The sequence below is a fragment of the Ylistrum balloti genome, unplaced genomic scaffold (genome assembly GCF_031769215.1).
Source record: "Ylistrum balloti isolate Yb309-2 unplaced genomic scaffold, AGI_CSIRO_Ybal_v1 Utg369628, whole genome shotgun sequence".
Taxonomy (NCBI): domain Eukaryota; kingdom Metazoa; phylum Mollusca; class Bivalvia; order Pectinida; family Pectinidae; genus Ylistrum; species Ylistrum balloti.
In genome coordinates, this window is record NW_026781895.1 from 101529 (window position 1) to 173617 (window position 72089).

The following is a 72089-nucleotide window of genomic DNA, read 5'->3' on the forward strand; positions in this document are numbered from 1 at the left end:
AAAGAACTCTGTCTTATTGACAGTAAATTCTATTGTTCCTTTAGCCAATCTGCTAGAACAAAGAACTCTCGTCTTATTGACAGTAAATTCTATTGTTCCTTTAGCCAACCTGAACAAAGAACCCTCGTCTTATTGACAGTAAATTCTATTGTTCCTTTAGCCAACCTGAACAAAGAACCCTCGTCTTATTGACAGTAAATTCTATTGTTCCTTTAGCCAATCTGCTAGAACAAAGAACTCTCATCTTATTGACAGTAGATTCTATTGTTCCTTTAGCCAACCTGAACAAAGAACTCTCGTCTTATTGACAGTAAATTCTATTGTTCCTTTAGCCAATCTGCTAGAACAAAGAACCCTCGTCTTATTGACAGTAAATTCTATTGTTCCTTCCTTTAGCCAATCTGCTAGAACAAAGAACCCTCGTCTTATTGACAGTAAATTCTGTTGTTCCTTTAGCCAACCTGAACAAAGAACCCTCGTCTTATTGACAGTAAATTCTATTGTTCCTTTAGCCAATCTGCTAGAACAAAGAACCCTCGTCTTATTGACAGTAAATTCTATTGTTCCTTTAGCCAACCTGAACAAAGAACCCTCGTCTTATTGACAGTAAATTCTATTGTTCCTTTAGCCAATCTGCTAGAACAAAGAACCCTCGTCTTATTGACAGTAAATTCTATTGTTCCTTTAGCCAATCTGCTAGAACAAAGAACTCTCATCTTATTGACAGAAATTGTATTCTTCCTTTAGCCAATCTGAACAAAGAACCCTCATCTTATTGACAGTAAATACTATTGTTCCTTTAGCCAATCTGCTAGAACAAAGAACCCTCGTCTTATTGACAGTAAATTCTATTGTTCCTTTAGCCAATCTGCTGAACAAAGAACCCTCATCTTATTGACAGTAAATTCTATTGTTCCTTTAGCCAATCTGATAGAACAAAGAACCCTCGTCTTATTGACAGTAAATTCTATTGTTCCTTTAGCCAATCTGCTAGAACAAAGAACCCTCGTCTTATTGACAGTAAATTCTATTGTTCCTTTAGCCAATCTGCTAGAACAAAGAACCCTCGTCTTATTGACAGTAAATTCTATTGTTCCTTTAGCCAACCTGAACAAAGAACTCTGTCTTATTGACAGTAAATTCTATTGTTCCTTTAGCCACTCTGCTAGAACAAAGAACTCTCGTCTTATTGACAGTAAATTCTATTGTTCCTTTAGCCAACCTGAACAAAGAACCCTCGTCTTATTGACAGTAAATTCTATTGTTCCTTTAGCCAACCTGAACAAAGAACCCTCGTCTTATTGACAGTAAATTCTATTGTTCCTTTAGCCAATCTGCTAGAACAAAGAACTCTGAACAAAGAACTCTCGTCTTATTGACAGTAAATTCTATTGTTCCTTTAGCCAATCTGCTAGAACAAAGAACCCTCGTCTTATTGACAGTAAATTCTATTGTTCCTTCCTTTAGCCAATCTGCTAGAACAAAGAACCCTCGTCTTATTGACAGTAAATTCTGTTGTTCCTTTAGCCAATCTGAACAAAGAACCCTCATCTTATTGACAGTAAATACTATTGTTCCTTTAGCCAATCTGCTAGAACAAAGAACCCTCGTCTTATTGACAGTAAATTCTATTGTTCCTTTAGCCAATACAAGAACTTCTTATTGACAGTAAATTCTATTGTTCCTTTAGCCAATCTGAACAAAGAACTCTCATCTTATTGACAATTTTCTATTGTTTTTTTAACCAATAGACTAGAACAGTACTTTATCAGATGGACAGTAAATTATTTTGTTTCCTCACCTATGTGCTGGAACAAATTGTTAACCAGATTGGCAGTAATTCTACAGAAAGCGACCACGATGATATTTGGCAGACCTGTGTGCAGTGTGACATGTATTAAATAATAAGTTTAACTGCTTGTATATTTCCATTATGTGTGACTTGTGATATCTACGCCTGTTAAATTCATCACACAAAAGTGTTAATCTTATCACCATCTCGTTACACTACTTTCAGTCTTGGTATACAAAGATTATACTACAGCCGAAAAGGTTCTGTAAGCTATTACTTTCTCGTCACACTACTTTCAGTCTTGGTATACAAAGATTATACTACAGCCGAAAAAGTCCTGTAAGCTATTACCACCTCGTCACACTACTTTCAGTCTTGGTATACAAAGATTATACTACAGCCGAAAGGTCCTGTAAGCTATTACCACCTCGTCACACTACTTTCAGTCTTGGTATACAAAGATTATACTACAGCCGAAATGACCTGATATCTACACGTGTCATATTCATCACACAAAAGTGTTAATCTTATCACCATCTCGTTACACTACTTTCCGTCTTAGCATTCGAAAGATAGTCGAAAGATTATACTACAGCCGAAAGGTCCTTTAAGCTATTACTATCTCGTCATACTACTTTCAGTCTTGGTATACACAAGATTATACTACAGCCGAAAGGTCCTGTAAGCTATTACCACCTCGTCACACTACTTTCAGGCTTGGTATACAAAGATTATACTACAGCCGAAAGGTCCTGTAAGCTATTACCACCTCGTCACACTACTTTCAGGCTTGGTATACAAAGATTATACTACAGCCGAAAGGTCCTGTAAGCTATTACTATCTCGTCATACTACTTTCAGTCTTGGTATACACAAGATTATAATACAGCCGAAAGGTCCTATAAACTATTAACATTTCGTCACAGTATTTTCCATCTAAATGTACAATCATAATACACAACAGCCGAAAGGTCCTGTGGATTCGTTACCATCTCGTCACACTACTTCCCATCATGGTATACAAACAATTATACACAGCCGAAACGTCCTGTGGATTCGTTACCATCTCGTAAACAGTATACCTCAATACCAAGAAACGTCACACAGAACTTTTTATTCGCTTTATGTTACCAACTGAAGAAATGTTCGGAGATACAGGTATATTTACCTACCAGTGACTTTATCAGCACTACCTTTTATGTTTTAGATGATATTCGTTATCTCTTATTGTAGAGAACTGATTCTTTAAAAGTGCAAGTCATCATATTTGAGGTTTTTTAATGTAAAACCAATTTTCATGAGGTAATACTTACCATAACTTTAGTATGCAAATATGGTACCTACACCCATCTTTGTATCCCAAAAACAAAAGATTAAAAAATCCCGCCCTCCCTACGACCATGAGCCTTCACGTCATGAACATAGAGTTATCTCCCTTCCTCTTAGCCTTTATGGGGCACCCGCAGAGGGGCAGTCAGGCAGATAGGAAGAGGGGAGGATAGGGTGGGACTCCATAAAGTTATGGTAAGTATCATCTGTAAACGTATCCCTGCCCCGCCAGAAGGCAGCAGACATGACCTCCTGAAAGGAGGACCCTTTAAGAAGGGCCCAGGACGCAGCGAGGGCCTTTACCTCATGAGCCCACACTCTCACCCTCGCCCAAGCCTGGTCATCAGAGTGCTCATAAGCATACTTAATGACCTGGCATACCCACCTAGACACCGACTGGGAGGAGATGTCTCGCTGTCCCTGTTTGATAGGCAAAAATAGACGGGATCTGGAGCCCCGCTAGATAAAACCTAAGAGCCCTACAGGGACAAAGCAATCTATCCCTCTCCTCCGAGCTAGTCAAAGCCGGAATCTTGATGGGATCGGGCGAGAACCCCGGGACATGATTCTTCGCAAGGAACGAAGGATCAGTTAGAAGAGTAACGGCAGCGTAGCCTCTGGACCAACGAAGACAGGAAGGAAGTGACGACAGGGCGTGCACTTCACTCCTCCTACGTCCAGAGGCCAGAGCCAAAAGGAAGACTGTCTTGAAAGTTAGAAACTTCAAAGAGGCAGACTCCGTAGGCTCATAAGGTGACCTCGTCAGGGAATCTAGCACCAAGGCTAAATTCCACTGCGGGGCCAGCTGCCGAACTCTGGGTCTATCCAAAGCGAAGCCTCTGATTAGGGCAGAAAGAGATGAGGAAGAACCTATCTCCTGAACAGCTGAACAGAGGCTTCGAATGGATCAACCTCCCTGCCGACACACCAATTACAGAAGATCTTCCATCTGGACTGGTAGACGGCAGAAGAGGAAGCCCTGATAGATCGCGCGATGCGATCTGACACCTCTTGAGAAAAGCCTGCCTTGGCGAGGCTTCCAGAGATAGCCTCCACGCGTGAAGGTGGAGGATCTCTGGTCGAGAGTGTGTCGTCCTGGACCGAGGCTGACGCAGGAGATTCGGTCTGGTGGGGAGAGCCAGGGGCTCCTCCACCAGAAACGACAAGAGCTCCGGAAACCAAGGCTGCCTCGGCCACAGGGGGGCTATCAGAAGTAAGGAGCAGTGATGCTCCCTGAACTTCTGAAGCACCCTGCCCACCAGGTTGAAGGGAGGGAATGCATAAGCATGCATCCCGTCCCAGTCCAGAGAAAGGGCATCCACAGCCCAAGCCTTCGGATCTGGGATGAAGGTTGGCAGCTGATTGTTCAGAGAAGTGGCAAACAGATCTATCAAAGGCCTGTCCCACACCTGACAAATTCCCCGGAAGACCGAGGGACACAGCTGCCATTCCGTCAACACCGGTTGGCGGCACCTGGAGAGGGTATCTGCCAACACATTCAACCTGCCCAAAAGATGCTTGACCACAATGGACAATTGCATCTCCTGACAGAGGAGCAGGATGCGGATGGAGAGGGCACACAGGACGTGAGACCTGGTGCTTCCTTGTCTCTCCAGATACGCGACAACTGTAGAGTTGTCGGTAGCCACACAAATCGCCTTGGACTGCAGGAACCCCCGAAAGGATTGCAGTGCCAAAAGAACTGCCCTCATCTTGAGCACATTGATGTGATCCGAGAGCTGATCCCCAGACCGCTCCCCCGAGCGACAATGGCCGTCGAGGTAAGCTCCCCATCCTGTCATGGAAGCATACGTGAACAGGGTCATAGAGGGGACAGGCTTGGTCAGAGGAACCCCACGGAGAACATTCTCCCGAATGGTCCACCAGCGAGCGAACTCCCTGACTGACTGAGTGAGAGTTATCCAGGCCTCCCACTTCCTGGATGACGGAACCCAGTTGGACAGGAGGAACATCTGGAGAGGTCTGATGTGAAGTCTCCCTAGAGGGACCACATCTGCCAGGGCGTTGAGATACCCCAGAAAACTGAGGAACCAACGCACCTGGACCTGCGACCGTTCGATGAAGGACAGAGCTAGAGCCCTGGCCTTCTCGAACTTCTCCACCGATGGTAGGGCTATGCCCAGAACCGTATCGAAACGATTCCCCAGGAAGTCCTGAGATGGGGAAACCTCTGACCTCTCTCTGGAAGGAATGAAGCCGACTCTGAGCAAGACTTTCAGGACCAGCCGGGTATCCTTCACTAACGATTCCCTCACCCTGTGAAGCATAAAGGAGTCGTCGAAATAGATGTGGACGTCTATTCCGCGAGAGTGAAGGAATCCCACAACTACCTGCAGCAGCTTGGTGAACACCAAGGGAGCTGTCGTCAGCCCGAAGTGCATGGCCCGGAATTGGAAGGCCTTGCTGTTGCACGTGAAACGGAGGAACTTCCGTGCCGACTTCTTGATGGGGATATGGAAATAGGCATCCTTCAGATCTACTGAAGTTGCCCACATCCCGTCCCTCACGGAGGCCATGATGCCCCGTGGGGTCTCCATCTTGAAGTGAGGAGAATCTATGTGCCTGTTGAAGGCACTGAGATCTATGATCGGGTGCCACTCTCCGGACTTCTTCCGAACGAGAAACATTCGGGAGTAGAAACCGGGAGTGATTTCCGACATAGGAATCTCCTCTACCGCGCCCTTTGCAAGCAAGGTCCTTACTTCCTCCTGGATTTTTAAGATTGAAAATTGCCTTGCCAACACGACATTGGCGAGCAGGGAGACCTGTAAGGCCGCCGATGCCCTCAACGCCGCGTTCAGGGCAGCTGTAAGCCTGTCCTGAATGTCGGCCTGTTCCGTCTCTGGTACCCGACCCTCAGGCAAGTCAGATACCTTGTATAGACTCACAGTCAGGAAGTCTATGTAAGACAGAACTTGGATGGAAAGGTGCAACATCCTCTCCATCCTGTGGTGCTCTCTAGCCTCGAGCACCACCTGGTCCACCGATTTGCCGGGCCAGGCAGCCAACTCCCTCGACTCCAGCTTTGCTGGTTGAGGGGCCAGTTGCCCGTCATGTGTAGCGTAGTCAGCGGTAGAAGCCTCTGACAAATCGCCAACACCGAGCTGCAGACCGGCAAACCCTGGGGTGCGGGTAGATGAAGGATTCTTCTCCAAAACCCGTGCCTGGGCGGTGGCCAGAGCCGAAGACACAATGGTGCCTTCTGGCAGAGTCCGATCAGTACGAACGGAAGCCCGAGGAGCCACCAAAGAACCTAGAAGGGTGGTGGACTCGGGCACCGACAATGCAGAAGGCGGTGGGCATACCTCCGCTCCGAGAAGCCAAGAAATGTCGGCCCGTAGGGGCCGCATCCCCGAAAGAACATGCTGAGCCTCGGTTTCAGCAATCTCGGAGCCCCCTACCTCCTGGGAACCCTCCTGGTCGGAAGGGTCATCTGTCGATGACTCGGACGGATCAATCGCCGAGCACCCAGGAGACAGATGGATAACAACGTCATCCTCTGCCAAGCCCACGCCCTCAGCGTCCATCTCCTCCTCGCTAGCGACCGAAGTCGCCCTGGGAGGAACAGGGGCCGCCAGAGGAGACCTCTCCGGAGAGGGGGACTCCTCTATACGGCGTTTAGACGTAGAACGTCTAACAGCCGAAGCTGTAGGCTTAGAAGCCAACCCCTGAGGACAGGAGACCGACGGGTCCGCGCGGGAGGCGGAAGTCCTAAAGGTCCGACGAACCTTTTTAGGACCGGCCGAAATGGCCCCCAAAGTAGCAGAGCGTTGGGGGGATTCAGCACTGCTAAAATGTCTCCTAGAGGGAGAGACCATACCCCAAGGGTTCCTGCTCTCCGTAGAAGTGAGAACACCCATGTGCCGAATCACGACGCAGCCCTGAATCCATAATTGTTACGAAATAAATAATCAAATAACAACAGTTATTAATACAAATAAACGTAACAAAAATAAAACTCCAACAAACAAATACGAACGAAAGCAAAAGCTAACGAAACGTAAAAAAGCTAAGCAAAATATATGGTCAAATAAATTATACGACCGATAAAAAGCGAAAAGCACTTCACAAAAAAAAAAAAAAAAACGAACAGCGCAAAACATGCCTAAAAGCAGGATATATTAACAAAATAAACGTCTGCAAAAGACTGTTAAAGTTAACGATGGGTTAAAGCAATAAGCCGATATATAAATACTCGGCTAAAAGCTAGACTTAAGCTAGAAAGAAAAGGAAGGCACTCAGCTGAATATAGCACGTCCGCCCGCTCCGATAGCCATAAAGATAAGAGGAAGGGAGATAACTCTATGTTCATGACGAAGGCTCATGGTCGTAGGGAGGGCAGGATTTTTGAATCTTTTGTTTTTGGGATACAAAGATGGGTGTAGGTACCATATTTGCATACTAAAGTTATGGTAATTATTACTGAAATGAAAGTAACTTATTAAGCCAACACCTCGTCATCAACTCCATAAATGATAAATACTACATAGGATACATATTTCATAATTTGGTAAAACATAGGATCGATATTGCACGTGGAATAAATGTCAGGTTGGTTTGCCATACTCTGCGATAAATCATGCTCCTTACTAAAACAAAAAACAATTAGGCCAAAAGGAAGAGAATTTTTCCTTTGGTATGTCAATAGTCTATTAGAACATGTTACCAAAAAAATCCACAATTTCACGAATGCATCCTGAATATACTTGCTTGCCACGTTTTAGTTTACAACCATATACTTGTATCGCAATTCACCTTTCTTTTAAGGTCCCCTTCAATGTAAAATAGGGTAAGATAGTGTACAGCATAGACAAATAAATAATACAGACACGAAATGGTACTGAGATACAGCTTGTGTCGTGGGTAAGGTAGTGTACAGCATAGACAAATAGATATTACAGACACGAAATGGTACTGAGATACAGCTTGTGTCGTGGGTAAGGTAGTGTACAGCATAGACAAATATATATTACAGACACGAAATAGTACTGAGATACAGCTTGTGTCGTGGGTAAGGTAGTGTACAGCATAGACAAATAAATATTACAGACACGAAATAGTACTGAGATACAGCTTGTGTCGTGGGTAATACAGCATAGACAAATAAATATTACAGACACGAAATGGTACTGAGATACAGCTTGTGTCGTGGGTAATACAGCATAGACAAATAAATATTACAGACACGAAATGGTACTGAGATACAGCTTGTGTCGTGGGTAATACAGCATAGACAAATAAATATTACAGACACGAAATGGTACTGAGATACAGCTTGTGTCGTGGGTAATACAGCATAGACAAATAGATATTACAGACACGAAATAGTACTGAGATACAGCTTGTGTCGTGGGTAAGGTAGTGTACAGCATAGACAAATAAATATTACAGACACGAAATAGTACTGAGATACAGCTTGTGTCGTGGGTAATACAGCATAGACAAGTAAATATTACAGACACGAAATGGTACTGAGATACAGCTTGTGTCATGTATCTTCACAGCAAGTACTGTGGTGAGAACATAATGTTGAGTTGTGACATGATAAACACTACCAAGAAATAATCAATGCCTATTAGAACTTATATTGATTTACTAGTGATATGCATTATTTGATATGGACATAGAGACTCGCACTCTTTGTCCATAATTTTGTTATAAAATGCCATTAGAATGACATTGTTTCTGATTTATTAAACAGGGAGTCTCGCTGCTTTATTTCGCTTCTGACGGAATCCAGCTTCTTTCTGGTACATCTACTATGCGATTAGACTTGATAATTTGTGCGTAAATGACAATCAAATTTCAATCCGACAAATTGGAAGATTTACATTGTAAAATTCTACAGGAAAAAGATGTAGTGGTGGTAAGGGGAATTTTACCAACTTCAACAAGGGATACAATCACTGAAATATGGACGAAAAAGGAGCAAAATATACAGACTTGTGCATGGTATGGACAATCCGAGTCAGAAAGATCGCAAAATGACCCAGTCATCAAATGAGACCAGAACAAGGGCCATCATAAGAAATTAGAAAAACAATCTGAACATCATTTTTTACTGATCAAGTTGTAGACCACTAGAACAGTTTGCCAGGAAACTGAATGAACTTCAAATAAACTGGTGATACTTAAAGTTTCTGTATGGGTCCCTGTGTGTCTTTCTCTTCCTAAAACGGCATCAGACCCGCTATCGTCCAGGCGGACGCACATTTGTGACGTGCTAAGTTTTAGGCTGGGTCTACAATAAGGCCAGGGCATCGTCTTCTAAATCATAGTTTAAGAAAAGGTCAAATGGCCCCTTCTCCCCTTCTGCTCATTTTCCTATCTTTTCTCGTCCGCTGAAAGGCCGAAAGGCTGTGATAGAGGACGTAAAACCCGTTAAATACATAAAATAAAACAATCTTCAATCATCAGATGGATGTGAAATACTGATACAAGATTTTCGAATGCAAATTAGTTGCTTGTAGAATCGATGACATTAAAGTGTGTAAATTATTCTTGATTATCTCGACTATATCATCAGATAGTTCCCTGAGGTAGCTTGTACACCATGGCTGCAGTGCTGTTTTTTCTTCTGGCTCCAACATCAATGTACATTGAATAAATGCACTGAGCGACGGTTTCTCTTTCGGAACACCTGGTATTATCCTCCTCGTATATTTTCAGGAGTCTGCGTGTAAATTTTATTTTTGTTCAAAGTTGCCCTAGATTTTTTATGTTTGAGTTCACATTTTTGATATATTTTTCCCCGCATTGTCTTTTGGGTGTTACACAAGCTGTTTGATTTACTCACTTAAAGTCTGTTAGTGGACCTAGACTTCCTATAGATTTCAATAGATCCACAGTAAATGCTCGTTGTATGTTGTTTAAACAAGAGGGCTACGTGTTCGGTGTTTTATAAGCCTGATTCTTTCATGTTTCTTATTGTTTTATATCCTCTTAGCCGAATGGCTGAATGACTCTCTGATTGTTTGCTGTGAAGGCCGGGAATGATGACGGTAGATAAGAGAACAAAATCGGATGTCCAACCAATATAACGTAGTGTATGGTGTAACAGGACAGTTTTCTAACATTATCTCTGTAAAATTGTAAAACTATAACACTGTGTCAGAATTGATGATGCATATACGATATAGATTACAAGTTTTTGTATACATAATTTTTACATTGCTTTGAACATTGTTAGTCTTATGTAATACCGACCCATACAGAGGACATGTTTGACTTTTATTTGTGTAGGTTACTCTTAGATCAGCCCGAGAATGGTAAATCTGTTATCAAACACGCACCTGATGATTTCACGTGGTCGTTATGTAGTAACTCATGGTAATCGGCGATCTTATTGTCATTAATCTGGACTGCTGTTGGAATGATGATATTTACAATACATATTTATTCTACTGTAATTGTGCATTTGCTACATACTTTCACATTTGTCACATACACTCATATTTCCTACATATACTCACATATGCTGCATACACTTATATTTGCTACATATATTCACATTTGCTACATACATTCACATTACCTACATGCACTCACATTTGCTGCATACACTCAGATTTGCTGCATACCCTCACATTTGCTACATATATTCACATTTGCTACATGCACTCAGATTTGCTACATACATTCACATTTACTACATGCATTCAGATTTGCTGCATACCCTTACATTTGCTACATACCCTCATATTTGCTACATATATTCACATTTGCTTCATACACTCGCATTTGCTTCATACCCTCATATTTGCTACATATATTCACATTTGCTTCATACACTCACATTTGCTACATACACTCACATTTGCTACATACCCTTACATTTGCTACATACCCTCACATTTGCTACATACGCTCACATTTGCTACATACGCTCACATTTGCTACATACACTCATATTCGGTTTCATACATTGCATCTGTACATACATTATTTGTGCTATCCATTGATATCTAGAATTTTTCATTCTTTATTTTTTTATTATTATTATTATTATTATTATTATTACGTACTGACTTCGTAATGCTTGGTTTGAATACACCTTCATGAAACACAATAGCATTAGCCATTCTGGTCACAAGGTGTCCGAATTGTCACATTATCAGTGTGAACAACTCTCACTTCGGACGATATCTATCCTCTCCGTACCTTAAACAGCACTAGACTATCAAAAACAGGGCATTTTCTGCCTACAGCTCAGAGCGGAAACAATGTTCTAAAATGATAGGTGGTTTACAGTCCAATATCAATGTGACAATATGTGATAAGCGAAGTGCGTCAATCAGAACCAATCTAATATATTGTATCATACGACAGGATATTTCATTTTTTTGCTAATTCTCTCTCTCCATTCTGTGTTATTTTCTGTTTCTTGTTACACACATATACGTGTAGGCGTGATTTGCATCTTGAAAATTTTTCCTGGGTTCAAATCTCTTTAAATATGGTCATGATATGGAGATTAGTACACTTTTCTACCAAAGGTTACAGATTAAAACACTTTGAACCATTATCACATGATTTGGATTCATTTTATTTTTTAATTGTACCACTATAAAAGTGTCAGGCGATTTAAGGATACTTCAGTATTCACGGCGAAGCTTCAAAACAGCGACGCAAGAGAAGGACTTCTACTCGGAGAGGTCGATACATGTAGTCCAGCCATCAGAAATGTTCAACTCTTCCACTGAAAGATTTGACTTTTCCAACATGGATGGTTACCAAGGAGAGAGTAAACGCTCGGGATTTAGGACTGACGGTAATGTCTGTCAGGTGTCCGTAGCGACTGGCTTCATCCTTACTCTCCTTTCTCTGGCTATAGCGGTTGGGGTAGGCATTATTGTGAATTTTGCTGGTAACAACAAGAGCGTGACATGCTCTTGCCAGTGTGAACCGGACCGTGGAATGACCACTCCATACACACCAGGATCTATTCCTGAAGTCTGCAGGACATTGGCACTCGAGGGAAACCTGCAACTTTGTATGTATCATAATGAGTTTAACACTTTTTAAATTTATCATCATTAAACTTTGTTTGTAGAACAATTAATTTAATATTTTGAAACTTATCTTCATTAAACTTTGTATGTACACAATAAAAAAAGTGAGAACTTTGGTATTTTTGAGGAATCATATTGTCTCACTGGTTGTGATATATAACTGATGATTTCCAAACCTTATTTTAAAAACTGCCTTATTCTATTCTTATGAATATATATCTACAATGATCACATCGCCTGAATTGTAGTTGCCGATATTAAGCAAAAGTATATTAAAGCATAATATGTAATATTGACTGAACAAGTGGGTATAAGGACAAGTGTACATAAAATTTGCATAAACAACAGGCATAGTAAGATACTTTTCAATAAAATATTGGTGTTGTTGAAGTTTATGCTAAGACTAATATGTCAGACTGTATAGTATATGTTGACTAAAATATCTTCATCATATGTATTTATCTATCATAACATAGAAAATATTGTACAAAAGATACACAGGTGAATAACACCTTTAATTATAAACTTAAAGTTAAGTACAGTCGAGTCAAACGATGAGATAAACTGCATCATACAGCTGGTCCGTCCTTCTAGAACATTTTCTTCGGTTTGTGAATCTACATTCTTAGTATATTTATGCTAGAAATGTTTGTTATAAAAACGATCAATCAAAGCAAACCTTCATTTTGACAATGATCAGGACTGGTCATAGTAAAAGCGCATTGATGAACAGACACACATCGATTACATGTTATTGAGAATTTTGACGTAGTAAAAAGGAGGATAAGAGCTGACATTCGTCCAAAATGTCGGCGTTTACAAAGTATATAAAATAAAACAAAAAGATAAGATAGCTAGACATAGGTATCTTTTTTGCTTTATTTTAGTTTTTTTTAGTTTAAACATATTTTATTGACAATGACATTGACAATAGGATTAGTCAGTAAGTTTTACCAACTTATAAATGACTTCTCCTACAACATACACATAAACATTTACATAAATATGGTCACGTGGTGACATGAAACTATTATAATAGTCTTTTTATGTAAAATGTATAAGTGGACAAAAAAATAAAGAAACAGACAGAGAGATAAGAACAGGGTGTGGCATAGGGAAAGAGAGATAGAAAGAGGGATATAGAATGGGAGAGAGAGAAAGAGAAAAAAAGTGGGGGGGGGGGGGAGGAGGAGAGAGAATTTAAGTGAATCTTCCTGACCTTCCTAGGAATGTTTGGACCGATTTGGCCATTTTAAGGCTATCATCCACAGAGATATTAGAGTCACCATTGCAAAGAATATTTACATTAACAATACCGTCATACCATATTAATTCTTGGTATAGTGCTCTACGTTGATCAGCATATAAAGAACAATTAAAAAAAGATGATAAGAATCTTCACACGGGTGCCCACATTGACACTCTGGTGAATTTACAAGATTAGCCCTAAAAAGATCATAATTGAGTGGACTTGCACGGTTTCGGAGACGACGGTGGATGATATTTAATTTTCCGGAGCCATAACTAATAAATTGCTTGTGGAGAGTACTATTCACAGACATAGATTTTTTTAAGATTTAGCTTGAAAGAATTTAAAGTGGGTGAATTTCTAATATCATTGCTCAGGTTGTTCCAAAGATTAGTTGCAGAAGGACAAAAAGAATTATGAGATATTTGTAAACGGAATTGTTGATCTCTCATGAAATGGGCTCGTCTTAAATTATAGGGGACTAAGTTACCAATAATATCAGGTAATAAATCAATAAGGAAATCAGGTGCCAAGTTGTTAACTATCGATTAAAAGAGGGAGAGCTTCCTAGCTTTTCTTCTTTTTGAAAGAGGTAACCATCCTGTTTCTCTATATAGAAAATCTATTTTTGTATAAAAAGGTAAACCTGTGACTATTCTGGCAGCTTCTTATTGGATTTTTTCTAATGACAGGGAATTTGTTTCACTACAGTTGCCCCATACCTCACATGCATATTCAAGAAGTGGTCGGATATAAGTTAAGAATAATTTCTCTAAATTATGTCTATTCAATATGAGTTTTAATTTACGTAGGGTTGCAATATATTTTGAGATTTTACTAACAATATAATCTACATGTAGGTTCCATTTACCGTCGTTAGAAATAATAACACCTAAGTGCTTATGCTGATTGGTGATTTTGATAGGTATGTTGTCGAAAATGAAAGAGGGGACAAAAGGAAGTCGAAGATTTGAAATGATAAGGGCTTCGGTTTTTATGGGATTGAAGGACATCAGCCAATCTTTAGACCAAGTTTCAATTTTTCTGAGATCAGATCTTGCTGCGGATTCAATTTGATTTAAATTACTAGAGGAATAAGAGAGGGATGTATCATCAGCGAAAAGTCTAGACAGTGAGATAAGTTCGCAAGAAATATCATTTATGTACATTAAGAAGAAGAGTGGCCCAAGGACTGAACCTTGGGGTACACCGGCATTTATAGGTTTGTACGAAGAAAGTGCATCTTTTATAAAAACTGCCTGTTTTCTTTCATAGAGATAGTTACGTATCCAAAGAAGAAGTTTTCCAGAAATGCCATATTTCTCTAGTTTGTATAGAAGACCTTTATGCCACACTCGGTCGAAGGCCTTCGAGAAATCACAAAAAATCAAAACAGTATGCTCATATTTTTCCAAAGAAGTAATTATTGAGTGATATAACTCAATGAGTTGATGGGTTGTAGAATGGTTGGATAAGAAACCTGATTGGTACTTATAGATAAGATCATTTTGTACTAAATGATAGTATATGTGTTTATAAACAACACGCTCAAATAGCTTACCCAAACAACTTAACAATGAAATAGGCCTATAGTTTGAAACAATACTTGGATCATTAGCTTTAAATACGGGCATAACATGGGCAATTTTCCAGCCATTTGGATATATACCAGATGATAAGGAATAATTGAAAATGATAGATAATGGTACAGAAATTTCAGTAGATAGTAACTTTAGCATTTTGTGACTAATACCGTCGGGTCCTGATGCTTTGTTTGTATCAAGTATATTGACGATGTCTTCAATTTCTTTAGGTAGTAATATTATTTCATTTAAGACTGAATCAGTTCGCCTCTCAAAAAAGGGTAAAGCTTTATCAAGGTCAGTTTCTAATAATGTACAAACAGAACTGAAATAATTATTCAATAATTCACATTTACTGTTGTTATATATAATTTCATTAGTATTATTGTCTAAAAGTGGGGATATGTCAGTATGTTTACTAACTTTTAAAATATTGCGAAGAAGTTTCCAATATGCCTTAGGGTTGTTTTTGCTATTATCAATAGCTGAATCTATATTTTCATAAAAAATTTCTTTAGCTCGTTTAACCATGTTGTTTATTTTATTTCTAATATGTTTGTATTTATTTCTATTTGTTTCAGTATTGTTATTAAACATTATCTTTTTTAATCTTTCCCTTTTCCTTATAGTGTTTCTGATGATCCCATTCATCCATGGTTTGTCCCCTTCCCGTACCAATATTTCTTTATATGGTATACACTTTATGATAGCCTCAAAAAATTTCTCAGTAAAAGATGAACACATTTCATTTACATCAGATATGTTGTTAAGGACATCATTCCAAGGGATGCTAGTGAACATTGTTTTGAGTTCATCAATGTTACATTGGTTATATAACCATACTTTTCTCTTAAAACTATGTCTAACTTTGACAGGTATACTGATAATAGCAAAAACAGCATCATGGTCACTAATAGCACGATCAATTTCAATTACATCAGAAAAAGTTACATTTACATTATCACTTACAATAATTGGGTCAAGAAGAGTAGATGAGTTATCAGTTAGTCTAGTAGGTTTTGTTATTACATTTCTTAGGTTATAATCAGAGAGAATATTGTTTAAATGGCCCCTAATATTTTTTAGGAAATCAACATTAAGATCACCTGTAATTATTATATTGGATGTTTCTTCGAAAGCTATATCAACAGAGTGACGGAGATGATGCCATAATGTAGCATCATTTTGAGAGGGAGGTCTATAAATATTACAAAGCAAATAAAAGGTATTTTTAAATTTAATCTGGGACCTGGGTTTGGATGTATGTCACCTGCTATTAATAAAATAATTATAACTATATTGAATGGATGGAGGATATAATGGGACAACTGCAGTAGCAAAAAAGATAACACGTTCAGACAGTTAAGATGCGATATGAATGTGCTGAAGTACTTAAAATAATTGTGGATGAAAACCAAGGTGACTGGTATACAAGAAATTTTACAATAAAAACACCCAATGGCAGCCCTCCATGCACTTACATCATTTCCCATCATGGGGGGTTAAAAATAAAAATCATAGGACATTGCTGGAGGTCTGCCAATGTTCTGCAGATTGGACAAACATATTCTAGGAAGGGAGGTTGGAGCAAAACAGGAAAGAAGATGGAATTGAATGGATGAAGAAGTAAAGCATTTGTTTGGTTGAAGAACACAGAATAGGTCAAGTAACAAAAAGAGTAAAGATTGAGCAAGAGGCAGTGTAAAACAAACTGGAAAGGGAGTGACAGAGAAATAAACATTTTAGGGGATGTATGATTTAAAATATACCAGTAGGGAATAAGAGTTTGGTGAATTATTAAAGATTTAAATAGAGTAGACAGAGATAGATACCAGGGCTAATAGGATAGCATTGATATATATATTTCATTATTTATATATTGGTAAGCATAACAAAAATAATAGATTGTAGACAATGATCCACCTGCAAAAGAGTAGTGAACAATAATCACAGTTTGAGTCAATTGATAACCAAAGATAGTAGAACAATATATGGCAGGGATATGATCATCATAAAAAATCATAAGTAGATTATACTACATATCCAGAGTAACATAAGATAAACTCAGATTCAATGAATGCACACATCCATACACTTATGCTTGATTGACTCATAAAAGTAAACCTAAATGCATGAATACATTTATATCACACATATGCATGCATATCCATACACTCATGCATAGTTGACTCTCGGTTGTAAACCCTCACATGCATGCATACATTCATATCACACATATACATGCACATCCATACACTCATGCATTATTGACTGTCAATAGTAAACCTTCACATGCATGCATACATTTATAACACTTTATTTTAGGTGGTTTGTGTTTTAAATCTATATATTAGGACGCAGTATGTAATGTTAAAAATGGCGTCATAGGCATAATGCAAAACATGCAATAATGTCAATCTTCAGCGACGTATTGAACTATGGACGTAAATGTGTAACATCATGATATTTACACCAAATAGAGAACAAAGCTTCCCGAATCCGCAGTAACAAAATCATGATGTATCATATAGCCGTTCATACCTAAAAAGACGTACAGACAAACGCTGCTTCTAATCGCGACCACAAAATGGATACTGAAATTTCCACGTGGACCTACAACGTGTCTTCTTTCCTTCTTTTTTAAACATAAATATGTCAATTTATCATAAAATGGCCTTTCCCCTGCGCGATATTTCAAAAACATGTTTAGCCTACAAATGTCGTCTCATTTCAATGTCATGAAGGAGTATTCGGTCCAAATTCCTGGCAGTACTGTACCTTTTAAGTACTCATTTTAATTACTTTTAAAACTGTTGTTGGCATCAAAATGTCTCCTCTGTCAGTTTGAATAATTGAAATTGATAGGGATATCAGGAAATCCGGAAGTGAATGGTCTACTGGATCACAGATTTTATGCAGAGTATTTGGTAAATACACAAGTGTGTATGGTTGTTCACTAAAATTTCTGCTGGGATTACAATTTTATTACCTCATCAGGATCATTATCTTTAAACAAATATTTCATTTTGTTCGGCTTAACACAAACCTATTATGACACAAACTTGTGTAAATCGACTTAGCTAGATCTATAATGAATTTCCGCACATTAAATAGGTTTGTTTTAATAGCAACTTGCACTAAACACAGAAACTGGTCTGAACAAAAGATGGCCAATACGTACAATACTTTTATATCATGTTTGATTCAAAATAATGAATGTGTTAACATACAAATAAATCATAATTCGGTCATGCTGGTTGGGTTCGGGCCTTTTAGGGAGGTACCTCGTCCCTGTCCTGGACATATCCTACAGACTTAACCATGGTATTTACAACTTTTGAAGGTAACGAAAATTTCAAGACTGAAAAGTCCAGTTAAATTTGATACCAGCATTACCTTTTAAGAGTCGTTTTATAATCTTGAACATTTGATGTGACTAGTTTTATAACGGGGTTTTCCTTTTCAGGAGCTAATCTCTGTCTTACTCTGAAATAAATCAACAGCTCGAGAAATATTAGTTGCTTTTGGAAACTTACCAAATGGCTGACCTGTGAAACGGAAGTGACGTAATACAAGCCTGTACCTACAGAATCGTCTAGAATAGATAATCACAAGTTATTAAAAATATCAAATGTGATATTTGTAAAAGTTAAGCATGTACATTTGCACATAATTGATTTTTGTGTGAAAATGTAAAAGTATAAAGCGTACCATTTTAGTTGTTAAAAATAATTCTAATGTGTTAGACACTCCCCAGAAGTATCTATAAATACAATTCTATGCGTTCAGCACATCATTCACTGATCTAGGTGAATACATTCGTAGGGGACAAGACGTCTACATGAGAGTCTAAAATGCACACGATAGCAGGTTATATAACAGCATGGTGTTAAATCTACAGTAGCTGAAAGTACATACCTCACAAAATCCAAGTTTAACAACTAAATGAACAGGAAATATTTTATTGTTTGATCATCACCACAAAGCTACAAGAGAACGAAACAAAAAGAAGACCACAGTGGTTGATAACAAACAAAGGATAATTATCACAACTGTTTATCTATCTACATTAGACTACAACCATGTAACGTGTTTCACACAGTATAATATGGTTCATATTTTCAGGGTGGTAGACGCCCTTGGTTTAAATTACAACGTTTTGTTTACGACAACTGAGTCAAAATCACTTAAATTGTGATACCGATAACACTATTGTTAAAGTAATTGACAACAATTTCTGTTATGTAATATATATGCGATTCTTTTCTATGTATATTGTAGAGAACATTCCAAGCTTAGATTGGTTTCTAAAGATGTAATGCGAGTTATTGTCTTGGTGTGCTTTTTTCCATGTTAGCTCGTCAAAGGCTCATCCAGATGCGATATTTTCACAATCGTTTCACAATGTTCATATTTCTCAAAGATTCTATATACATTCTTCACGAGTATTGTCTACTAAAACTGAGTGTTACTAGGAGTGATATTTTATGATGTTTACCCAGGTCAGCAAGTTCACGTCAACCAGCATCGTTTATAGCGTTGTGTACCGCCTCGTCTCCTGGGAATTACCGGTGTGTAAATACAGAGGCCAACAAGTCTCCAGCACTTTAAGACACCTCATTCCGTGTTTTATACACGTCAAAATCCTACATTGCTTGTACAGTGATACGACTGGCGATCTTGTTTGACCATAGTTAGAAATCTATACAAACTTTGTATATGATACAGAGCCAAAGTCATCAGTAAAAAATGGCATACAAACCATCTTGTCAGGAAATACGTTTCGATTCCCGCGTTTTTAGATGTAAATTCAAGAATCGAGTGTCGTGTAGTGTTGATTTGGGCATCTATAGCGTTCAGTGTGGGTAAGTTTAAGCATACCCAGCTGTGAAAGGATCGGACAAGTACATATAAGACACCTGTATCAAAATAATAAGATAAACATGTATCTATCAACATTAGCTATTTACAAACAATGTTACTTACTGAGGTTTGTGTAAAAGTATTAACTAAGACAGTAACATTGTAATACATGTAATACATTGATAAACGTTTTAGAAACCTGAGAGATACTACTTTCGACATTTCTTTTCATTGTAACAAATCAATCTCAGCGTTTACACGATGTATAAGTAAAATTTCAGTAACAATAAGTAACACGTTTCCAACTTTCTGTCTCTTTAAACATTTCGATTTTAGTTTAATATACTTTTGTAAAACGACTCTAAAGTCCAAGCGTTTCTTACAAGGAGTATATCGGCATGAAATTGCGATCATACTAGACTTTAAAATGCTGTTCCCGGGAGGTGAGGTTTTACATTCGTTAGTTCAAGATTTGGACGCACCTGTTTACAATTTCTATCATTTCTGCAAAGTCGTTTACAACATTGTGACACAATCCTACAAACTTCACGTGCTCCATGATGTCTGTAGTCTTGTATATATATATGATCACCAATGACAAAGTTGAAAACTTTCGCCGCCGCTATGGCTGATGAATCCATGTCTTTAAAATACACCCACTTTAAATGTTTAACTGTGTAAATAAAACGTGTATCTTTACATTTTTATAGAAGTATAGACTAAATCAAAAGAGACATTTTCATGATCTTGTAAATTATTTCTTTATTGTCCAAGTTTTAAAACATGTGATGATTCTTTATTCATCAACGTGTCCTGATTTTGTCTGTCTGTAAAACAAATATAAAAACTGGTGTGCAAAGTCATAAGTCATTTGAGTAAATACTCTATCACGTGTAAGTCATGACTCGGACGAGTATATACTCTATCACGTATAAGTCATGACTCGGACGAGTATATGCTCTATCACGTGTAAGTCATTACTCGGACGAGTAAATGCTCTATCACGTGTAAGTCATTACTCGGACGAGTAAATACTCTATCACGTGTAAGTCATGACTCGGACGAGTAAATACTCTATCACGTGTAAGTCATTACTCGGACGAGTAAATACTCTATCACGTGTAAGTCATGACTCGGACGAGTAAATACTCTATCACGTGTAAGTCATGATTCGGACGAGAATATACTCTATCACGTGTAAGTCATGACTCTGACGAGTAAATTCTCTATCACGTGTAAGTCATGACTCGGACGAGTAAATTCTCTATCACGTGTAAGTCATGACTCGGACGAGTAAATACTCTATCACGTGTAAGTCATTACTCGGACGAGTAAATACTCTATCACGTGTAAGTCATGACTCGGACGAGTAAATACTCTATCACGTGTAAGTCATGATTCGGACGAGAATATACTCTATCACGTGTAAGTCATGACTCTGACGAGTAAATTCTCTATCACGTGTAAGTCATGACTCGGACGAGTAAATTCTCTATCACGTGTAAGTCATGACTCGGACGAGTAAATTCTCTATCACGTGTAAGTCATTACTCGGACGAGTAAATACTCTATCACGTGTAAGTCATGACTCGGACGAGTAAATACTCTATCACGTGTAAGTCATGACTCGGACGAGTATATACTCTATCACGTGTAATAACGATCTATCTGACTTGAATTCAAATAATGAAACACCATTGAATAAAACGATTACCGCCACAATCAGAACTTGACATCAACGTATTTGAAATTGTTCTTGACTGTGATGTCCGATATCATTAAACGAGTTGTGCGTGATTTTTACAGTGTGAAGCATTACCATCGCTTGGCGCATTAATGATTTAATCCTTTGAAACTGTGTATAACACAGCAGACTATATGGTTTCCTTTGTACAACAAAAGACACATAAGGGAATAGCACGATTTAGTGCAAATTTACACGTTCATATAAGGATTCGTTACTGATGTTGGGGAGGAATGGTGGGTGGAGGGGGCTGTGGGGGGAGGGGGTGGGAGAGGGGGCTGTGTGGGTGGAAGTATGGGTGAGAGGTCGTTTGGGAAGCAGAGCTTCAATCTTAACTTGATGTGGTTACTGAGGTAAATTCAAGGAAAAGTCAAGATCTAGATGTGGAGATGCACTAAACTCATAGTTCAGTAAATAAAGTCATAAATTTGGTGATTTTAGTAGACCGTACATATGTGCATTTATTTTTCGCCAGTGTGTTAAGGTACGTCCATGTTGTCAGTGGCGCTGACACACAAATATGTGAATAAACGTGAAAATATATAAACTGTCCTCCACACTTCTGAAACATAACACATTAAAATAAATTAGATATTTGTTCTGTTTGGTGTTTATTAACCACCATCCACATGACGCGTGTGTCTGAAACACATTTATACGGTGTTATTTACATATTAATTAAACATAAGAATGATTCAAACATTTTTAATGTATTTGGTGCTTATTTAAACCAGGTGGACTTTGTCCAAATTGGACTACACCGACATCAACAAGTCCTACAACAACAGACGTTACGGATACAACCGACCCTACCAGCCCAACAGAACCCCCAACGATAACTGATGTACGTCTACCTACTGCTCTTATTCCATATCATTATGACGTCACATTGAGACCAGAACTCTACAACGGATTACCGGAAACATTCACTTTTAACGGATCTGTTCATATATTTCTAAATTGCATTAACGCGACCAGGAACATCACAGTGCATATTGGTACTCAGAATTTAACCCGAGTCCCTACAGTTCAGCTGGTCAACAAGCCGGGTGGAAGGGCGCCAGATGTGACAGGTACAGCGAGAGATTATGAACGAGAATTTCTTATCATTATGATGGACACAGAATTGGTTGCTGGACAACAATACTCTCTGACCCTATATTTTGACGACAATTTAACTGACAGCCTTATTGGAATGTACCTGAGTTCCTACCAAAGTGAAACAGCAAATGAAACAATGTAAGCAATATGTTATAACTATTGTTGTTCAAATGCTTCACTGTTCATAGACAATGTACCACACAATTCTATTATAAAATAAAGATCATTTCGCTCAGCCATACCAGAGAAGAAAATTAGCCATGTGCTATTTGTAAAAGCCTTACGTTCATGACACTTGTAAACATTATGTAGTGAAATTAGTTCATGTTTCATGACCGTAATTTTAGTAAAGTTAGTTAATTCAGTAGGTTTCCGGTACGTGGAAATAACATAACTAAATCTACAGTATTGTCATAGACCAGCTCATACTTCAATTATTATTTGATTTAATTACCAGATATCTCGCTGTCACACAGTTCCAGCACACCTTCGCTAGGAATGCGTTCCCGTGCTTTGACGAGCCAGCGTTAAAAGCGACATTCAGCATTACCCTAGAAAGACAACCCCAGATATTTACATTATCTAACATGCCTCTTAACAGAACAGTGACACTGTAAGCACTCTTTGGTTATTTACAGTTGTTATTCGTTATATATCAGTAAATTTCTCTTCGTATCCGGTCTATCTCCTGGTAAAATAGTAGTTGCGTTTACCAATAACGACATAGTCTGGCTATTTCTCAATGTTTCACAAGCCTACAAAAAGCTGACAAAATCTCAGTTACTACCTTCTATCAAAAAAGATTTATCTCTCTTCCTTTTGATATCTGTAAACATGGATCCTTTCTCTGTTGCAGTGATGATGGCTACAAGGCTGATGTATATGATAAATCCGTAGTCATGTCCACTTACCTGGTGGCTTTTACATTTTGTAACTTTCTGAACGTCACGAACAAGACGTCAAACGGCGTGGAGGTAACCTCTCTACAATAAATACTCTCTTTCATAAAAATATCACATAAATTATCCTTGGTATATGATATTGTGTGATATTACAATGCTTCAATATAACTGTCCCTATTACAAGATATCCCCGTTAGTCAGTGATAATACACATACAATATTTCTGGGCACTACAAATGTGTAATTTAACGTATTGCGAGGTAAGATTTCGGTAAGGAAAATGACGCCGCACTCTCACAGATTGCAATGTGACGTAGATATAAAGCCAAAATTACTTTTAGTTAGATGTGGAAACGCCCTTTATCTACAATAGTTACTTGAATGATTCAACTTGTGATAAAGAAAATCTTGAATTGGTTTTCATTTGACATATGACTCATGAAACTTTCATGAACTTTTTAACTCGTTTCATAAATCACATATTAAATGGAAACTTCCGATCATAACTTGTGACCAGTGTAATAACGCCCAATACTTCTTACTCTTTTTATTACACGGGTGTTTTATAACTGTATGACTGTGATTGACGGAAGGCTAGCATTGTTTCCAGGCTGTGATTGGCTGAAGGCTAACATTGTTTCCAGGCTGTGATTGGCTGAAGGCTAACATTGTTTCCAGACTGTGATTGGCTGAAGGCTAACATTGTTTCCAGACTGTGATTGGCTGAAGGCTAACATTGTTTCCAGGCTGTGATTGGCTGAAGGCTAACATTATTTCCAGACTGTGATTGGCTGAAGGCTAACATTGTTTCCAGACTGTGATTGGCTGAAGGCTAACATTGTTTCCAGGCTGTGATTGGCTGAAGGCTAACATTGTTTCCAGACTGTGATTGGCTGAAGGCTAACATTGTTTCCAGACTGTGATTGGCTGAAGGCTAACATTGTTTCCAGACTGTGATTGGCGGAAGGCTAACATTGTTTCCAAACTGTGATTGGCGGAAGGCTAACATTGTTTCCATCGTAACGTTACAACTTCCTGGCGTCAAATACATTGTGGCGTCACAAAAAAAAATAAATAGCGTGAGACTATGTAGATTTATCAGACTAAAAAATTATTTTATGAATATTTGTTAATGTATCTAAGTTATGTGATAAACAGAACATTACATTTGTTTCCATTTCATATGAGATTTATCGAACTCGTTACTTTTCATGGTACCTCGCCTCTGAAAAAAATTAAAGACTCCTTTTATAGTTCTCATTTGTATGGAAATTTATGTCCTTACCAGTATCTATATGTTCAGAGATATTCAATAAATTATAGTTTACACTGAAGATAGACAAAATCACCTACTCCAGAACGGTTACGGCAGAGGACAACTACCATTCAACACCGACCTTTATCTTAAAAAAAACCCTGTTTCACAAGAACTGCTAACGCACATAGAAATAAATGAATATGATAATATTAAACGAACAATTCACGTTAACTGTTAGTAATGTGCTTGTATACAGCTTAATATTTCAGTGATATTAACATATATTTTATTTTCAGTTCGGAGTCTACTCCCGACCAGAATATATCAATCAAACTGCGTTTGCTTTAGAGAAAGGAAGCGAAATGCTGGATGCTTTTGAGAAATACTTCAACATTTCATTCACTCTTCCAAAAGTCGGTAGGTGTTGAATTCAGGTTCTGAGAATAATACATATTTTATATCTTAATATATATATATGTGTGTAAAAATATTTGCATGCTGGCTTTTTTTTGAAAGGAAAAAATACGTTTTATTATAAGACAACGGGACATTCACAGTAACCGATTCAGTGATATATATAATTGTTTTCAATGTATGCATATCGATGATGAAGAGATCCTTTTCCCACGTAAAGTATTGTACCATGTCAATGTGCATATTCCATACATTAAGATGTGTTGATTTCGCAGACAACATAGCACTACCTGACTTTTACTACGGCGCCATGGAGAACTGGGGGTTGGTGACGTACAGGGAATTCTACCTTCTGTACGAGGAGGGTATGTCGACAACCAGGAACCTGGAGTTAATCGCCGAAATCATTGCTCACGAACTCGCTCATATGGTGAGTACGTTCTCAACACTTGTTAATTATGAAGGATACTACCTAATAATTACTTATATTTACTGTGGATAAATGTCACATAAGTAATTCCCATTTGGATGACGGTTTCGATGTATTAAGTGATAAAAGAATACCAGATTTAATATTCCACAACTTCCTGTTCACAACAAAATGTACAGCAGAAAAAATACCAAAAATAGCCATGAATACATTTGATAAATGCGGAGTGATATCTTGTTTTTCAAAACGACAAATCATTTTCATACGGGAGTTATATTATATATATATTTATAGATATTTGTGATCACATTTCCTGTATTAATAGATACAATGGAGAAGTTATACAGGTTAAGATCATTTTGTCTTTCAGTGGTTTGGTAATCTGGTTTCTCCACAGTGGTGGGATGACTTATGGCTAAACGAAGGATTTGCTACCTTTCTCTCCTATCTTGGAATGGACATGGTACTTCCTGAGTGGAAAATGGAAAGTATTGTCTCTAAACATAACCCAGATAATATAACGTCATAACATCCTGTGCACTAAATGCCTATTAAATACCAAACATCGTCGTTTGTGTTTTCTATGCCACACACAAAGACGTATTTGTCTGTGTGAGACTATGCTGATGCACGTTTTGCTTTCAATTGTTCTGTGTGAAACATATGTGTACATGATGATATATATATATATAATCAAAATACCTACATATTAACAAAACCGTAATCCAAAATTCTAGATTTAACGAAAGCGAAACATGAATAAAAGACTGATTAACACGGATATCTCTGGAAATGTACCGAAAGAGAATACAACCTTATAATCCATCAACGTAAACGTTTATGGTCCAGGAACCGTTTTATTCATGGTCAGTCCAACATCGCGTTCTCTTATGAAAAACAAGGATAATAAATACTGCTGTGGTGTTGGTTTAAGTTATTCAAAACGATCTTTGTGCTACAGATGGATCTTATCACCACCTATGAGGTCCAGGGGGTGATGGAAGCCGATAGTCTTGAAACTACGGTACCAATATATCGCATGGCTTACACACCTACTCAGATAGAGGACCTGTTTGATATCATTACATACTCAAAGGTAGGTTGATAGGGAAGAAAATTCTTCATGAATTGATGAAGGATGACAACTGTTGCAAACAAATATGAGAAATAAAACATTCTGATATTCTTATCTACCACAGTTGCAGATCAAGATTTACAAATGAAAAAAATCGAAAAATTGAATAACAATTAAGCTTTTAAACTTTATCAATTATGATTGTTATGTTCTATTGTATGTTGTATATCAATATGTTCTTACAGGGTGCCTCGGTGATCCGAATGATGTGGTTTTTCTTGGGAGAAGAAACGTTTCGGCAAGGCTTAGAGGTGAGAAAATGTGGTTAGTTAAGGATAAGGTGAATGTCTGGGATATTGAATATATTTGTACATCCCAACAAACCTGTATTGCACGTTTATTAATATATATAACGACACTCGACTAATTATGTTGTGAGTGTAAAAGCTGATATTTTTCCTTTTCAGGGCTACTTAAAGGAGCAGGAGTTTGGGAACGTTGCACACGATGACTTATGGAGATCCTTACAGACAGTAAATGAAAATATATTCGTCTCTTAATAAATACACTGTGATCAAAGTGTTATCAATTAAGTTCAAACTACTTTTTGTCTATTCTTACAATTACGAAGCTATTCACAATCCGAGAGATTGTCAACAACAGAATATACAATATTAATATCTGATTGATTTCCCAGTATTCAGGAACACGTCTTATAATTTTCTTGGAATGCTCTATGGCAACCGCTTCTCGTGATTTATGGCGATTCCTGCCCCTATATTATTACAGAAACAGCTGCATTAGTAATGTTGTTTAGAAAAAAAAACATTTGTTATTATGTGTTGCTTGTTCGCAGCAAGCACTTGCTGACGGTAGAACAGGTTTTGATGTGAAAACGGTGATGGATTCGTGGATCAAACAAAAGAACTTCCCTGTAGTGAACGTAACAAGACATGCCAGTCAGTTAAAACTCACACAGCAACGTTTCCTGCTCAGAGTAGATAACACAACGGATTCAACGGGGTATGTTTTCTTATAAAAATTGTATTGCAACCAAATATGTGTATGCTGAAGTATTACTTAAATTACGATAACATATTGTGCTCTTAGCAAATCGTGACCAGTTTGTAAACATAATTATTTTGAATTGTTTAAACTTAAGTGGCAAGTGAGGAAAATCATACTTGGTCGAAAAAAATGTCAAAATCTAGAAGGAGAGGAGCACAGCACATGTTCTATAAAACAACAAATTTCAAAATTTCAGATATTAATTGCTTCATAATAGAACATGCATTTTCGATATAAACAAATATGACCTTAAAACACATTTATATAAGATTCAATATCGGTGTGTGGGTGTATATATATGTCACAGGTACGGTTGGGAGATACCATTTACTTACACTACTAGTCAGGAGATGGATTTTAACAAAACCGCTGATGACGTTAAATGGATAAGGCGTAACGAGTCTGGTAAGAATAGCAATCCAAAACCAAAGTAATAATAACATATTCCAGTTCTTTACCTGGTCGTTTGAGAAATTTTACAGGCTACCTACACTTACTACGTAACGTTACGTTCAATGTTACCTCTGTTGTTGTCTAAATTATCTAAATCTATCTACGTTAATTAAAAACACCTAAATATGTCTCCATTATTAAGATAATGGAACTTAATTAATTTCAGTTTTTATCATTGCATCAGTTTTCCCTCACTGACTCGGATTAACATATTATTCAATGTGTCAATCAATTTTTGAGACTAGAATTTATTTCTAGAAACTACAATTTGTTTTGACGCCACCAACATGTCAGATGTTGACTGGGTGATTGGTAATATACAACAGTATGGATACTATCGGATCAATTACGACAAGGCCAACTGGAGGGCATTAATTCAGCAACTCAAAGACAATCACCAAGTAAGTGCAGTTCTATCAATAGGTATGTCAGCAGTTATATTAAATAATTACACAATAACGTTGTTTACATCCTTTTCTTTAATCTTTTCACGGTCCCAATAAAATCTGTTCCATTTGAGGTTAAGCATATGTATTATAGGGTAATCGCTATACTTACTATGATCAATTATTGAGTAAATATTCATGATTTACCATATATTTGATAGAAAATCCACGTCGTCAACAGAGGCGCGTTAATCAGTGACGCTTGGGCACTCGCTAAGTAAGTACGCCAGTTGATATCATTTTGATGTTTGACTACAAAAATAATTCTGCCCTCTTTTATTTTCACAATCTTTTGTGTTCACCCAGTAATATTTTTAATCATGTTTTTTCTATACTATTGTCTGTTATGCAATGTTATGTTATGTTTTTTAATCATGCTTGTATTTGAACCGTGTTGTGTTTCTTTCCTATTTCATTTCGTGCATCAATTGTTCCTTGGTAGACCATTATGTATCTTGATCTTCTGAATTTTCTTCGGGTGACTGAGGCTTAACTCGAGTTCTGTACTCAAACTGATCAAGCGATCTTATGATATTTGGTTTATATTTGCAACCATATCCACCAGAAAAGCGTTGACCATGCTTATGTAACTCATTTACTCATTGTCGATATGTTTACAGTGAACTCTAAAACTTGTGCTCATTTACTCATTGTCGATATGTTTACAGTGAACTCTAAAACTTGTGCTCATTTACTCATTGTCGATATGTTTACAGTGAACTCTAAAACTTGTGCTCATTTACTCATTGTCGATATGTTTACAGTGAACTCTAAAACTTGTGCTCATTTACTCATTGTCGATATGTTTACAGTGAACTCTAAAACTTGTGCTCATTTACTCATTGTCGATATGTTTACAGTAAACTCTAAAACTTGTGCTCATTTACTCATTGTCGATATGTTTACAGTAAACTCTAAAACTTGTGCTCATTTACTCATTGTCGATATGCTTACAGTAAACTAACTCAATGTCTCCTATTCCAGCGCAGGGCTGAACGAGATGGAGATTGCCTGGGACATGCTGCTCTATCTCCGTAATGAGGAAGAATACATACCTTGGAGTGTCTCAGTCCGGGAGCTCGAGTACGTGGATCTGATGTTGACTGGCCGAGCAGCGTATGGAAATTTCGAGGTCTGTAATCTCTGTGTAAGATAAAAAGATACTATTTTATACTCCATTTTTATTGCTGAACGCTTTTGTTTTAATTTCATTGTAATACACGTCTTTGTTCAGTATATATTACTTGTAATTGACCCTTCACATAATGGACCTAAATCGTGTTACATGATTTATTCGAAAAAAATATTTAAAGGGATGTAAGTTATTATTCTTACATTTTCTAACCAAAGCGTTTCATGGTTCGACAAATTGAAGGCCGTCCACTCAACGTCTCCGTCAAAGATGACAGACCAGTCCAAGAAAGGTAAGTTGTGGAAATATAACCATATGTACTAGACAACAGTACTACATACAAAGTAGTAACAGAAATTCATAAATCAACAAAGGCGGAAACTCCTATCTGTAAGTTAGATACAAACATTGTTTCGATCTGTTGGTACATTTACGTCTCCAAAGTAATCAACAGACTGAAACTCAGAAAATGATCAAATCATGTTTAAAAAAGAAAGAAGATTAATGTATCTATGAATCCCTTCCTAAGTTACAATATTTAAACTTTAAACCAATCATTGATATACATCAGCAACATTGTCACGTTAAATCGGTGATTTGATATTTTCAGATCACTCAGCAGTCTGATATTCAGACTTGCCTGTAAACATCACGTAACAGACTGCATACAATGGTCAGTGGAAATGTTCCGTGCCTGGATGACCACGGGTGAACTGTAAGAATTCAACCTTCACCTTGCTTATTTGTGTTTTATTGACGTATAACCCTTTTTCTAGTTCTAAACATGGAAACCTTTATAAAAGTTAGGGATGGTGCATTTTGTCAAAATATTGTGATAGAGCAAATGGTTTCGCCCATAACTTTTCCTAATTATGTTAACTAACGCTTTTAAAACCACAGAATTCCTCCGGACATCAAAGGTACAGTGATGTGTACGGCGGTCCGAGAAGGCGGTGAGGATGAATGGAAGTATGTATACAAACGGTACCACAACGGCCCGGTGTCAGAGTCGTCCCTCTCTCTGGCTGCCATGGGCTGCTCATCCCGGCCTTGGATCATCAATAGGTAGGTTCGAGTCAAGTTTACTTTCCGAGAGCAATGTTGCTGCATTCCACATATTTATGCAACATAAAACATTTACTCTACCTGTATATGAAGCTAGATGTGTTCGATATTCATTATTTAGTTATTTTTAACCGTTATCTCATTTGAAAATGTGACATCACTTACTCATTAAGACTTTAACTGAATATTTTGGGGTTAGTGCACCTTCTGGATTTTGACATTCATTTCGACCAGTTTTGATTTTTCTCCATAGACCTCAAATTTTATAACTTTTGCATCATTGGCCAGTCCTAAAAGGACGAAACAGCTGCATGATGCAGCATCATTAACGAGTCATAAAAGGACGAAACAGCTGCATGATGCAGCATCATTAACGAGTCCTAGAAGGACGAAACAGCTGCATGATGCAGCATCATTAACGAGTCCTAAAAGGACGAAACAGCTGTATGATGTAGCATCACTGACGAGTCCTAGAAGGAAGAAACAGCTGTATGATGTAGCATCACTGACGAGTCCTAAAAGGACGAAACAGCTGTATGATGTAGCATCACTGACGAGTCCTAGAAGGACGAAACAGCTGTATGATGTAGCATCACTGACGAGTCCTAAAAGGACGAAACAGCTGTATGATGTAGCATCACTGACGAGTCCTAAAAGGACGAAACAGCTGTATGATGTAGCATCACTGACGAGTCCTAGAAGGAAGAAACAGCTGTATGATGTAGCATCACTGACGAGTCCTAAAAGGACGAAACAGCTGTATGATGTAGCATCACTGACGAGTCCTAAAAGGACGAAACAGCTGTATGATGTAGCATCACTGACGAGTCCTAAAAGGACGAAACAGCTGTATGATGTAGCATCACTGACGAGTCCTAAAAGGACGAAACAGCTGTATGATGTAGCATCACTGACGAGTCCTAAAAGGACGAAACAGCTGTATGATGCAGCATCATTAACGAGTCCTAAAAGGACGAAACAGCTGTATTATGTAGCATCACTGACGAGTCCTAAAAGGACGAAACAGCTGTATGATGCAGCATCATTGACGAGTCCTAAAAGGACGAAACAGCTGTATTATGTAGCATCACTGACGAGTCCTAAAAGGACGAAACAGCTGTATGATGTAGCATCACTGACGAGTCCTAAAGGGACGAAACAGCTGTATGATGTAGCATCACTGACAATTCCTACAAGGACGAAACAGCTGCCTGCTGCAGTTTTATTCATTGTTTGTTTCCACTGTACCGAACTCTGAATTTTTATTAAAATGTGCTTTTCACTTGTGTGTCTTTGTAAATCTTTGACTGACCAAACTTTCATGACGAAAGATGTCGATGTAGCAGAAGACACATGCTTCTTTCTTCTTTCCTTTGTTTATGTTTTTCCTTCATTTCAACAATTTTGAATTTGAATTCATTTTTGGCAACATTACGGCTTCTCCTTGTTTTCCATGTAAAAGTAATACAATCAGGATTCAGTAATCACAAAATCATAATAGATAAATTTGACTTCGTTATTAAATCATGAAACATCGCTTAAGTATATTTGTGACTGGCAGATTTTCTCAGCATCATAATATAATTCATAACTTTTTCCCGATTATCTTGAAATTGAACTTCGATATTCTGAAACCAATCAAATAATTGTTTAGAGTAAATCATCTCATATGTAGCAATTGTGTAGTTGTTTAGGAAGGTAATTTATTTATTTTGTTTTGTTTTGTTTGTTTGATTTTTTTTAAAATGAGTGGATTCTTGTTATCTCGGAGAAGTTAAACATTTCAGGTACTTAGAATATACACTTCGTCCTGATCAGATCCGGAAACAAGATGTTCGAAATGCTATTCTCTCGGTGATTAATAACCCAGTAACGTTCAATATGGGCTGGAAGTTCCTCATGATGAACTGGAGACGCATGGTTCTTAAGTAAGTATACTGACTAATGCTTTCAAAAACAACTCAAATAAAAAACCTACTGCTCATCAATCACTACCAACGTAACACCGACTGATCACCAATCACGACCTAAATAACATCGAATTATCACCAATCACGACCCAAGTAACACCGACTGATCGCCAATCACGACCCAAGTAACATTGACTAATCACCAATCACGACCCGATTAACATAGACAAATTACCAATCACGACCCAAGTAACACCGACTGATCACCAATCACGACCCACGTAACACCGACTGATCACCAATCACGACCCAAGTAACATCGACAGATCACCAATCACGACCAAAGTAACACCGACTGATCGCCAATCACAACCCGAGTAACATCGACAGATCACCAATCACGACCCAAGTAACACCGTCCGATCACCAATCACGACCAAAGTAACATCGACAGATCACCAATCACGACCCAAGTAACACCGACTGATCACCAATCACGACCAAAGTAACACCGACTGATCGCCAATCACAACTCGAGTAACATCGACAGATCACCAATCACGACCCAAGTAACATCGGCTGATCACCAATCACGACCCACGTAACATCGAATTATCACCAATCACGACCCACGTAACACTGAATGATCACCAATCACGACGCGAATAACATCGACTGATCACCAATCACGACCCCCGAGTAACATCGAATGGTCACCAATCACGATCCACGTAACATCAAATTATCACCAATCACGACGCGAATAACATCGACTGATCACCAATCACGACCCGAGTAACACCGACTGATCGCCAATCACGACACGAGTAACATCGACAGATTGCCAATCACGACCAAAGTAACACCGACTGATCGCCAATCACAACCCGAGTAACACCGATCACCATCACGACCCGAGTAACATCGACTAATCACCAATCACGACCAAAGTAACACCGACTGATCACCAATCACGACCCAAGTAACATCGGCTGATCACCAATCACGACGAAAGTAACACCGACTGATCACCAATCACGACACAAGTAACACTGACTGATCACCAATCACCACCAAAGTAACACCGACTGATCACCAATCACGACACAAGTAACACCGACTGATCACCAATCACCACCAAAGTAACACCGACTGATCGACAATCACGACCCGAGTAACATCGACAGATTGCCAATCACGACCCAAGTAACACCGACTGATCACCAATCACGACCCACGTAACACAGACTGATCACCAATCACGACCACGTAACACCGACTGATCGCCAATCACCACCCAAGTAACATTGACTGATCACCAATCACGACTTAATTAACATCGACAGATCACCAATCACGACCCATGTAATATCGAATTATCACCAGTCACGACCCACGTAACACCGACTGATCACCAATCACGACCCAAGTAACATCGAATTATCACCAATCACGACGCGAATAACACCGACTGATCACCAATCACGACACAAGTAACACTGACTGTTCACCAATCACGACCCACGTAACACCGACTGATCACCAATCACAACCCATGTTACATCGACTAATCACCAATCACGACCAAAGTAACACCGACTGATCACCAATCACGACACAAGTAACACCGACTGATCACCAATCACCACCAAAGTAACACCGACTGATCACCAATCACGACCCGAGTAACATCGACAGATTGCCAATCACGACCCACGTAACACAGACTGATCACCAATCACGACCAAAGTAACACCGACTGATCACCAATCACGACACAAGTAACACCGACTGATCACCAGTCACAACCAAAGTAACACCGACTGATCGCCAATCACGACCCACGTAGCACAGACTGATCACCAATCACGACCACGTAACACCGACTGATCACCAATCACGACCTGAATAACACCGACTGATCACCAATCACGACACAAGTAACACCAACTGATCACCAATCACCACCAAAGTAACACCGACTGATCGCCAATCACGACCCGAGTAACATCGACAGATTGCCAATCACGACCCAAGTAACACCGACTGATCACCAATCACGACCCACGTAACACAGACTGATCACCAATCACGACCACGTAACACCGACTGATCACCAATCACGACCCACGTAACATCGAATTATCACAAATCACGACGCGAATAACACCGACTGATCACCAATCACGACCCAAGTAACACCGACTGATCACCAATCACGACACAAGTAACACCGACTGATCACCAATCACGGCCCGAGTAACACTGACTGATCACCAATAACGACACACGTAACACCGACTGATCACAAAGCACGACCCAAGTAACACTGACTGATCACCAATCACGACCCACGTAACACCGACTGATCACCAATCACGACCCACGTAACACCGACTGATCACCAATCACGACCAAAGTAACACCGACTGATCACCAATCACGACCCAAGTAACATTGACTAATCACCAATCACGACCCAATTAACATTGACTGATCACCAATCACGACACAAGTAACACCGACTGATCACCAATCACCACCAAAGTAACACCGACTGATCACCAATCACGACCCGAGTAACATCGACAGATTGCCAATCACGACCCAAGTAACACCGAATGATCACCAATCACGACCCACGTAACACAGACTGATCACCAATCACGACCAAAGTAACACCGACTGATCACCAATCACGACACAAGTAACACCGACTGATCACCAGTCACAGCCAAGGTAACACCGACTGATCGCCAATCACGACCCACGTAGCAGAGACTGATCACCAATCACGACTACGTAACACCGACTGATCACCAATCACGACCTGAATAACATCGACTGATCACCAATCACGACACAAGTAACATCGACTGATCACCAATCACGACCCACGTAACATCGAATTATCACAAATCACGACGCGAATAACACCGACTGATCACCAATCACGACCCAAGTAACACCGACTGATCACCAATCACGACACAAGTAACACCGACTGATCACCAATCACGGCCCGAGTAACACTGACTGATCACCAATAACGACACACGTAACACCGACTGATCACAAAGCACGACCCAAGTAACACTGACTGATCACCAATCACGACCCACGTAACACCGACTGATCACCAATCACGACCCACGTTACACCGACTGATCACCAATCACGACCAAAGTAACACCGACTGATCACCAATCACGACCCAAGTAACATTGACTAATCACCAATCACGACCCAATTAACATTGACTGATCACCAATCACGACCCAAGTAACATCGGCTGATCACCAATCACGACCAAAGTAACACCGACTGATCACCAATCACGACACAAGTAACACCGACTGATCACCAATCACCACCAAAGTAACACCGACTGATCACCAATCACGACCCGAGTAACATCGACAGATTGCCAATCACGACCCAAGTAACACCGAATGATCACCAATCACGACCCACGTAACACAGACTGATCACCAATCACGACCAAAGTAACACCGACTGATCACCAGTCACAGCCAAAGTAACACCGACTGATCGCCAATCACGACCCACGTAGCACAGACTGATCACCAATCACGACTACGTAACACCGACTGATCACCAATCACGACCTGAATAACATCGACTGATCACCAATCACGACACAAGTAACATCGACTGATCACCAATCACGACCCACGTTACATCGAATTATCACCAATCACGACACAAGTAACATCGACTGATCACCAATCACGACCCACGTTACATCGAATTATCACCAATCAAGACCCACGTAACATCGACAGATTGCATATCACGACCCAAGTAACACCGACTGATCACCAATAACGACCTGAATAACATCGACTGATCACCAATCACGACACAAGTAACATCGACTGATCACCAATCACCACCCACGTAACATCGAATTATCACCAATCACGACGCGAATAACACCGACTGATCACCAATCACGACCCGAGTAACATCGACTAATCACCAATCACGACCCAATTAACATTGACTGATCACCAATCACGACCAAAGTAACATTGACTGATCGCCAATTACGGACCAATTAACATCGACTGATCACCAATCACGACCCGAGTAACATCGACAGATCACCAATCACGACCAAAGTAACACCGACTGATCGCCAATCACAACCCGAGTAACATCGACAGATCACCAATCACGACACCTGAGTAACATCGAATGGTCACCAATCACGACCCAAGTAACACCGACTGATCACCAATCACGACCCAATTAACATCGACTAATCACCAATCACGACCCAATTAACATTGACTGATCACCAATCACGACCAAAGTAACATTGACTAATCACCAATCACGACCCAATTAACATTGACTGATCACCAATCACGACCAAAGTAACATTGACTAATCACCAATCACGACCCAATTAACATTGACTGATCACCAATTACGGACCAAGTAACACCGACTGATCACCAATCACGACCCAATTAACATTGACTGATCACCAATCACGACCCAATTAACATTGACTGATCACCAATCACGACCCAATTAACATTGACTGATCACCAATCACGACCCAATTAACATTGACTGATCACCAATCACGACCCAATTAACATTGACTGATCACCAATCACGACCAAAGTAACATTGACTGATCACCAATCACGACCCAATTAACATTGACTAATCACCAATCACGACCCGAGTAACATTGACTGATCACCAATCACGACCCAATTAACATTGACTGATCACCAATCACGACCCGAGTAACATCGACAGATCACCAATCACGACCCAATTAACATTGACTGATCACCAATCACATTGACTGATCACCAATCACGACCCAATTAACATTGACTGATCACCAATCACGACCAAAGTAACATTGACTGATCACCAATCACCAATCACGACTGAAGTAACACTGACTGATCACCAATCACGACCCACATTGACTGATCCCAATCACGACCACGAGTTCTCCCACTGTATATGGGGACCAAATTACCATGTTTTTATATTAAAGCATTTTTCAACTTACATGAGTCGCAAAGTTTTGTCCTCTTGGTAATATGTTAACATCATAAAGTGGATAAAAACATAATTGGTCACAAATACTTGTTTCAATCATTAAAAATATGTATTCGCACAGAAAACATGATGCCGATTGCAATTAATTATATGTAGGTCACATGATAAAGAGAGCGACATGATATGTATATTGCATCGAAGAAGCTGTTTATCATGACATTTATTGATTTTGGTGTTATTTAGTGATGAAGTTAACGGGAGCCATCTGAACACCATCCTGCTACAAGTTGCACAGCGCATGTTTACAGACTTCGAACTTAGTCAAGTATGTGTTTAAACGACTTCGGATCGAGTACTGATTTATCGATCCCATCGTTCTTTGTATATAAGATCTTGTAAGTAATGAATCGTCATAAAAAACTCAAACTTATTATGATACCAACATTAAACTGTACGTTAGACTGTCACATGGGTTTTACATATGCCCTCCATTATAGGGTGTTAAACAAGTCATTTGAATAACTCTCAGTTGATCTAAATCAAATAAACACGAAATTAAAAACACATTAGATATAGACTTTTATGTCTCTTTACATAGCATCAGCAGTAACATCAAACACGTAATTAAAAACACTTTTAAGTCTACCTTCTTAAGTTTGACGCGAAGTTATCTGCAAAGTTAATAGCGGTAAGACGCATAATACAAGGTTACAATTCATAAACAAACACAATACAAGGTTAAGACATTACTAGTCTTTATCAAACACAATACAAGGTTAAGACATTACTAGTCTTTATCAAACACAATACAAGGTTAAGACATTACTAGTCTTTATCAAACACAATACAAGGTTAAGACATTACTAGTATTTATCAAACACAATACAAGGTTAAGACATTACTAGTCTTTATCAAACACAATACAAGGTTAAGACATTACTAGTCTTTATCAAACACAATACAAGGTTAAGACATTACTAGTCTTTATCAAACACAATACAAGGTTAAGACATTACTAGTCTTTATCAAACACAATACAAGGTTAAGACATTACTAGTCTTTATCAAACACAATACAAGGTTAAGACATTACTAGTCTTTATCAAACACAATACAAGGTTAAGACATTACTAGTCTTTATCAAACACAATACAAGGTTAAGACATTACTAGTCTTTATCAAACACAATACAAGGTTAAGACATTACTAGTCTTTATCAAACACAATACAAGGTTAAGACATTACTAGTCTTTATCAAACACAATACAAGGTTAAGACATTACTAGTCTTTATCAAACACAATACAAGGTTAAGACATTACTAGTCTTTATCAAACACAATACAAGGTTAAGACATTACTAGTCTTTATCAAACACAATACAAGGTTAAGACATTACTAGTCTTTATCAAACACAATACAAGGTTAAGACATTACTAGTCTTTATCAAACACAATACAAGGTTAAGACATTACTAGTCTTTATCAAACACAATACAAGGTTAAGACATTACTAGTCTTTATCAAACACAATACAAGGTTAAGACATTACTAGTCTTTATCAAACGCAATACACGGTTAAGACATTATTATTCTACGGAAACTGGCCTGAACAAGTTACATACTTGTTTTAAATGACGTTTGTAATGACATTATTGATATTAAACTCGCTTATTAAAATTTTAAATTTGTTTTTAAAATATCATTGATACAGATCCTCCATCTGAAGAACAACATCCACCCACAAGAGGTGGAACTGAGTGGATTCGACAGGGCCATCGACAGAATTCAGGTTAACATGGAATGGGAGCGACAGTATTATCTTATTGTTGAAAAGTGGCTGTCGACGAACGCTGCACAAAGTTTTTAAACGTTAAGGAGCTGACGACATTTTAACACTAAGTAACGAATCGTTTAGCAAAACGGTATTGTAATCCTAATAATAACGACACCCATTCCAGACTAATGTTATCATATCTAACGACTGCGGTAAACGATCTAGTTTGTGAAAGCCTCGTCCATTAACTAATTATTACGGTTCTTTGGACCAAACTTTTCCCCGTGTGTTTATAACGAATTACGCTGAAATCTTCACAATCTTTGTAGTGTTATGTATTCTTACCTGAAAGCGACGACAATAATGTAAAATTAGGACAGATATATGCATTAATTTGTCATTTTGATTGTTTCGTTTTTTAATTAATTAAATATGATTTTTTTACGTCACACCTGTATCAACTTATTTTTAAGATCCCTGTCTGAATTACACAAATGTAGATAGTCAAAATTGAAATGACGTCACTAGTTCATGTCTGCCACGTAAACGAAATAAGTTAATGGCCCAGAGGTGCCCAATAGCACCTTTAATCTATATTATTCAAGCTGAACCCATGACATGTTCTACCAGGAAAAATGCTTCAATAAAAGGAATTAAGATACCATTTAGTAACAAGGGAAAACCTGAAGCCGAAATTAATATGTTTGCTGATGATTCGCAGCTATTGGCTGGGAATGAATATTCTATTCCAATAATTTTTAGTGTTTTACACCAATATGAAAAAGTATCTGGTGCCAAAATAAATTAGAAAAAAAACTAAAGGTATGTACATAGGAACATAGAAACAGACCTAACTTTAAGAAAATTTGTTGGGTAGAAAGGGTTAAGGCTCTTGGAATAATGCATGGATATGGAATAAACTTTGATGAAATTTGAGGGAAAAGATTAAAAAGATTGAAGCAACCATACAAATCTGGAAAAATTGATATCTTACACTTAGAGGATAATAAAGTCATTAATACTTTCTATAATTAATTATGATACAACAATACCACAGAAATATAAAATTATCATAAATAAAATGATTTACCAGTTTCTATGGAACGCTAATGTAAATATAGTTGCTAAAGAAAGCTGTTATAGAGACATTAATTTTGGAGGGTTAAATATGATTGATCATGATTTAATAGTAAAGGTAGCAAAAATATATACAAGATAATTCATTCAAAGTTCAGTGTTGGAATGCATTAAGGAAAATATTGGCTTAAAAGATATGATTCTACCTTCTCACAGGAGCTCTTTACATGTAAATGTAGTACTACAAAATCATTAGCATTAAATCGTATTCCACAGTTTTATAAGGTCTCTCTCGAATGTTGACAGGTCATAATAAAACGCCGTCCATTAAAGACAAAAAACTAAATACTCAATCATAGGATATTTGGAAACACCAATATAACATTCAGAAAAGATCCTGTTTTCTTTAAAAATCGAACTAAATCAAATATAACAAAAATAAAAGATAAATGGAATGAAGAAAGAAAGGATTTTATTAATTTACAAGAATTATGTTATTCAAGGATAACTGGATATCAGAATTCTCCATTGTAAAGAAAGCAATTTCGTCATGTGGCAATTGGATACAAGAGCTTAAATCAAGAAATCAAGAAATACCAATAACGGAACCAATAACTTTAACAGAAGAATTATATATTAAAACAAATCAAAACAACGAAATAATACAACCAACAAAGTTAACAAATAAAACTATAAAAGTATTAGTTTTGGATACAAACTATTATACCAAATCACAAAATACCTGGGATACAGTATACCAAGATGACATAAATTGGGTAAAGATTTGGATTTCGGTAAGTAGGTCTATAGCAAATAGGAAATGTAGCGATTTCCAATGGAAATGTTTGCATAATATTATTTCTACTGAGGCAAAATTATTGAAAATGAAAATGTCTCGTGGATTATGTACATTTTGTCATTTACATGATGAAACTCAAATTCACCTATTCTACCCGTGTTATAAAATTCAACATATTTGGAAGACAATCGAATCATGGATCAACAAAGTTTTGGGTTAAATATATCACCCAAATCAAATGTTTCATATAAGTGAGAAAGGTGTTATATTTGGAAGTTGTGATCCAAGAAATGAATATAATGTGATAATAAATTTGTTTGTTTTTACTATAAAGTGGCAGATATGGAAAGAAAAAAAATAAAATAAAATTTAATGTTGAGTATGACGTGAATGACTTGATAAAACACATTCTAAAATGTGTAAGACAAGAAATTGTTTTAATGATAGATGCATTGCAGAAAAGTGAAAGACATCGATACTTAGGGGAAGTTTTAAAGAGAACTTTCGAAAATGGAAAGAGCTGAAAGCAGAAAAAAGAGTGACAATTGAAAGGAAACAAATAAATAAAAGATAATTGATGCGATAGGAGAGTGATAGTTTAAAGAGAAAGAGTGTGTTGGAAAATATATGTATATTTAACTTGAAATAAAAAAAAAAAATAAGTTAATGGCCGACTAAAACAATCATTTTGAAGTCCCCGGTTAGTACTATTATAAAAATGGAAATGCACGTGTTGAACACATTTTCTTTACATTATATGATGAAGATCGTATGGTGACAGGAGAGTTTCGAGGTCAATGGAAAATACCATATGATAAATTCTCGGTTCAATGTTACAGAGATCGAGCTCTTTTCATCTCTTTGGGGATTTATCTCCCTCAATAACAGATAAACTAGTGTCGACCAGACTTACAGGAGTAGAATGGATCAGAGTTACCAGGCAGGATCAAGTCAACAGAAATATCACATTTAACCTTGTTTCTGTAAAGGATATAATTGCTCTAACAACTGGACATCACGAATATCGAGCTTTTATCCTGAGGTGGATGGGAATGAACAATAGTCGAGCAGAATTGGAGAGCTGGATGGGGACGATAAGTCATAGTGAAAGTCCAGTCAACAGTAAACTGGACGGGGACGACAAGTCATAGTGAAAGTCCAGTCAACAGTAAACTGGACGGGGACGACAAGTCATAGTGAAAGTCCAGTCAACAGTAAACTGGACGGGGACGACAAGTCATAGTGAAAGTCCAGTCAACAGTAAACTGGACGGGGACGACAAGTCATAGTGAACAGTAAACTGTGAAATTCAGTATAAGTATATTCTAGGGTCGGTGTTGACAGCCTAAATACTTAATTGAAAATATGTGCTAAGATGATCTTACTTGTATGTAATCACTAAGTGGATTTAGTGGTGATAGCACTTTTATTTTTCTTTATCAATTTGGAGTTTAAGTTGACGCCGCCGCTTATGCTTTCGCTGTGCGTCCCACGCGATACTAAAACCGGCGCAAATCTTGTGATTGACGCAGTTATTAAGGACTTGTATAGGTCTCATCTTGCTATAAATTATTGTAACTATGACAGATCTCTATCCTGTATCACCAATTCACCGGTGTCACGACGTTTTACTATTTAATAGCCAAATTGTTTTAGTTCATTTTCCGATACATGAATTTTATACTCTTGGCCAAATTCAGGGAATCTTTTTAACTGTACTCATATAATACTAAAGATTAAATTATCCATATACTTGAAGATTGGCTCTGTACAATTCAGTGCCTATACGGTCTATCTTTCAGACTTCAGGTATTGGGAAGTTACGGTCATCAACGTGATCTCATTGAGAAATATTTTATATCTTTGTGTGATATGAGGCTGTACGTATTGGATGTTTGTTAGTTTGCTTGTTGGTTCCGTTGTTCATCCTAGTCGATGTAGCAGAAGACGTTTACTCTTCTGGATTTTGTACATAGGTTTACTATAACACTATGGTCACTTCCGTTTCCTTATTCAGGGACGTATAATATTATATATCTTAGCCTTGTTGGACAAAATGACACTCTAATGAGGTGACCAATGTAGTAGAATTTAGATTTTGCTCGATTTCGTGGTTTGGGAGACTTGCATCATAAATGGCCCTTGTTATAAGGTCAAATAAAACTGTAATGTTTATGGATTTTCCTTTAAAATAATATATAAGCATTTTTTAGTGAAGCCATACAACCATCAGCTCAAAATGGTAGGTTGAGAGGACTTTTGTTAACACTTGGGATTAATACTATAAAATTCTATCAGTAATCTAACTGATATACAAAGCCATTCCACGAGGGTATCCTTCAGTATGAAATAAGCACTGTCACAGAGTACATTGTTAATCAAATTGTGCTAGCTTTAAGACAGTTTCTATACCACATTAACCGATGCTTTCAGGAAATTTACATATATCGGGATTTTTATATCAACATGTCAACATGGTCATAATCCAAACACAAATTCAATAAACCTAGAGCAAATTATGAACAGAACAAAAATTTACACGAATACTTATGAAAGAGTACAAGGAGAAGAAGACCAGGTGTTCCTGAACGGCAAGCGTCATTTGCTTTATCGACGACACTCACCATGTAAACCTTAGTCAGTCAAAGTAAATAATGCTACGTTCTCAAATGAGAACAAGTTATACCGAAACGGAACCAACGGGCAAACTAACGAGCGTCAAAGACGTCTAACTGAAGCTAGATTTCTGGTAGGAATTTTATTGGAGACGTAAATGTTAAAGAAATTTTCTTTTCGAACACGACCTGTAAAATGTTTATGTAATAGAACGCACCCAGTTGGCCGGAAGTGAAATAGAGTTATCGAACCTATGTGTAGGTAAGACAGGAGCCGATTTCCATCATACCTGATCAGACAATACATATATTGCATACCACACTGCACCTTTATATCGTTATGCGCAGTTACTATGCATTGCGAAGGTTTATGTTATTCTTGTCGTGTAAGTTGACAACAAGATCGTACATTAGCATACATTGATATGTCTGAGCACAAATATGGATATTCAGAAGATTCCGACAGTATATCCGCATCTATCAACCGCATTTCAGTCTTTGTCGGACACAAATATTTTATGAATATTAATCAGTTCATAAAAAACACAAATCAGAATTTATTGGTTTTCTTAAAACACTTTAGTGTATCTGAAATTTCCTCTTTAATCTGACCAATGTACCCGAAAAAAAACCTACTCCCATCGTTACATATGGATTAACAGGACTATGTGAGAGTAGTTAGTTAGTGCATTTTAGTACATATGATACAGTATTTTAACCTTAGACAATGATACAGAGCACTTTGTAAGGGATGTATAATACAGAGGGATGAGAAACTGTTTGTACCTCGTCGACATTCTAGAGCGAAGAAGTTCCAGTAAATCAGCTTTCGTAAAACACAAACGGAAATTTCCGAAATGAACAATAGTAGAAAGCTCAATAATTTTCAAAATAATTGTAACTTTTATTAGAAATAATTCATCTCTTCACTGGTTGATATTTATAAAACAAAATGCACGTTTAAGGGATGCATGTTTCAGCTATTTACAGAGACGTATATAACACATATACGTCTCTGCTATTTACAACTGAAATATCACCCTATATTGTTTATCATGTTCAGTCTACAGGAAGAGGAAAATCATATTTAAACAGAAATCATTTAAAATCTAAGTAATTCTCCAATTGACTGGTGCCAGTTTGTGATAATTCACTCAAATTTATTATTGTTACAAAAATGAGATTGACTTTTTACTAACGAAAAAAATTGCTCTTGTCAGGACAGCCTGCATAGAAGTAAATGAGGCATACATATTGTATATACATGTAGGTATTGTAGATAGATGTGGAAGAAAGGATTTTACGACTTGGTGCACAAACATGAAAGCTTATACCAGAGAAGTCAACAATGTGCCTAGTTTCTTATTTCCCTATAGTATTCATACCTGCTGTATTAATTCATGATTTTGTTTTTCTTATTGTAGAAAGTTTTGTGGTAAATATGCAGTTACTAATAGGACCTGAACATTGATTTTCTCCTTGCCTGCAAGCCTAGATAAGATGTCTGAGACTAAAAAGCATGGAGGTGTGAAGGGAGAAGTTGAATCACCAGTTAAAAAGGATAAGACACTTGCCGTTATAGAAGATAAAGATGATTTTATTCATCGTTTCCGTACACTTTACAATTCGGAAATATTCAGTGACATTGTGCTTGTAGTTGGAGACCAACGGTTCTATGCCCATAAAATTATGCTTGTCACAGCAAGTGAAGTGTTTGAGTAAGTGTTATTCAGACCAAAAAATATAGTACATGACATGTTTCTTTGAACCCAACTGACCAAATATTTTTGACAATTTTCAAGCAAGAACTGATAAAGGCAAGATTTCCCTTTATAGATATTCATGTATATCTGTAGTTAAAGTTGTGTAAAGAAGAAGATTTCCTGACCAGCTGGACCATGTTTTTTTCAGACATGCTATTGGAAATCCGCTTTCACTTGCATAGGTTTTTTTTATATCTTAAACCATGAAAATTTAAAACTTGCTAATCATAAATCCAAATAATTCTGACTCTCTGCATAAACATTTTATTTCTGAAGACATATACTAAACATTGGTGGAAAAGTAGAAATATTTGAAATAAAAGAAAACATTTTGTGATGATGATTTAAAATATTGCGTTGAAAATGTTTTCCTGTGCATGTATACTTGCTTGGATACTGCTGTTTCTGACAGTTCATTATATTAAAGACTTAAAATTATTAATCTTGTACTGCAGTTATCATGTAGTTGTAGATATCCTAGTAATTATGGTCAAAAAAATTTAATTTTGACAAATGTTGTCAGACAATAGCTGATAGATTTGAAAGATTGGTAAGTTTGTTTTTATTGTATGCGTGGTGTCTTTTATATTCTGTACCCCCTCTGGTTTGTAGAGCTATGCTCAGTGAGGCAAGATGGCAGGAATCTAATCAAAATGAAGTCTGTCTCACAGAAGATGAAGAATGTGTGTCAGTGTTTCCAGACTTTCTTAAGTAGGTATATAAAAAGATGTAAAAATACACCATGTATAACATTTTTATCTGTTTCTTACATTGCACAAAAGTGATATGATTAAAGCACACACACACAAAAATGCAATATATTTTTCTAGTCATTATATTTTTCAAGTCACTCCATTCTGATCCATGACTAAAATCTCCTATCTGCATCACTTAATTAAGTTGGTATGAGTCAAGACATGCGCTGCTTTTTTATCACTGAAGGTCAAGGTAATAGTAAGGTGATGTTTCCGTCTTTGTGCATCAGAAAAAATATGAAATAAAGACTAAAAACACATTACTTTGTGGATATATTAAATATTGACTGATGAAGATTGAAGTTTTCACAATTGACAGATTTTCACAAAGACTAGACATATATTTGAATGCATATTTAGGAACATATTTGCATCAATATATCTAGTTTTTTCACAGGTATATCTACAGTGGCTCAGTAGAGTTGACAACATCAATGGTCCACAAGTTACTGATTCTGGCTGATAAGTATGGTATACACGTCCTACACAAAACATGTGTGGAGTACATGTCACGTCACATTGTCACATCTCCAGATACCAATCGCACATTAACCTGGTACCACTATGCCAAGATAACCAATGGCCAACACTTACAAGAGAAGTGTTTAGCATTCATCCTGTCAAACTTCAGCATTATCCAGCAGGCTCCTGACTGGTTAGATCTGTCAGCATCAGTAATGGTGGAATTTTTACAGAGTTCTGAGATTGTTGTGGAGAGTGAATATCAACTGTGGGTGGAAGTTGAACGATGGATAAAGGCTGTGGAAGATCCAGATATTGTATTGGAGAAATTAAAAGCAGTTCTTCCTCATATGAGGTTTACCATGATGGCCCCAAGCGACCTGCTGAAGATAGAGACTTCTGATATTTATAACGAATACACTGAACTGTTCGGAAACCGACTGATGAAAGCTTACAGAGGTCATTCACTTCACACAAGTGATCTAATGGGTCACACTCGTGAGGAGCCCTATCGTAATTACTATCACAAACTGTACGGTATCGGTGATGACCTCAAGTTACGTAACTACATAGAAACACCAAAGACTGAAAGCCATCTGGTAACTACTATGTTAGTACCAATACACTTAAAGCCATTTCCTGTACAATCTAGAGAAGACGACTCTCTGTCTTTTGATGTTGCCTTTTACCCTCAAGGATTCTACCAGGCACATCCACTGTATGGAATGTACATGTCTCGTCAGAATGATGATACTGTACTGAACGTTTCCCGCAGTTCTACTTCCTCCCAACATGTTGTGGATGTAGACATCACCCTGGTTATCTACGCCTACAGAGACAACATGAAGTACACAGCCCACAGTTGCAGGGTGTCCCACCAATTCAGCAGTAAGTCCCGTCATTGTAAGGTAGAGAATGTGATCCCTGTTGAGAACTTAAAGTCTAAAAAGTCACCATATCTAGTGGGAAAACATTTTGAGGCAAAAATTTTCTTGAAGATCCAAAATATTCAACTGGAAGAAAAGGAGAAGAAAGAATAGTGAAAATTAGTAGACAGAGATTGGTTTCCGAGGTAACAATATTGAATGGTTTCCAAGGTAACAATATAGAATGGTATCCAAGGTAACAATGTAGATTGGTTTTCAAGGTAACAATTCAGAATATTAATGGTTCCCACAATAATAACGTAAGATGAAATAACTTAAAGAATTAAAATTTGTCAAAATGTATTCTTTCAGAAATTGTTGATGAATTTGACAGCAATAAATGTACAATATTCATTTCATGATATGGAAACCAAGATAATGTATATATGTCCAAAACATGTGAAATATTACTGTTTCAGATTTGATGCTCACTACTGCCTAGTTTTCTTTTTTGATTTCTATTTCATTTCATCAGTGGTAACTCCACTAGATCAAATAACACATAAATACTCGTAATAATGAAAAATGATGTAAAGTGTGTTATAACATAGATAACTGCGTAGCTACATTTTAGATATGTTTTGCTTTGATTTGGGAATTGCTTTCATGCATATACATATAGTTACTCTTGTTTATATTTTTTTTTTTTTTTTTTTGAACATTTTGTACACTGAAGACATGTTGTTATGAAAGAGATCATGAAATCTGTAATTGGTTGATTGTCCAGTAATCTTACATAAAACCAGAATTCACTGCTGTTTCCAGTGTTTCCATTTTGTTGTCAAGACTAGCAACAATTGATGGTTAATTTATATGTGATTAATTGTGTTATATTAGTGTTAAAAATATCAAAATTATTTTTGGTCATGGTTGTTTTTTACTTGTACTGTAGGAAATATATTGCTTGTAATGACTACTTGTACTGTAGGAAATATATTGCCTGTAATGACTACTTGTACTGTAGGAAATATATTGCCTGTAATGACTACTTGTACTGTAGGAAATATATTGCCTGTAATGACTACTTGTACTGTAGGAAATATATTGCCTGTAATGACTACTTGTACTGTAGGAAATATATTGCCTGTAATGACTACTTGTACTGTCGGAAATATATTGCCTGTAATGACTACTTGTACTGTAGGAAATATATTGCCTGTAATGAATACTTGTACTGCTTGTTTTATATTATGTATTCCAGGTTGTTACTAGATTTTTGCTAAATTTTACATTTTTTGTTTGCAATATATTTATTGTTTATTTGGTTATGAATTGTTTACAGATATACACGTTTATTATTGGAATCAATGTTATATAACTGATGTGTTAATATGATTGTCTTATTTCTCTTGCCAATGTGACAATGGAATGACTATTGATTGTTTTCTCTGCAAAGTTCTAGTATACAGTACAAGTGTAAAAAATCACATTTTTCTTTGTATAAAATAATGAAAGCATATTGTAACAATGACAAGGTTTTATTATCAGGTTTCTTCAGTTTTGGACACACGACAGTGTTCCCTGGTATACAAAGTAACATCAATCCCAGTATGTTAGGATTTGACACACGACAGTGTTCCCTGGTATACAAAGTAACATCAATCCCAGTATGTTAGGATTGGACACACGACAGTGTTCCCTGGTATACAAAGTAACATCAATCCCAGTATGTTAGGATTGGACACACGACAGTGTTCCCTGGTATACAAAGTAACATCAATCCCAGTATGTTAGGATTGGACACACGACAGTGTTCCCTGGTATAAAAAGTAACATCAATCCCAGTATGTTAGGATTTGACACGCGACAGTGTTCCCTGGTATACAAAGTAACATCAATCCCAGTATGTTAGGATTGGACACACGACAGTGTTCCCTGGTATACAAAGTAACATCAATCCCAGTATGTTAGGATTTGACACACGACAGTGTTCCCTGGTATACAAAGTAACATCAATCCCAGTATGTTAGGATTTGACACGCGACAGTGTTCCCTGGTATACAAAGTAACATCAATCCTAGTATGTTAGGATTGGACACACGACAGTGTTCCCTGGTATACAAAGTAACATCAATCCTAGTATGTTAGGATTGGACACACGACAGTGTTCCCTGGTATACAAAGTAACATCAATCCCAGTATGTTAGGATTTGACACGCGACAGTGTTCCCTGGTATAAAAAGTAACATCAATCCCAGTATGTTAGGATTGGACACACGACAGTGTTCCCTGGTATAAAAAGTAACATCAATCCCAGTATGTTAGGATTGGACACACGACAGTGTTCCCTGGTATAAAAAGTAACATCAATCCCAGTATGTTAGGATTGGACACACGACAGTGTTCCCTGGTATAAAAAGTAACATCAATCCCAGTATGTTAGGATTTGACACGCGACAGTGTTCCCTGGTATACAAAGTAACATCAATCCCAGTATGTTAGGATTGGACACACGACAGTGTTCCCTGGTATAAAAAGTAACATCAATCCCAGTATGTTAGGATTTGACACGCGACAGTGTTCCCTGGTATACAAAGTAACATCAATCCCAGTATGTTAGGATTGGACACACGACAGTGTTCCCTGGTATAAAAAGTAACATCAATCCCAGTATGTTAGGATTGGACACACGACAGTGTTCCCTGGTATAAAAAGTAACATCAATCCCAGTATGTTAGGATTGGACACACGACAGTGTTCCCTGGTATAAAAAGTAACATCAATCCCAGTATGTTAGGATTGGACACACGACAGTGTTCCCTGGTATAAAAAGTAACATCAATCCCAGTATGTTAGGATTTGACACGCGACAGTGTTCCCTGGTATAAAAAAGTAACATCAATCCCAATATGTTAGGATTTGACACGCGACAGTGTTCCCTGGTATAAAAAGTAACATCAATCCCAGTATGTTAGGATTTGACACGCGACAGTGTTCCCTGGTATACAAAGTAACATCAATCCCAGTATGTTAGGATTTGACACGCGACAGTGTTCCCTGGTATACAAAGTAACATCAATCCCAGTATGTTAGGATTTGACACACGACAGTGTTCCCTGGTATAAAAAGTAACATCAATCCCAGTATGTTAGGATTTGACACGCGACAGTGTTCCCTGGTATACAAAGTAACATCAATCCCAGTATGTTAGGATTTGACACGCGACAGTGTTCCCTGGTATACAAAGTAACATCAATCCCAGTATGTTAAGATTGGACAAGCGACCATGTTCCCTGGTATTCAAAGTAACATCAATCCTAGTATGTTAGGATTTGACACACGACAGTGTTCCCTGGTATACAAAGTAACATCAATCCTAGTATGTTAGGATTTGACACACGACAGTGTTCCCTGGTATACAAAGTAACATCAATCCTAGTATGTTAGGATTTGACACACGACAGTGTTCCCTGGTATACAAAGTAACATCAATCCTAGTATGTTAGGATTTGACACACGACAGTGTTCCCTGGTATACAAAGTAACATCAATCCTAGTATGTTAGGATTTGACACACGACAGTGTTCCCTGGTATACAAAGTAACATCAATCCCAGTATGTTAAGATTGGACAAGCGACAGTGTTCCCTGGTATACAAAGTAACATCAGTCTATATGAACAATTGAACTTGAACATCATATTTTAATTACATTTTCTAAATGATCATTTATGTTTTGAAGTCTTCAATCATCAGTCAAGCTGTGAATCCTAAAACCTGACAAAAGGAATATTTAACATGTGATATAGAGAATGATTATAGAGGGATCTGTGTAAGAATTTCTTATGTGTATAAACTAGTCAGATATGTAAGGCATTGACTTGATAACAAGTAGGACAAAATCTGGATGAGATGTGACACTGGAAATTGTTAATATGAGGCACATATTGCTCTACAGTATGGTTGTAGGTGTTTGGACCAGTCAGTCCTGGACTTGCTGCTGAAGAAAAAGCCAAGTCCCAAACAAAATAGGCAGTCCCAAATCAAATTTCTGAGTCCATCACAATCAGACAGTTACTTATATGAAGATTGAGAGAGCATGCTGTTACACAAGTCAATATTTCTTTTTTATGAAAACAGGATGAATTTTGTATTTCCAAATTTACACATAAATCATGATTAGGATGAAGGTAAAAAATTCTCCTTTTAAATTTGCATGCAATACATGCTTTGAGACCTTTTAGTCAAATTGCGACATTGTCTACTTTTAAAAACTTGCTAGTTTTTATAGCCCTATAACATGCATTGCTCTTACCATGTACAATATATGTATATATGAAATTATTTTATTATGCTCCCTGAAGGGAGAGCATATAGTCGCCACTTTGTCTGTCTGTCCATTCGTCCATGTCCATCCATCATAATTTTGTCTTGAGCATAACACAAAAACTGTGAGAAGTATCAACATGAAAGACAGATCTCGTTAAGGAGAAACGTAGTGCACAAGAACCATAACTCTTTTTCATAATTTAGAAGTAATTGTCCTTTGTTATTTTTCATACTTAAGTTTTGTTCCATTCGGGGAACATAACCACTCTCTGACAAATACAGGCTTTAGGACAATAACTATACAGGCTTTAGGACAATAACTATACATCCTTTAGGACAATAACTATACAGGCTTTAGGACAATAACTATACATACTTTAGGACAATAACTATACAGGCGTTAGGACAATAACTATACATCCTTTAGGACAATAACTATACAGGCTTTAGGACAATAACTATATATACTTTAGGACAATAACTATACAGGCTTTAGGACAATAATTATACATACTTTAGGATGAAAAAATACATAGGACAATAATTTCATTTACTCGATGATGTATTGTTTAGATTTACTACCAATTGTATTGACATTTAGTAATATTTGTTGTGAACAATGTTCATGTTGATAAACATATTTTGAGATTTTTTACCGTTTATCTTATAGATAATTATAAGAACATGTTATAATTATCATATTTGTATTTTTATTGTGCTAACTGTATTTATTCTACGTCCATTGTCTGCCATCAATGCACGTGCTATATAATATTGTTATTGTGTTAGATATTGTAATCTAGTCGTAATTTATTTATATACAATAAAAACCTGTATCTAAACCTACCAACAATGTCGCATATTTTTACTTCTAAAGAAATTTTGTTCCCTATACACGTTAATAACAGAAATGGTAATTTTATGTCAGATCTCATGGTTTCATTTCAATCATATGCTTGACTGAGGTATTCAATAACAACAGTACAACACAGACCTGTAGATAATAGATTATCACCTGTTCAATAACAACAATACAACACTGACCTGTAGATAATAGATTATCACCTGTTCAATAACAACACAGACCTGTAGATAATAGATTATCACCTGTTCAATAACAACAATACAACACTGACCTGTAGATAATAGATTATCACCTGTTCAATAACAACAATACAACACAGACCTGTAGATAATAGATTATCACCTGTTCAATAACAACAATACAACACAGACCTGTAGATAATAGATTATCACCTGTTCAATAACAACAAACCTGTTCAATAACAACACAGACCTGTAGATAATAGATTATCACCTGTTCAATAACAACAATACAACACAGACCTGTAGATAATAGATTATCACCTGTTCAATAACAACAACACAACACTGACCTGTAGATAATAGATTATCACCTGTTCAATAACAACAATACAACACAGACCTGTAGATAATAGATTATCACCTGTTCAATAACAACACAGACCTGTAGATAATAGATTATCACCTGTTCAATAACAACACAGACCTGTAGATAATAGATTATCACCTGTTCAATAACAACACAGACCTGTAGATAATAGATTATCACCTGTTCAATAATAACAATACAACACTGACCTGTAGATAATAGATTATCACCTGTTCAATAACAACACAGACCTGTAGATAATAGATTATCACCTGTTCAATAAGAACACAGACCTGTAGATAATAGATTATCACCTGTTAACAAACACAGACCTGTAGATAATAATTAACCTGTTCAATAACAACACAGACCTGTAGATAATAGATTATCACCTGTTCAATAACCAGACCTGTAGATAATAGATTATCACCTGTTCAATAACAACACAGACCTGTAGATAATAGATTATCACCTGTTCTGTAGATAATAGATTAACAATACAACACAGACCTGTAGATAATAGATTATCACCTGTTCAATAACAACAATACAACACAGACCTGTAGATAATAGATTATCACCTGTTCAATAACAACAATACAACACAACTGTAGATAATAGATTAACAATAACAACACAGACCTGTAGATAATAGATTATCACCTGTTCAATAACAACACAGACCTGTAGATAATAGATTATCACCTGTTCAATAACAACAATACAACACAGACCTGTAGATAATAGATTATCACCTGTTCAATAACAACACAGACCTGTAGATAATAGATTATCACCTGTTCAATGACAACAATACAACACAGACCTGTAGATAATAGATTATCACCTGTTCAATAACAACACAGACCTGTAGATAATAGATTATCACCTGTTCAATAACAACAATACAACACAGACCTGTAGATAATAGATTATCACCTGTTCAATAACAACACAGACCTGTAGATAATAGATTATCACCTGTTCAATAACAACACAGACCTGTAGATAATAGATTTTCACCTGTTCAATAATAACAATACAACACTGACCTGTAGATAATAGATTATCACCTGTTCAATAACAACACAGACCTGTAGATAATAGATTATCACCTGTTCAATAAGAACACAGACCTGTAGATAATAGATTATCACCTGTTCAATAACAACACAGACCTGTAGATAATAGATTATCACCTGTTCAATAACAACACAGACCTGTAGATAATAGATTATCACCTGTTCAATAACAACACAGACCTGTAGATAATAGATTATCACCTGTTCAATAACAACAATACAACACAGACCTGTAGATAATAGATTATCACCTGTTCAATAACAACAGACCTGTAGATAATAGATTATCACCTGTTCAATAACAACACAGACCTGTAGATAATAGATTATCACCTGTTCAATAACAACACAGACCTGTAGATAATAGATTATCACCTGTTCAATGACAACAATACAACACAGACCTGTAGATAATAGATTATCACCTGTTCAATAACAACAATACAACACAGACCTGTAGATAATAGATTATCACCTGTTCAATAACAACAACACAACACTGACCAACCTGTAGATAATGATTATCACCTGTTCAATAACAACACAGACCTGTAGATAATAGATTATCATACAACACAGACCTGTAGATAATAGATTATCACCTGTTCAATAACAACACAGACCTGTAGATAATAGATTATCACCTGTTCAATAACAACACAGACCTGTAGATAATAGATTATCACCTGTTCAATGACAACAATACAACACAGACCTGTAGATAATAGATTATACAACACACCTGTTCAATAGATTATAACAACAATACAACACAGACCTGTAGATAATAGATTATCACCTGTTCAATGACAACAATACAACACAGACCTGTAGATAATAGATTATCACCTGTTCAATAACAACACAGACCTGTAGATAATAGATTATCACCTGTTCAATAACAACACAGACCTGTAGATAATAGATTATCACCTGTTCAATAAGAACACAGACCTGTAGATAATAGATTATCACCTGTTCAATGACAACAATACAACACAGACCTGTAGATAATAGATTATCACCTGTTCAATAACAACACAGACCTGTAGATAGATAATAGATTATCACCTGTTCAATAATAACATTACAACACAGACCTGTAGATAATAGATTATCACCTGTTCAATAACAACACAGACCTGTAGATAATAGATTATCACCTGTTCAATAACAACAATACAACACAGACCTGTAGATAATAGATTATCACCTGTTAACAACACAGAAACAACAATACAACACAGACCTGTAGATAATAGATTATCACCTGTTCAATAACAACAATACAACACAGACCTGTAGATAATAGATTATCACCTGTTCAATAACAACACAGACCTGTAGATAACAACACAGACCTGTAGATAATAGATTATCACCTGTTCAATAACAACAATACAACACAGACCTGTAGATAATAGATTATCACCTGTTCAATAACAACAATACAACACAGACCTGTAGATAATAGATTATCACCTGTTCAATAACAACAACACAACACTGACCTGTAGATAATAGATTATCACCTGTTCAATAACAACAATACAACACAGACCTGTAGATAATAGATTATCACCTGTTCAATAACAACACAGACCTGTAGATAATAGATTATCACCTGTTCAATAACAACAATACAACACAGACCTGTAGATAATAGATTATCACCTGTTCAATAACAACAATACAACACAGACCTGTAGATAATAGATTATCACCTGTTCAATAATAACAATACAACACTGACCTGTAGATAATAGATTATCACCTGTTCAATAACAACAATACAGCACAGACCTGTAGATAATAGATTATCACCTGTTCAATAACAACACAGACCTGTTCAATAACAACAATACAACACTGTAGATAATAGATTATCACCTGTTCAATAACAACACAGACCTGTAGATAATAGATTATCACCTGTTCAATAACAACACTGACCTGACCTGTTCAATAACAACACAGACCTGTAGATAATAAATTATCACCTGTTCAATAACAACACAGACCTGTAGATAATAGATTATCACCTGTTCAATAACAACAATACAACACAGACCTGTAGATAATAGATTATCACCTGTTAAATAACAACAATACAACACATACCTTTAGATAATAGATTATCACCTGTTCAATAACAACAATACAACACAGACCTGTAGATAATAGATTATCACCTGTTCAATAACAACAATACAACACAGACCTGTAGATAATAGATTATCACCTGTTCAATAACAACAATACAACACAGACCTGTAGATAATAGATTATCACCTGTTCAATAACAACAATACAACACAGACCTGTAGATAATAGATTATCACCTGTTCAATAACAACAATACAACACAGACCTGTAGATAATAGATTATCACCTGTTCAATAACAACAATACAACACAGATTATCACCTGTTCAATAACAACAATACAACACAGACCGGTAGATAATAGATTATCACCTGTTCAATAACAACAATACAACACAGACCTGTAGATAATAGATTATCACCTGTTCAATAACAACAATACAACACAGACCTGTAGATAATAGATTATCACCTGTTCAATAACAACAATACAACACAGACCTGTAGATAATATATTATCACCTTGGAACATCTGGAGTCTACCTTACAGAACAACATACACGAGGCCCGTCGCATGATCTTCATAGCAATTAGGATAATGTGTCTTACCCAAGGGCAGCATAGGATGATTTATGATGTCAGCTTCTTGGGAGACACATATGAGTACTGTAGGAATTATCGACCACACACTTAAGTGTTCCAGGTTGTACCGCGGGCCCCTCATCAATCAAAATAATCTAATTAGGATGTATTTAACTTGTAATGTATCAGATAAGCGTTCTCAATCTAAAATTAGTAGTAATTAATTATATCGCTTGAACGAAACAAGTTGTTTAAAATGAATGTAGTTAGTTCCAATTTACACATGTCAAGCCAATGAATGGGGTCGGACTGCTCATTTAGAAACTAACAAAATATGCAGGATAGCTCAAGTTTGTTGGGTTTTTTTTTTAAACAAATTGCTTAATAACAACAACTTATACCATTTTAAAATAAGATAGAACTGTTTATTTTGTAAGTTATTTCTGCTCATCTGATTAAATAATAATAATAAAAAAAACACTTTAAGTAGTTTGAAGTTTAATTTACTGGCTTATATTCGTTTCTGTCGTTCTAACTTGAATGTTTCACAATTACACAAATTATATATTGCATTCTACAGGTCATGTAGAATTAGATCAATTCGGGAAAAGTCACATTTTCATAACCAGAGCTAAGTTCTAATGTACACCGAACACATGTAAGCTTATACCACACAATAAAAATACAACAATTCATTTCTCTCGAAACGTTGTGTTTGTGTTCTGTCGGGGTACATGTCTATATGGACAGAAAATGTTAATACATTTCTTGTCAGGCATCATCAAAGAGTGAAATTGAAGGACTTGGCATGTCAAGTCTGTTGAAAGTACTGACCATCAAACTCAATGAAATAACCAGGAACGTTGTACACTCATTAAGGGGACATGAGGCAGAATTTAATCAGCGCTTATTTGTTCTGGGTGTAATATAAATATCCCGAAGTCGACAAAAGATTAGTTTTCCTTATCATGTGACTATTTTGAACACAAAGATAGACATCTACAGGGCTGTTTAGTCATATATATATACATGTTAAGTATGTGGATAGGAAGGACAACAGGAAGAAAAAACCTTACTGATCACTTCCAAAGCATGCCTTTCCGGTTTGTAATACTGTACCTGGCCTCATATGATGATGGTTGTGGTCGTACGGTTCACATAAAATCAAAGAAATGCCTTTGATAAGCGAAACTTCAACGTCGGAACAGAGACGTATATATCACAACATATATAGTTCTCTGGTCGGAAGACGTTCTGTAGAGACACCTTTTTCTTTTCCATTGTATTCATATATACACTGTATATACATGTATAATGACCGAACATAATGATTTACAAATTGACTTAACATAATGATCTACAAATTGACTTAACATAATGATCTACAAATTTACTTAACATAATGATCTACAAATTGACTTAACATAATGATCTACATATTGACTTAACATAATGATTTACATATTGACTTAACATAATGATTTACATATTGACTTAGCATAATGATTTACATATTTACCTGCATATATACTGTCTACCTATGCCTACATATATACTGTACACAAATATCTACATATATACTGTACACAAATACCTATTTATATATATATACTGTCTACCTATGCCTACATATATACTGTACACAAATATCTACTATTTATATATATACTGTACACAAATACCTATTTATATATATATACTGTACACAAATACCTACATATATACTGTACACAAATATCTAAATATATACTGTACACAAATACCTACATATATACTGTCTACAAATACCTACATATACTGTACACAAATACCTACATATACACTGTACACAAATACCTACATATACACTGTACACAAATACCTACATATACACTGTACACAAATACCTACATATACACTGTCTACAAATACCTACATATATACTGTACACAAATACCTACATAAATATACTGTTCACAAATACCTACATATACACTGTACACAAATACCTACATAAATACTGATCTATACACCAAATATAAATATCAGTTCTTTCATCTTTCCTTTGTTATTTATCTTAAGACGACCATACTTTAGACTTCCATATCGTTATCATTATCTCGTTATTTCCTTTATTTGATCACTATGACCTTTTCGACGCATGTATAGTTTTCCTGGAATTCTAACTTAAAATAAATCCCGCTTATGTGGAATGTATTTTTATCTCGTTTTAGATTCGTGGAAAACTTCCAAATATTTTGTGAATATTGATTAAAGTTCCGGGATTAAGACCGTACATTATTTCTAGATTAAAGTAACATATTTGATATTTTATCAAAATAGTGGCTAACAATGGAGGGTGAGAAAGAAAATATCTACGAAAAATACAAAGTATTCTAGTGTTAATTTTGATTCGTCCTTGATATATCTAATTAGTTTGAAGTGTTTGTGTAGATATTGACCACATGAAGCACTAGTAATACAAACTGAAACTAGAAAGTTCCTATGTCTCTGACTATCATGGGTTTCAGAAAAACACAGTCCATATCTAGAGACAATGTGGAACCTTAATAACTAAATATAATTGTCAAAATCAAAGATGGCCGTCGGTCGGCCCTTTTTGTCTTTGTGATTAATCTCAAAATTAAAAATTCATTATTAAGGACCAAGGGCAATGACATATAAAATTTGAGAAAGAGCTATCCAGTAAAAAATTATAACTATAACTGTCAAAATCCAAGATGGCCGCCTGCCGACCATTTTATCACGCAATCAATTCTAAAATGGGTCATGCACAGCTAGGATTCAAAATCAATTAAGAGAACATTCCATGAATACATATCAAAAAGTAGCAATAACAAAATACAACTGACAAAAGTCAAGATGGCCACCTGTCTGCCATTTTGATTTTTTTTTTATCTCTCCATGAATAGAGAATGCACCAACTTGGGATCAAGAGGAATCTACATAAAAAACTGAATTTTTTCAAACCATTACCGCTCCAGAATTTGATAAGATGATAATCGGTGAATTCTTTAAGGAAGAACTAGACGCATGCGCAGGATCAGGGACGGCGAACCATGGACAAGGCCAACTGGAGCAGTGTGCCATGCGATGATGATGGGGTAAAGGCAGTATACATCAGTTTATAAAGGGCATCCTTTGGAACCACAGATATCTATTGCGATACACTTAATGATCATCGGTATGTCCTCAGATCGGCAACTCAGTGAAATCAGTATCTAATGCTTTAGAATGCTAAACCCCAAAATCAAGTGTCTGCACTGTCGGTGTCTCCTACTAAGTGTGATGGAAACCAAAATGACGCGCGCCTCTAATTTTGTCGGATCTTTGGCACGCTGATTACGATACATATATCTTATCGATTCTGATAGATGCTTTATATATCTATAAATCATTAAATCATGGATCAGTTATGACGAGTATCATTGCTATGGTTTTTAATTAATCTATTTATAAAAGGCGAGTTGTTAGAATTATGTTTAGGGTAACGTTACATGTAGTTGACAAGCGCACTGTTACTACACTTAGCAACTGACGTAGCGCAAAAACTATCAAATAGCTACAACAAGTAATGGGGAACGATGTAAGTACACGTATAATGTATAAGTATTTATCAGGCCTGTTTTTATTGTATTTACGGTAGAATAAATGCTATGCACTGTGTATCGTATCAGGGTATCTATTTATGGACCATGTGCAATTTAGCAAACACGACAGCTGTTTCATCTCAATTCACAGTAAGGTAATACATACTACTGCGGCAACATTTGGTTATTACAAGCGTTTTAACTAACCAGGTAAGTGTTTTCCTCAAACATCCGCCATACTTTTGTTTTGTTTAACTAACACTATTGTTATATTCTTACTCGCAGTAGATAATAACCTGTAATTTTTGTTTATAACGTATTTAGGATAGATGTATACCCAACAAAAACAAACGAACAATTAAATTATGCAATCAATAGCCTATGATATTTTGGGAAATTTGTACAAAATTTGATATCAGTGTGAAGGGGCAAGCCTACTCTTTGCAATGATGTAGAAGAAAAATCTGTACGACGTCACTAGTGTCACTTCAGTGACTGGTGTGGGCACCTCTTGCACGAAATCCTGCATGGATTCTCCTCTGCATGGAATTCATGAGAACATAAATAAGCATTAAGAGGATATTGTTCCATTCTTGAGTTCATGCTGCGGTCAACTGGACGCGGTTGACGTTCCCTAATACGTCTGTCCAGCTCATCCCACAGATCTCAATGGGAGACCTGTCGGGGCTATATGGGGCCATTCCAGAGGCTGGACATTGTTTGCCGCGAGAAACTCTCGACAAACTCTGGCAACAAGCGGTCGAGCATTGTCTTGCTGGAAAATTAGGTAATGACGTCTGAGAAGTGGAAGGAGGATCTGGTCTCTGTATCGAACGACATTGAGATTTGGATCCAGGAACATTAAGGGGGATTTCACCACATGGGAGATGAACCACGCATGCGTCGGCGAAACGCTCACTGCTTCTACGATATACCTTTTTCTTTCTGTCTGACCGACACAGACAAAATCCAGACTCGCCGGTGAACATCACACGCCTCCAACGACACATCTCAAACCTATTCGGGCCATGTCTGCGCATCCAGTCAAGACGCATTTGCTGCCTCCGTGGCGTCAGAGGCGGTACGACTTAGGTCGGCTCGCAATGATTCTCTCGGCACTCAAGCGGTTCCTGGAAGTTTGAGCACCAATAGGTCTGCCATGAGTACCTAAGTATGCAACGCAGTCTTTATAGCAGTCTTGAATCTGTTGCGTAAGTGCGACAACCGAATCGCCCTGTCTTGTGGTAACCTAGTAGCATGGAAACGTGTATATAGACGGTTAATTGTACAAAGAGAAACGCCGAACTGCCATGCGACAGCAATATGGCCATGACCATCCATTAATATCGCAATCTCTATCCCCTGAATTTGCATTAAGCATGACATGTTGGTCAATGGCGAAATCAAAAAAGCCAATGTGGAAAATTAATGTGGATGGACTTAGAGTATCAATCGTTTGAAAAAATCCGGCTTGGCTTGATCACACCGCGTGATTTGGACTAAAGAAGCTCAAAAAGCCAGACAATGACATCGTCACGCTTGGCTGATTTTAGGGTAGATTGTTGAGAAGGAGATCATTGTTGATGTAACACCTGGCCAAATATTCCATTATTTCCTTACAGTGTACTACAGGGGGGAAACTTTGTGCGTTTTTTTTGTATTTTTGTTGAGTATATTTACTTGCTATTTCTTACACATTCAGTTTCTCTCTCGGAGATGCTACATTTATGCTTAACACATTCAGATAGGTGAGCAAAGTTGCCAAACTAGATTTATAGTACTGAGAACATAAACCAAGTATCATGGTGACCTATTATAATCGCTTCTTGTGTATCATCGTACTGTGTGTGGCTTTTAACAATTTTGACTTCTTTTTGAAGACCTCCACACTGATTTCAATTTTACAGAATCCTGCCATGGCCGATGGTGCATCACCATTGTATATGTAGATAGAAGGTATCTGAGGGGCGGGCCATTGTACAATGGTATCGTTAGAGTGACTGGTAGACCGAGATTACGTACAAACCGACTGACTACTATTGTGATAGTAACGAGTTAAGTCTATAAGACACCTCCCCTGTATATGTTACTGTGAAGACTTACTTTGTTGGGATCTAATTTGTTTATCATCGTTTAATATAAACGAAGCACAGTCATTATTGCAATCATATTCTACATTTACCGAAGTCGTTTCCATATATTTTTTTGTTTCCCAACCATTAAAGGGTAGAGTGAGATATTTTTTATCTTCAGCAACATATCAAAATAAATGTTAGATCTTTGTTATCCAGCCTGTTAAGTTTATGTAAACAGGTAGCTCAGTAATCGTTTGGTTTATTGTGATCTTCAAACAATATTAAGTTTGGTACACGAGTCTGTCATTACTCTACTTCATAAACACTTCAAACAATATTAAGTTTGGAACACGAGTCTGTCATTACTCTACTTCATAAACACTTCAAACAATATTAAGTTTGGAACACGAGTCTGTCATTACTCTACTTCATAAACACTTCAAACAATACCAACAAGAAAGCGAAACATCACTTGTCACATTTTATCGTGGAACACTGTATACCGGTATAATTTACATGCTATTTAAGTCCTTGGTTTCAATTATCTAACTTCACGCTTAGTTTAATATTACGTTTATTGCCTCCGAAATGAAGAGAACAAAGAAATTTGCGTAAAACTTGTAAACAAAACATTCAGTACATACATACCTGACTACGTAATAGGTGATAATATATGATTTATTTACAAAATAATAGTCAGTATTACGTCATACTTAGAAGAAATCAAATTGTATATAAATTGAATATTTGTTTTCAAACTTCTAAACTAGAAATGAATTAAATTACTAATACGTGGCACATGACATGAATATGTTAGAACATAATATCAATATATCTGTATATATTAATAATCAAACATAAACACGAGTTTATACTAGATCAGATCATGTCTTGTCTACAATAATCAGCTGTAACGTGAATTACATATACAAGTCAAACATCTTTTTTTCTATTTATTCATTCATTCAACATATTTTATTAACAAATATGTATGTCACGTGCAAGTACTCAATAACAACACAACAGTTTTATACAGATGTTACTTTTATATTCTCATTGAAAGATGTTAACAGTAGAAAGTTCTATACACGACTGACTCATCTACTCACACAGCACTAGTTAAATCCCCGTGTACATGTTTACGTTATCAGTGCCTGTCCTGTGTCAAGTTTACAAGTTTTACAAGTTTTATTAATCACTCCAGACACACCATAAGTGTGTAACAGGAGGCCAATCATCAAATACAATCAGATACATTGTTACATATTGTCTGCAAATAATCAGATACATTATACATAATGAAATGTGCATACATACATACATACATACACACGCACATACATACACATATACCTACATATATGCATACGTACATACATACATACATACATATATACATACATACATACATACATACATACATGCCCATACATACTTACATATAATTTTAGATACATACAATTAATTCAGAAATTACTAAGTATTTTTTCTAGTTTTTGTATAAATTTTGTTACTTTCCGAAGTAAAGGGGCATTACAAATAGTGAACATTCCTTTCATTTTCAAAACACTTGGTTGTTGGTAATAGTATTTAGGTAAGTATTTTTGACGTATTTCTTTAATACAGTCGTTTTCACATTGATAAAGGTAATGATACTCATCGCCAATATTTAAATTACATAATAAACAAATTCTTTCCTGGCGAGGTACACCTGTCCATCTACCAGTTTCGATTGGTAACTTACAATTAGATGTTCTAAATCTACACAATGTTTTTCTATCTTCTGGGTTTAGTTTAATTAATTAAGTCTCTAATTCCCATTTGCTTTTAAAGATTGAGTAAGTTTCTCCACGTGAAGAAAAATCAGTGTCAAGGTACCACTTCTGAATAAACTAATCAGTTAATCGTTATTTAACTTTAGACTTCAAAAGGATTTTATCAACGGTACATATATACTGAAACGAATAAGAAACGCAACTTCAAATTGCAGGTTTAATAAAATAATACTTGTGAGCATTATGTCTAAATTTCATATGTAATAGTTAATATTGAATATTGATGTAACATCCTCTAAATGGTTGGAGATTTTTAAGAAAAGGTCACTTCGCTAGAAGGTCATGATTGGTAGTACCCTACGTGAATCCAAGTTGAAATGGCAGCAGTTTTGAAACCGTGCCCTAATATCGTGTGTGTCCTCCTCGAACAGCTATAGCATCTCTAATTCTTCGTTGCATCGAGTTCATCAGGGCATTGACTGTCCGTATTGGAATGTTATTCCATTCTTGGACGAGTGCATTTGCTAACTGGGGGAGGGTATTTGGGGGGTTACGGCGATTGCGAATTCTTCTGTCTAGTTCATCCCACAAATGCTCGATTGGGGACAAATCGGGGCTATATGGAGGCCAATCTATAGGAACAATGTTCTGTGTCGCAAGAAATTCTCTACAGACTCTTGCAACGTGTGGTGTCGCGTTATCTTGCTGCAAGGTTAGATGATGCTGCCTAACAAACGGCACAACATGGGGCCTAAGAATCTCATCCCGATAGCGTACGGCCGTTAAATTCCCATTGACTATCACCAAAGGTGTCTTCAAACCATGGGAGATTCCCGCCCAAACCATAACTGATCCACCCCCAAATCGGTCATGCTCCAAAACACAGGCGTCAGCAAAACGTTCGCCTCGACGCCGGTACACACGTTGACGGCCATCTGCTCGAAATAACGTGAATCGAGATTCATCGGTGAAGAGCATGGACCTCCAACGTCTCATAGGAAAACGTCTGGGCATATGTGCCGTCAACCCATTGCATACGACGTGCTCGACGTTGCGGTGTTAGTGGTAAACCAACGTACTGTCGCCTTGCACGCAAATTAGCCTCTCGCAGTCTGTTGATCACCGTTTGGGGATGAATCCGACGATTATGATTACCAATCGTATTCCTTGCCGTTCCAGCAGCCGTTAACCTCCTGTTACGCAAGTGTTCCAGCCTAACAACCCGGTCTTGACGTCGCGACGTTACGCGTGGACGTCCTGATCTCGGCCGGTCATCGACTCTTCCTGTGGCTTTAGACGTGAAACTAATCGACTAATAGTCGATTTGTGAACTCTGAAGTGTCGAGCGACGTGAAGTTGAGTGCTCCCTGCCATAAGCATCGCGATAGCACGTTCTCTATCAACCTGTGATAACCGTGGCATAATTGTAAAAGGAATTATTGTTTGCAAAAGTATTGGCGATGATGTGTCTCGATGTTAGTGATAAATTGATACTGGTTTGAATGAAAAAGAACGCATATGTTTGTACAGGCAAGGTTCTTGATGTTTTTACCGCGCCGGATGTGCATAGGTTTCTCGTCACACCTGTTTGATTTTGAACATTGGTTAGGGTGATAGGCAGGGTGCACTTTTATTTCCGCGATTTTTATAGAGCTATGTATATTTAATGTAAAATTAATAACAATTTTCCAAGTTGCGTTTTTTTTCGTTTCAGTATATGTTGGTTATTCCATACACTGCTATATCCAGTGTTATCTAGTATTGACTTTATGAACTTCAACCATCTGAAATCGATTTGATCTTGTGACTGAAGTTTGTTCATTAAAATTATAGAGTATACATGATAATTTATTCTCATCTGTAATAATTCTATGCCAAAAAGTCACCATTCGAGTCTTAATATCAAATAAAAAATCTGATGACTCACTTCCGTTTTTGACACAGGACTTAGTATTTAAGTATAGATTGTTAGTGACTTTTAAAACTTTCCCACATACATTAGACGCAATTAGTTTCTTCCATAATCCTACTCGCCAAATGGTATCAAATGCTTTTTTAAAATCAATGAACGTGCAAAAAAGTTTTTTTCTTTGTGAGAAGTATAGGCAAATTAATGCATGTAGAACAAATATGTTCTCTGTCGTTGAGTAACCTTTTCTAAATCCTGCCTGTGTATTCGATATAAGATTGGTTTCATCAGCATATTTATTTAATCTTGCATTAATTATTGCAGTTAATAATTTTCCAAGACAGGAAACAAGCGTAATAGCTCGGTAATTATCTGGATTGGTGTCATCACCTTTGTTTTTATAAATTGGCTTAATTACACCACCTGTCCAGGATTCCGGGACTATTCCGGTATTTAGTATTACGTTAAACAATTTCACATATACAGGTAAAAGAATATGGCTAGTATTTTTAATATACTCATTCAAAATACCGTCAATACCACTCGATTTATTATTTTTTAAATTTTGAAAAGATTTCTGAACTTCTTCCCCTGAGATAGGCTCATTAAAACTTAATAAAGATTGATCATCTTGTATAATACTAAAATCAAAATCGTCATCTTGATTTGGAGTTGTGCTAAGATTTTTGAAATATTCATATAGCTCATTAATTGAAATATTTGCCTTTTGCGAATTTTTGGACCCATTGAGTTTACTAAGGGCATCCCATATTTTTTTAGGATTGTCTCTTAAAGCTTCTCTTAATTCATTTACACCACGAAATTGATAAGCTTTATAGCATTTATTCAATTCTTGAGTCAAACCCCTAAATCTATCCCCCCGTCACCCACCCCTCCCCAGACACCACATACTCATGATCATGAATGGACACCTAATTAGCCATTATCTAGGTGGTCTGTCTGGCAGGCCAGCATCCGTGAAATTGACCCCTGGGTGACATACCAAATACATGGGATAACTTAAGATTAATTTGTAACCTGACCACTATAACGGTACCAGGCCTCTAACACACGTACATACACAGATAGGGGATCATTACATGTATATCGGCATAAGGTCTTACCACCTACTAGACCTTCTCCCAACATTATACACAATAACGTATACATTAATTGAATATGGTGATATATGTACGAATATTCTGAATGCATATTATGTAATATCATTTGTATCATTTGTAAAATTGTATGTTTTCAACAAGTTGATGGTGATGAAATAAGTATGACAATTGAATGTATGCTGTTGTATATGCCACTTGTAAAAATCTTAAGTATCCAATAAGCTGTAAAAACTTAGTTTGCACGCGAGTTTTATTGATTTTGAGTTTGGATGATGATAATGTTGACATGTTGATATCTTCTTGATGTTTTTCCCAGACCCTAGATAAACACAACAATTAAATTATGGATCTTCTCCAGCATTGATAATTATTGGCGTTCTCAACCGTACAATGCAGGAGATTAAGCTTTAATTTAATGGTTAAAATCACATTGTTGTGCACCGGAGTAGAAAATGGCCAAAGTAAAACTTAATTTGTTAAAAGCTAATTTCGTTATTGCTTTAAAATTATTTTTATTGTTCAAAATAATACATACATGAATAATTTCGTCAACAACTTATGATATACCATCATAGAGACGGTCGTTACAGCTTATGTTAGTGGTTCTTTTAAATGACAATACCACAACTTTTCTTTTTGAAGAAGAATAAAAGAATCTACAAGATGCAATCGTTGCTTAATACTCAAGAAAGAGATGTTCTTTATGGACTGTGCCTTGTTGAGCGCTTTGTATACTCCACTGACATCAGAAAATAAGCGTGAGGACGAGGAATTCTACATCTACTAATTCTTCGCCTTTCATTATCGTGTTTGTTTATGCGGTAGTTTCGTGTTTTACATATTTTATCTTTCTCCTCCGAAAATGAGGCCTAAAAGTTAATGAAGGTTTGACGATCCGTTTATATAGTCACCTCTACATAAATGTTCACATCTATGGTGATCATGTATAGTGTTCTCGAAATTAGCATATAATTCTTATCTGAAGTCGAAGTGTGATTAGACATACACGTAAACTGTTAACATGTAATTCAACCTCAAATACAGGTCGAATACGGCCTCGGGTTGTTTATTTTTAGAGATAGATAATTATTTGCCATTGTCATTACTCTGTGTCACTGAATCCTCAACTCAATATCCGATCGATTACGATGCAGACATACACGGTTAAGTGTTTTCGTTATGGTCAGTGACAACCTTATGACCTATTGACCTATTGAAATGAATGTCGTCATGTTTATATTGGGAAGGATTATTTCGTGCTGGAATTTCCAATCTATCGATAGAATTTTCTCATAGAAATGCAATATTTAAACACCTTTGCGTTCACTTTCTCAATGCAGTTTTCCTAAATATATTAACCTTCGATATTAAGTGAGTTATTGATTTGCATATTAATCTTAAGTATTATGCATACTCTTATTATAGCGACACGCGCTGACTTCATGTTGCTATTTAGAAACTAGGACGGAATGATGTAATGCTATTTATACATTGGCAAGTAGGGCAATTGACAGGACAGTTCGGAATCGTTCTAGAAACAGTTGAAAAGGAATATCGACTGCTGTCCCTTTACATTAGTAAGATTGTATCTTATTTTTGGTTTGTCACAGAATTTTTAAAGAAATGGAGATTTTCAATGTCGATGGCGCGATGCCCGGCGATAGCCTTTGATGCAGGTAAGCTGTCATGTTAACATCGTCAGGCTTCCTAGCATGTATACATTCAGTAAAGGATAAATCGTGTATACGGCGCCACAGGGCACGACCATATATACAAATGTCATAGTCACTATAGTCCCTGTGTACAGGACTGAAATTTCTCGAACACCAATTTTGTTTATCATACTGATTATAAGGTTAAAAAAAATTCCCTGCGGCAGAAATTGAAAAAAAGGGAAATTGTGTGCACCGATTTGGTTAATTATGTCTCAAAACTGACATTGAAACCAACCATACGACTGGTCGACTTGTTTACACCATCTTATTATAATCAATTAAGGATTGAATCTTGCTTATGTCGATTTCATGGGATGATGAATTGAGTTGGTCATGAGACAAATTTAATTAACTGCGAAGCAAAATTCAATTCTTATATTTCAATACACGCTTCTTTTTTCTTGGGAACTGACGCAATTTATCTTCTACTTTCTTGGGAACTGACGCAATTTATCTTCTACTTTCTTGGGAACTGACACAATTTATCTTCTTTTTTCTTGGGAACTGACGCAATTTATCTTCTATTTTCATTTGTAGTCATTACCTCTGTTTTTCAATTTCATACTTGTGGTATATTGCCAGTGTAGTAGAAGTAGGGGAGTTATCTCCCCTTACCTAATATTTGTATTCATATGCATTGGTCAAATTCATCGGTAAATAAAGCAGATCACATTTAGTAGTTTCATTGAGTCTAATTTGGGTAGAAATTGAAATATTGTAGTGGGATTATTGAGTTTTGGAACTTTGTTTTATTAACCTGAAGTACGATTATATATTCGTTGTATTACAACAATTAGACAATGTGCATTTTAAGTGGGTAGGCACTGCCAAGATTTAATTTATATGAATTGAAAATTATTTAAATCAAGAAATGTTGCCATTTACAATAATTTTAAGTGTCGAAGTACTCTGTGTCACATACATGAAACCACGCTGTTTCTGGTTAAACAACATTGTATTCAACTAGATGCTTGACATACATGTACATATTATTACCAATTACAAACACAGATGAGACCAAGACCAACGGGTAACACTATTGACCTGACATTGGACATTAAATGTGATTACATGACACTCTGCATGTATCATATTACATGTATATAGTGATAAGATTCACAGTGATTTTCATAAATCTATGTAAAATAAATTCAAGTAAACTAATACAAGATTCTATTTATCACATATATGAATTCATTTTTGTAAGCTTTCGCGAAAACATCGATAGGAGAGGTAGTTATTTAATAAGAGATATTGTGGGGTACCCATGTTGTTGATACGATATTTTTCCTCGGATACCATGTGATATATTGGTAGGTTATCCCAATAAAAGGTACGCTAATCTCCTCTGGCTTTCTGGTCAAATACTAGATAGTTTCTCCTTAGCCGGTATACTGCTGCTAGTACTTACCAGGGTTTCAGACATAACACGACACGACACATAATATTAAAGTGATTAAATACATCTTTTACCTAACTATAACTATGTATATAGCTTCCATGCTTCCTTGTGATTTACTATTGGTTTCGTCAGGAGTAGAGGGAAATTGACGCCAAATGCTAAATATATTCAAAGGCACTGAAATTGAAAGGGAAAGTGTCGTGTGCACATACTAAACAAAGACACTGGAATGGAAAGGGAAAGTGTCGTGTGCACATACTAAACAAAGACACTGGAATGGAAAGGGAAAGTGTCGTGTGCACATACTAAACAAAGACACTGGAATGGAAAGGGAAAGTGTCGTGTGCACATACTAAACAAAGACACTGGAATGGAAAGGGAAAGTGTCGTGTGCACATACTAAACAAAGACCCTGGAATGGAAAGGGAAAGTGTCGTGTGCACATACTAAACAAAGACACTGGAATGGAGAAATGAAAGTATCGTTTGCACATCCTGATCACAGACCCTGAATTGGAAAGAAAAAGTTTTGGGTGCATATACTAACCAAAGACACGGAAAAGGAATAAAAGTATGTGTCATGTGTACGTACTAATCACAGGCTCTAAATTGGAAAGGGAAAGTGTCGTGTGCACATACTTGCCAAAGACCCTGAAATGGAGAAGAGAAAGTGTCGTGTTAGTGGAGCAGCTAAAGATGATTTTTTGGCATATTCGTTCAGTTGGTGATACAAGCATGAAATTTTGTATGAATATTCTTTGTAAGTTACTTTTTTCAGAAAAAAGTGCTGGCCATCAAAAGTTCCAATATGGCGACCATTTTTCAAGATGGTCGCCAGCACACCAAAAACTGTCATAAACGTCCCTTTTTTTCAAACTTTTGTCCCTAAAAAGGACTGCTAATGCCGGGGTGGCAAAGAGGATGAGCTCAGTTCATCTAGGAGTTCGAAAACTACGAAATTAAACCACAGAAGGAGGGTGGT

General features: G+C 36.8%; 2 protein-coding genes across 2 annotated transcripts; both read left to right on the top strand.

The window, feature by feature from the left end:
- Positions 1-22376: 22376 nt before the first annotated feature.
- LOC132551857 (aminopeptidase N-like) lies at positions 22377-39767 on the top strand. Its single transcript, XM_060216003.1, has 20 exons — positions 22377-22831; positions 23151-23306; positions 23550-23667; positions 25150-25270; positions 25543-25697; positions 26068-26190; positions 26659-26793; positions 27018-27083; positions 27240-27305; positions 27629-27795; positions 28148-28245; positions 28552-28694; positions 28901-28956; positions 29724-29871; positions 30090-30163; positions 30482-30586; positions 30772-30936; positions 32724-32864; positions 38145-38226; positions 39612-39767. The coding sequence occupies exons 1-20, from the start codon at positions 22704-22706 to the stop codon at positions 39765-39767; spliced, it is 2403 nt and encodes an 800-aa protein (XP_060071986.1). The 5' UTR covers positions 22377-22703.
- Positions 39768-44487: 4720 nt separating this feature from the next.
- On the top strand, positions 44488-49038 carry LOC132551906 (BTB/POZ domain-containing protein 17-like). Its single transcript, XM_060216053.1, has 4 exons — positions 44488-44551; positions 45590-45883; positions 46541-46639; positions 47081-49038. Exons 2-4 carry the CDS (start codon positions 45666-45668, stop codon positions 48183-48185), a joined length of 1422 nt encoding a protein of 473 aa, XP_060072036.1. The 5' UTR covers positions 44488-44551; positions 45590-45665; the 3' UTR covers positions 48186-49038.
- The last annotated feature ends 23051 nt before the right edge of the window (positions 49039-72089 follow it).

Excerpts from the sequence above, each read along its gene's own strand:
- LOC132551857 (XM_060216003.1), top strand. The coding sequence starts at position 22,704 with ATGATGGACACAGAATTGGTTGCTGGACAACAATACTCTCTGACCCTA. Across the intron at positions 22,832-23,150 it reads GAAACAGCAAATGAAACAAT|ATATCTCGCTGTCACACAGT; the intron begins GTAAGCAATATG and ends TTTAATTACCAG. Across the intron at positions 25,271-25,542 it reads ATTCACTCTTCCAAAAGTCG|ACAACATAGCACTACCTGAC; the intron begins GTAGGTGTTGAA and ends TTGATTTCGCAG.
- LOC132551906 (XM_060216053.1), top strand. The coding sequence starts at position 45,666 with ATGTCTGAGACTAAAAAGCATGGAGGTGTGAAGGGAGAAGTTGAATCA. Across the intron at positions 45,884-46,540 it reads ACAGCAAGTGAAGTGTTTGA|AGCTATGCTCAGTGAGGCAA; the intron begins GTAAGTGTTATT and ends TCTGGTTTGTAG. Across the intron at positions 46,640-47,080 it reads GTGTTTCCAGACTTTCTTAA|GTATATCTACAGTGGCTCAG; the intron begins GTAGGTATATAA and ends GTTTTTTCACAG.